This window comes from Macaca thibetana, chromosome 1 (assembly GCF_024542745.1).
Source record: "Macaca thibetana thibetana isolate TM-01 chromosome 1, ASM2454274v1, whole genome shotgun sequence".
Classification (NCBI taxonomy): Eukaryota; Metazoa; Chordata; class Mammalia; order Primates; family Cercopithecidae; genus Macaca; species Macaca thibetana.
This window is the reverse complement of record NC_065578.1, coordinates 55313180-55385268: the sequence shown is the minus strand read 5'-3', so window position 1 is coordinate 55385268 and position 72089 is coordinate 55313180. Positions and strand designations below refer to the sequence as shown.

The 72089-nt window shown below is 39.3% G+C and overlaps 1 long non-coding RNA gene across 1 annotated transcript; it reads left to right on the top strand.

Annotated features, from left to right (window-relative positions):
* Positions 1–27395: 27395 nt before the first annotated feature.
* Positions 27396–66548, top strand: LOC126932828 (uncharacterized). Its single transcript, XR_007718346.1, has 3 exons — positions 27396–27805; positions 50411–50513; positions 66378–66548. It is a non-coding gene; the product is annotated as an uncharacterized LOC126932828 (long non-coding RNA).
* Positions 66549–72089: the final 5541 nt, after the last annotated feature.

The following is a 72089-nucleotide window of genomic DNA, read 5'->3' as shown; positions in this document are numbered from 1 at the left end:
TATTGCATTACAGTCTTATTTATTTGCTGACAACTCTTAAAATTTTGCTCTGGAGGCAAGTGCCTTGCTCGCCTCACCCTCATCTTGGCTGTAAGGTGGGTGTCTCACTCATGTTAGCACCTTTAGTCCTTAGCAGAGGTTCAGCCTTCGCAAGGTATGTGATGCATCCTGACTGCTTATTGGGGCAATTTATTATGCTATGTCTTACATATAAAGTGTTTGGGAAGAGGGACTCTTGAGCTGATTGACATGAATCATTTCCCTGTCCATAGAAACAGACTTTCCCATGCCCTCTGCTGCCCACTGTCTGGGTAAATGAAGCATTTCTGAGGTGACGGCTTTTGTAAATGTTCCTTAGAGCCCTCCATTTGATTATCCATTTCATTATGATTGCCTTCCCTTACACAAATACTATCTAAATATTATGACAAGGAATAAAAACAAAACAAGATGAAAAAGGAAAACCAACCATCCATTCTTCTTCAGGATTAAGCATTGGGCAAAAGTATAAAACAATTACTATTTTACCTAATTGACTGCAGCTGTGCAAACAGACCAGACTCCTAGGAGACTGATGTTCCCCCACCTCTTCCCAACCCTCACGCCATGAACATTTTGATAACTGGGTTTGTTTCACTTTTGCTCAAGGTAAGGTATGGATAGCAAGAATAAAACCAGGTTTACTGGATGAAAAGGGAAGGGATGTATCCTTTTGTAAGAGTCAAATGGAGCTTGTGTCCACGGGATTTGATTCTTTTGTGGTTCCAATTTCCAAAACTCCCTTGTCAAGAAGAAAAGGTCATCTGGTCTCAGAATAGACTAGAGAAGGTCAGAGCAATAGTCTGTCTTTCTAGGCTTTGTCTTACATAGAGAGGAGGGAATTTTACGATACCTGGCCAATTTGTGCCAGTCTCTTTAAATTTGCTGCGATTGTATTATATCCTTGGAAGTATGTGTGCTTATCCTCATTTTACAGATTAAGAGATAGGAGCTTACAATAGTGAATGCTTGAAAGTTAACTTCTCTAACTAGTTCTGGGGAATTTGGGATCTGGACTTCCATGGTCAGACATGGTCTTTTATGACATTATGTTCCATAACCAGTATTATCTGCAGGGCTCCTTGAATTCTGGCTTCTACCTTTTCCCCTTCACTTCTGTCGCCTACGTACTTTCAAAATCTCCAGCATCCTCCTCTGTTCTCCTGCTCTCAACTACCTCATTCTTGAATCCTTGTTATCTGCTTCCCTTGAAATCTGAGGTTTTTTTTTTTTTCTTAAAACTTTGGAGGTTTAAGGCTGAAAGGGGCCACCAGAAAGAAGAACTTTCATAAAGGCAGAAGATAATAAATGTCATTGGTTTTTGTAAAATCTTTAGCACTCCACATGAACACTTGGAAGACTTTAAGAAGGTGCCAAATAAATGCATGTTAGATAAACATATTTTAAAAAGACACACAAGGACCTTGCTTTTTAAAAATAATGAATAAATTATTATATTGATGTCATAAATTTTTACTATAATTCTTATTAGTGATTTCTCAGATTGTATGTGATATACTTAAGATTTTCCAGTTGTACTTTAGTAACAGAATCTTGGATCTCCAACTGCCACAATGTTTATTTTTAAAATGCAAGAAAAGCAGATATGATAAATAAAGAAAACTTTTAAAAGGATTGATTCAGAGTAAGTCACAAAGGCTGAAGTGTGAAAATGTATCTGTGTCAGACACTGAGTATTGTGTAAGTCCAGGGCATAAAGAGCAGAAGTCAAAGCAGCTGAATTTGGAATCACAAGTCTTGGTTCTACATGAAACTCTGATCAGCCCTTTGACCTTAGACAAATCCCTCGCTCTCTCTTAGCCTATAGACATCTCTGTCTTTTGAACTCTAAAGTCATTGGTTCTCTGAAAGTGAGTGCTCATAATTATAGAGTTTATATTCTCAGAGAGGCATTTGTCAGTTTTGGAGGGTAATAATGTACAATAATCTCCCGTAAACTGATTCTCTTCATATACATTACAGAGCTGCATGGAGGTGATAGCTTTTGCCATGTCTTCATCCAGGAGACGCCTTGAACAGCGCCTTGCATCCTCAGTCCTGGGGACATGTTTGTGTGGAAACGTGACTTGCAGATAATTGAACTGAACTCAAAGGAATGTTTCAGGTTTGCTCTTGGCAAAGTACTCCTTTCCTTGCTCCCTAATGAAGAACTGGAAGGCCAAGAGAGGCCTCACATAGCTCTTCTTGGCTGTTGCCTCCCTCTTTAAACAATGCTGGATGCATTCTCTAGAAAGAAAAGGAAACATATGGATTGAATTTCCCTCAAATGCACTGTGGCCTAGGAGTGGATTGGAGGCTGGCGTGTAGGGGGCAGAGAGGAAGGTTTTGGTGTAGCACACCAGGGAACTTAGTAAAACCCGGGTACCCTGAGAAGTGGTGGGGTGAACATCAGGGGTCAATAACTAGTTGTGACTAGGTGTGCTCCATACTGGCCACAGTAAGACAGACCTTTATAGAGGACCCTTGGAAATGAAGGAGTGAGTAGAATGATGTCGTATTGGGAAACAGGGAAAAGATGTGGTCACTGAGTCAGGCAGAGGCTTCCAAAATTTTTGAAGAGTCCTCAAAAGTCCAAATGTCAAGGGATTTTTTTTCTGAGGAAAGCAGATCTGGCTCTATTTTGTGCCTTGTGCAATGGGATTGAGAGTTTGGGATTTAATTTAGTTTAATCAGAACAGCATAAAACAGTGAGTACAAGTCCTACTTCTCTTGCCAAACTACTAAAGACTCACTACATGGAGAGTCATGATGGGGCTCTCTCCTTGGCATTGGAGAAACAATTGCATATGGCAACTTGGAGGGCAAGAAAGGGAAGATGGAGACTGTTTGAGAGTAGAAGTGCACCATTGTGCTTTTGTGCATGTTGTGCTTCCACTTACAAAGTCCTCTCATCCTTCTTTCTCTTTGTCACCAAATCCATCAGCCCCTTCAGTGCCTGAGCTTCCTGCCATGATACCCAGGCTTGCAAGATCATGATCCCTCAGGAGTGACAAGCTGTACAAAGCTCTCTTGCTACATGTACATGAGGACTCGAAATAATCTTTAATTTCACATATGTATAGCTTCTTCTAGACACAGGTGAGCATGTGGTACTGCTGTTTCTTAATTCTGATCCTAGATGCCTGTTTCTGTCCTACTGGTCCAGAGTGAAATCCTAAAAACTGAGCACTTGGCTATTGGCCTGACTCATTCCTAGTACTAATATGTCCTTTCCCTTGGGGAAACTGATGCCTGACTTCCATCATCCCCTTTAGAATGACTCATTTTAGTTTACTTGAGAACCAAGAACAGCAAATGCCCTGAAGCCTGAATCACATGACTTGCCTCTTACCTTTGAATCAGATTCTCCCCGGTTTTAAACTTAAGATTACACTGAATCTTGCCCATCTCTGTTTGACTTGATTTTGAATTGCCGGGTCCACTGGGCGAGGGGCTGATTTTGTTGGTCACAGTCTTCTTTCCCAGTTTCTAAATTTGTTTTGGTTTGCCTTTATCCCTTTTAGTGATGGGAGGCCCCAACATGCCATGTCATAAATGAAAACATCATTTAAGACTTACTCTAATGTTACTTCTTTTGTGGAGTCAGCCCTTCCTTATTTAAGAAAAAATAGTGGCTTCCTTGCACTTGCTTCTCACATTCATTTCGCATTTATTATGTTGTATAATAATTGTGACCTCTTCGGAGGGCAGAAACTAGGCATGCTTTATAATTGAACTGTTATAGTGATATAGTCCTATTTTCATTCCTTGATATCTCCTAGAGTGTATGGCAAGACAGGGGTGCTCAATAAAAGTTTCTTGAGCAGATGAAATATTTATTTCAGTGCCCTACTCTTAGAGATGAGAAGGTGACACTCAAAGATCCTCAGTGAAATCCTTTAGGGCAAAACCATGTTTAATTTATCCTTGTACTTCCAATGCCCATCACAGCACCTGGCATGTATTGGACAATCAATATACATATTGTATTGAACCATAAAGGAATTCTGAAGACCACGAATCTACTTAGTGTCAGGGCTGGGGCTATAAACACATACTGGCATTTAAACCCTCAGGCTATAGTAAGACTAAATTGTAACCAAGATGTTCAAGGTATTAAAAAAAGAGGTGACATGACAACATCTCTTAAATTTTGGTCTTGGCAGATAGTTCTTATTTATTCTTCCTTTTTACCGGATATCCCTTTTTATTGTCCTGTTCAAATCACACAACACTTAAAATATGTGGTTGGCTTAACACTGAGCAAGCCGTTTCCTTTCTTTTTGATAAATATTCCAGATTGTGAAAAAAATTGCTCTAAGTAGCAATTCTACAATGAGATTTATTCAGGACAGGACATATATAAAAAGTTTTTTCATGTGTCCCGGATAATTTGGGAACCTATGTTTTCTGAAAATACTGGATGTACACAGATGCTAAGAAATGTCTCAAGTGAGCGGAGTAAAATATAATGGTTATAGATGCTAGAACTGCAAGGGGCATCAGAAAGGAAAAATGAATTATTTTGTTATGTTACCTCCTGCACACCAGAGGGCTCTGCACACATTATGGTTGCCTGTTTTTCTACATGGAGACTAAAGGTTTATTTAAGAGACTGGTAATCTTTCTGTAAAGGGCTGGGCAGTAGATATTTTAGTCTTTGCTGATCTCTGTTTCAACTACGTGACTCTTCTGCTGTTACATGAAAGCAACCATGGACTAGATGCATATGAATACGTGGCTGTGTTCCAATGAAACTTCAGTTATGAGCCCTGACCTTTGAATATCACATGATTTTCATGTACCATAAAATGGCATTGTTATTTTAATTTTTAAAAACTACTTAAAAATGTAAAACTTCTTCTTAGCTCACAGGCTATTCAAAAACAGGCAGGCCATATTCAGTTTGTGAGCTATAGTTTACCAACTCCAGGTCCAGTTAAATAATAGTAATAATAATAACTTCCATTTGATGAATCCCTGTTTTGCGGGAAGCACTGTGCACATTTTACCATTCACTTTTCAAGTGAGGTGGTAAACAAACACTCAGAGGGGTTAATTTGGTCAATGTCACAAAGCAAGTAAGTAGAAGAGCTGAGGACCAAACGCAGATTGGTCAGTCATGGAATCCATGCTTTTCACCATTATGCCATGCTGCCTCTTAATTTAAAATATGCAGTTTTACAAAGCTTACTGATAAAATTGTGGTTCATGTTTGCAGGCTTTTGTTAAGAGAGCACTTTAGAAGGAATTAAGATGAGATTCAAGTGTTGGTACCAGCAATGCCAATAACTCCCCATGTGACTTTGGGAAAGCTTTTGAGTTTTCTGAGTTCTCTCAACCATAAGACAAAGGGATTGGAAGAGGGTATAGTGGTTTTCAAGGGCAGTGACAATTTTGTCCCTCAGGGACACTTAGTAATATCTAAAAACATTCTTGCCTTCATTTGCCACTGATAACTTGCAGGAGTATGCTGTTGCCTTCTAGTGGGTAGAGCCCATGGATGGTGCCAAACATCCTACAATGCACAAAACAAGTCTTCCCCCTCCACCCCACCCACACACACAACAAAGAATTCTCCAATCCAAAATGTCAATAATGCTTAGATTGAGAAGCCATGGACTAAGGTTTGAGGAGCTGATGTACCAATTATCTCCTCAATTTCTAAGAACTTGATTTTTTATTCATTTCATGAATTCATTTGGATTCATTTAATTAAAATCCAACTCATTTCTCCTCTGTGAATCATAGAATCCTTTTTTATAAAACAAGAGGATTAAACAATATAATCCCAGAGATTCTTTCCAGCTTTAAAAAGTTCAAGCCTATGATTAATAGGATAATATTAAAAATAAATGTTGTGCTATTAATTCCAAGATAACACGAGTCATTTTTATATTTTTGTCTCATTAACTAGTGCTGCCCAACTCCCTCATCCTCATAGGGCAAAGTTTGTAAATTCGAAGTTCATGGCCTGAACTCAGCCTGCAGATGTGTTTTGTTTGGCCAATACAGTGTATTAGAACTTTGAGAGTTAGTGGCCAACATTTAAAAGACTGGATATTTCCAATCAACATTCAGATTTCCAGATTTTTTTTTTTTTAAATCATAAGATCTAGCAACTCTGGACTTGATTCTTGCGTGGCAATGGCTAGCTGAGGCTGAGTAAAGCTGTTTCTTTAGAAGGGGCCTAGCTCTCCTTTAAGCAGACTTCATAGCTCGCAAATTTTGAACTATACCTGGCCATGTTCATTTATTTACATGACTTCTGTCCCTACCTGCCTGGTTCCTCAAGGTAGCTGAATTTGCTACTCCTGTCCTAGAATTCTCCATGTGCTCATGGAATGCCCAGAAATGCACATGGTGGGCATTTAGAATTGTGGAATTTTAGAATAAATGAAATACATGTTAAGCTCTGCAATTGAGTCCAAGTAAACAAGAGGATAGGAACAGGATGAGGAGAAAAGTCTTTGCAGCAGCTTGTAAAAACATCTTAAGAGTTTTAAGGGACGGTATGAGGCAATGGTGTTCTGTGTCTGCCAACTAGCTAATGTGATCCCTGGCTATCTTATTAAGAGTGCAACATTCCGATGGGACATGGGGTGGTCCTGCTCTTCTCTCTGATGCTCAGATGTATTTGACTCATCATGATTATTTCTTAGCACTACACTTGAAGTGATTTTAACAAGGAGTTGAGCAATGAATTGGTGAGATGGCTTGGAATCTCTTCACTGGAGTGAGATTTGAAGAAGCTGGGGCCACTGATTCTAGAGAAGAGAGGGCTCCTGAGGCACAGGGTGAAACTTTTCAAATGTTAGCATAGGTGTTCTGAGGAGGAGGCACAGATAAGCACCATGACCTTCAACACACGCTCCCACCCCTCTCTTTGAGCTTCAGCTTTCTCACTTTTATAGTAAGGGGATTTGATTTTTAATCCCCTGAACAAAAATTAATCTCGAATAAAGCTATATAACTATGGTTGGGGGGTTTAGGAGGCCTAGAGCCTTGACTACTTAGCTCTTCTTTTCAGCCCTTCAAGTTTCACAACTGAGAGAGCTCTCCAGAGTCATGGAGTTTGAAAAACCCTGATCTAGATTTGATCTAGATTTCTAAAACTGCTACTAATTCCAAAGCCTTTATATTTCACTCAGCCCGTGTTTTCTGGCTGCGAAACAGCAAGGAAAGCTTTTGGAATAAGCTTAGGGATGAGATGTATTATCAAAGGCAGGGATGGGGAATAGAGAGTCCCAGGGGAAGAAACAGTAAGAGTCATGGAGAACTACACAGACTGGCTGAAACCTAATTTGCCTAAAGTGAGTCAGTCCCCACTCCATGACAACTGTCTACTAACAAACGATGATGGCAGCTTTGTCTTTGTTTCTTTAGACACTTTTGAAGTCTGGCTCTTGTTGACCGTGTGGTTTTCTTTTTAACACCAAGTCCACCTCCCCACCCTCTTGCATTTTGTGGTTGCCATGGAGTTTGAGGATTACCCCAGTGCAGGAGGTGGGCCCCGTTGGGTTAAGCAGTCATGGTGATCCATCTTTCTTCACAGTGATTGGTTCAGGAACCCAGGCCCCAGTCAATCAAAGTGTTTAAAATCCCTGTAATGAGGATTGTTAAGGAATGAATGTATCACCCAGCTTGGGCAATGAAAGCTGCAAGGGAATGTTGGCTGAGGCACCCTTTAGGAAAAGTTTCTTCATTTATAAGAAAGAAGCAAATGAAGAGACAGTTTATGCCTTCCTCTGGATATTGGAATGTGGTCACGTGTGCACGAACGGCCTAGAGTTGCTGCAGCCATTTTAGTGGCAGCCTGAGTAGAAAGTTGGCCTGTGGAGAAAGACTGAGTCAAAAGAATTTCAGGACAGTGGAGCCATCAAATCTGAATCCTGCTGATCTTCTGGACTCACAGGCATGTAAGTCAATAACTTCCCTCCTTTCCTCATTATTTTAGCCAGTTTAATTTAGGTTTTTCTGCTTCTTTAAGCTTAATGAATCTCAACTGATACACCAGCTCTTTCAAGCCAGAAAGGTTTCCTTTCAGTGACAGTCCATTGGGAGTAGTGAGGCATGTTGAAGAATGGATCAGACACATCTTATGTCCCACCTCAGAGTCTCTTGGCCTTACCTGCCTTTTGAATCCCAGATTGCCTATTCTACCCCAGCTGCTGCAGCTGTCTGATTCTGTGATAACTCACAGTGTTAAACTTCCTAAGGCCAACCAACATGACTCCTGAAATCAATAGTGGTTCATAACACTTTTGGACTCATACAAAGACCAAGCTGCCGGCACGAGATCTGGCTTCCTGAGCAGCTGCTATAGGAGCTAGGTGATGCAGCTTAGGATCGTGGGGGAGTTAAATCTCTGGAAGGTAAACTTGGAGTAATGGAACTTAGGAGATGTGAAGGAGCTGGCAGACACATTTCTATTCCTCCATGCAATAGACTGAACCAAGGAGTATGTTCCTTCTGGAACAGCCCACTAGGAAAAATATCTCATATAGGTGGACTGATGCCCCTGCTGAAGTGCAACACCTTGCATTTATAGTTCTGCTTCTTACTTCTCTGCCTCACTTCCTTTTTTGCTCAGTTTTGCAGCCATGGAAACATACCTCCTAAATAAAGCATTAGCACTTAATACTTACCCCAGGCTCTGTTTCTAGGAAAGCCATTAAGCTAGAAAGGAAAAGATCAAAGAAGAAATAAATGGTGAAGAGTTTAGACTATTGGCTGGGTGTGGTTTTGGTATTTAGAAAATCAATCTTAGATTAACAATCTGGGTGGAATGCATACCATATAGTATATACTGGTTAAGAGCTCAGAATGTATAAGTCCCAACTCTGCCCTTTACTAATTGTGTGATCTTGTTCAAGTTACTTAAGAATCTAACTTGTCTAATAGGGTAATTGTGAAGATTAAAGAAGATAATGCATATAAAAACATTTATTGCAAGGTTTCTCAACCTTAGCTCTACTGACATTTTGGGCCAGATAACTTATTTTTGTGGGGGACTGTCCTGGGCATTGTATCATGTATGTTAATATCTCTGGCCTCTGCCTACTAGATACAAGCAACCTGACCCAGTTGTGGCCATAAAAAAATGTTTCTATAAGTAGCCAAATATCCCATGGAGGCATAATTTCCCCCATTTGATAAAAACTGGCTTATCCTTAGCTGACAGCCAGCACCAAATGCTGTACATGTAAGTGAGGTCACCCTAGACCTTCTAGCTCAGCCAGCAATCCTGCTGAATGTACCCGTATGAATGAGCCCCTCCAAAACCACCAGAAGAACCACCTAGCCAAAACATAAAATTGTGAGAAATTGTGAATTACTGCTATTTTAAGCCACTAACTCTTGGTTGATTTGTTATACAGCAATAGAAAACTAAAGTGAATTGGTAACTAGAAGTATAATGCTGCCATAACAAGAACCTCAGCTATGACATTGGCTTTGGAACTAGATGGTGGATAGGGACTGGCAAGAGAAGAGAGAAGAGAGGTTAGTGGAGCAGAAAGGAAACTGCGATTGAAGATAAAGAAGAGGTGGGGGACAACCTTGGTATAGACTGGCAGAATTATAGTAATTTGGAAGATTAAAAAAAATGTACTGATTGAACTTGTTGGATCTGTCTAAAGAAAGATTCAAGTAGAAGGATAAAAAAACTAAATCTTTAACTTTAACTCCATGTAATACAGTATGAAAAGAGAGATTAGCTAATCAGAGAACTGTAGCATTTGCAAGCAGAATTAAGAGAAAATATAAGAGAACAAGTACTTGCTGGGTTGGACAATAAAACTGTTTTATATTTTATGTCTCTCCAGCTGGCAAAAGATTATCAAAGTAAAAAATGGCTTCAGGGCAAAGATCAGATCAAACCAAAGGTGTAGCTATAGTATGTTTTGTTAAGATCTCGTAAGATTTAAGATGCCTAATCCTTTTAGCTGGGAAAAGAAGCTTCTAATCATCTCAATAGCATTGTCCCAAAGAAGCCTAACATTTCTAAAGTGGATAGAAGTCGGTCTAAAAAAAGAATTGTGGATTTGGCTTTTTGGGCACATGGAATGAGTGCTGTTAAGATGAAAGGGGAGAACCACAAAGATTTTAAGAGAATGATGTTGCAATAGCATTGGTAACCTGAATTTTGGTACCTTGAACTGCAAGGGATGAATACAGCTCACATGAAAAGAGGCTTGTGAGAAGCAGAGCACACAGGCTTCTTGAGAAATCTACTCAGATACAAGCAAGAGCCATTTTCTTTGGAAAAAGAAGGGCCTTTTAGAAAGCCAGACAAAGAGCTCAGAAAGCAAGGTGAAGATCTGAGGAGAAGAATGAGCCCACTCCAGGGGTAAAGAACCTGTTCCCAATCAAGGAACATTTTCTGCTCTCAATGCAGGAAGCCTGACAAATGTGACATCTGGATTTCAAGATTGCTATGAGTTAGTGACTTCTATGTGTCTCCCATTATCCCATTATGAATGGCATTGTCTTCTGTAGATCATTTTTCCCTAACTCAATGTTATATGTTGGGTGTGCCTGGGAAACAGACAAGATACCTTGTCTTTTTAATTTACGGGGCTCTGGAGTTGCTGCTGTTCAAGGTTTGCTGTGCCTGAAACCCACACTTAAGAAACTTCATTTACATACAGACCTGAAGGATATCATAAAATTCCGGACTTTGAAGTTGGTGCTATAATCTGTGTGATAACAAACCTCCAAAATGGCCCCCTATGGTGTTTTATGGTTTCCTCCCATACTGAATAGGGCCGGCCTTGGTAGTTAACAAGGTGTTACAGAAAAAACTAGGTCTATCTTTCAAAGCAAGGCCACAAATGACATTTAGATTTTTTCTTTGCTCTCTGTCATATCACTCACTCTGGCAAAGCCAACTTCCATATTGTGAGAATATTCAGTCAGCCTTACAGTGAGGTCAATGTAGAGAGGAATGGAAGTGTCTTGTCCACAACCACGTGAGTGAGCTTTCTGGATAGTGGATCCTCAGTCCTATTCAAGCCTTCACATGACTATAGCTCTGGCTGACATTTTGACTGAAACTTTGTGGGGCACCCTAAGAGAGAGGCACCCCGCTCCTGAATTTTTGACTAACAGAACTGTGAGAGATGATACATGGTTATTGTTGTTAAATTTTAACAACAGCAGCTAAATTTTGGAATTATTTGTTATGCAGCAATAGGTAACTGAAACAATTGGGATGAGACTCTTGGAGGTCTTAGTTTGGAAGTGAGAGTATTTTACACCTGGGAGGAATATGAATAATTTGTGGCAAGAGGGCAGAATCTATAGATTGTTTAATGGCCAAAAATTCCTCTCCTCTCAGTATGCAGGGATGCCCCATTTTCAATGTAACATTGCTGGCCCTCCCATCCAGAGATGGACCTTTCTTTTAAAAAAGTATATTATTAAGGCTGGGTGTGGTGACTCACACCTGTAATCCCAGCACTTTGGGAGGCCTAGGCAGTGAATCACTTGAGGTCAGAAGTTCAAGACCAGCCTGGCCAACATGGTGAAACCTCGTCTCCACTAAAAATATAAAAATTGGTCAGGTGTGGTGGCAGGCACCTGTAATCCCTGCTATTCAGGTGGCTAAGGTGGGAGAATCTCTTGAACCCAGGAGGCAGAGGTTGCAGTGAGCCGAGATCATGCCACTATACTCCAATCTAGGCAACAGGGCTAGACTCTGTCTCAAAACAAACAAACAAACAAACAAAACACACACACACACACACAAAACGTTATCGAATCTGGACATCCTAGTGACTTACTTTTATAAATAGATTTGGCAGAAGTAAATTTATGTGACTTCTGAAACTAAGCCTCGCAAGGCCTTGCTGCTTCTTCCTTTGTCATCTTGGATTACTGCCCTGGCATATAGGAGACTTGACTGAGGAAAGTCAGTCAAGTCTCCTAGAAGATGAGAGGCCACATAGAAAAGAACTCAGACACCCCAACTGATAGCCAATAGCTGCTGCCAGGCTTGTGAATGATGCCAGCTTCTAGCCCAGATAGATCTTTAGGATCTATCTGCCTTGGCACATTTGCTAGAGGAAGCTTCAAGTCAACCTACACAATTGGTTGCTGTTATGGGGTTGTAAGTTAAGCAGCAAAAGACAATTAAAACAAACTTTGTTGTAAAAATGTATATAAAGTATAGCCTTGAACTCATTGTGTCTCAATAATATCTAAAGCTTTATTTCAAGAAATTATTGTTGGTGACATCTTGGAATATCATAGAATAATGGCACTTACATTCTGTGTAGACACAACTTAAAACAGAATTACTGGCCCTTTTGTTTGTGGAATCAGCTGCATGCCCTGTGTACTTGCTCCATACTGTCTATCCGACACAAAAAACACATATCTGTCTTAGTCAGTTGTCTGTTGTTTTAACAGGACACCTGAGATTTGGTAATTTATAAAGGAAAGAAGCTTATGCCACTCATAGTTCTGGAGGCTGGGACGTCCCAGATCCAGGGGCAGGCATCTGGTCAGGTTCTGATGTTAACCTGTGAGAGATGAAAACTCACTCCCACAAGAAAGGCACTAATCCCTCTTAATGAACTAATCACCTTCTAAAGATATTACCTCTCAACACTGCAACATCGGAGACCAAGCTTCAACATGAATTTTGGTGGGGACAAATCATATCCAAACAATATTTAGTAATGCATTTTATGGGACAATTTACTTAAAATTGAATTTTTTTAGAATTCTTGACTAATCCAACACATTTGTATTTGCTCTCCTCTTATGTATATAACTTTATACTTGGTTTAAAGCAGATCATCACAGAGGCATGGCTATTGTTTAATTTGATTCTCACAACAATCCTATGATGTAGGAAGGATAGATATTTTAAATCTTCATTTTATAGATGAGGGAAACTCAGTAATACTAGATCCTTCAACCCATGATGTACATTTAAGGAAAAGGGATTTACTTGCATTCATTCTTTGCATGTTGTTCCCTTCCTGCTACAATGGTGTCTAGGTCATTACTAAGGTCCTCCACATGTAACATTCAGTGATTTGAATGAATTCACTGTACACTATGCTATAATTCATCTGGTGGGAAACTGAATGCCAAAAGACTGTTAGCTTTAGTAAGTGGTTACTGAGTTGCTTGGTTGTCTGGGCAGTTTAGTGGTGGGAGATTCTGTTTCAACATCTGTCTGGGGAGGCAAACAAACAAAGCTTTAAACCCTGTTGACACGTGTGTCCTGGGTGACTCAAGATTCTGACAGGAAGATAGTCTCTGGAGTCCAGTTACCTTATGACTGGAGCAATGTTCCACTGGATGTGGAATTCCTTGGAGAGGAACAATGTGGTTAGCTAAATTATGGGCAACTGTCTTTAGGATGCAAATCAGAAAGGCAGTGAGCTCAAGGTAGACACTTAGGGGAATGGGTGGTTTTAAGAGACTCTGAGTCAGGTCTGAGGGAATGAGTGGAGGATATGTACCATGGGAAATCATACTATATGCTCTGCAAAGTGAAAAGCAATAAATAGATGACTTTTATCTTTTCCCCTTTACCACATCCTCAAATTCACACCACACATCTACAGATATAATCCATTTAGTGTCTGTGTTACCCAAGGTAAATCACTTATTCTTTCTGAGTCTAAATTACCTCATCTGTACAATGGTAATGATAATATTATTTATCTTACATGGTTTGTGAAGAATAAAACATTTGCAAAATGTCCAGCATATAAATAACACGGACTAAGCATTTCCGTTAAAAATGAAGTTACTTGCAAAAATCTAACAGCCTCAAAATATAGAACTAGAACTATGCTCCAGTGGATGAACTAACATATACTGAGTGCCAATTATGTGTGATGTACTTTGCTAGGCCTTTTCATACACACTTTTTACGTGTAACCCCCATGAAACCCTTGGGACAAAAGTATTTCACAAATCAAGTTTCAGAGAAGGCAAATAACATGAATAAGGCCTTGATGATGTACCATTTTAGCATTTGATTTACACAGAAAAATCTTAAGGACCTCAAGGAAAAAAAAGAATTTTTTTTTTTTGAGATGGAGTCTCGCTCTGTCACCCAGGCTGGAGTGCAGTGGCGTGATCTCGGTTGACTCCAACCTCCACCTCCTGTGTTCAAGTGATTCTCCTGCCTCAGCCTCCTGAGTAGCTGGGATTACAGGCATGCACCACCATGCCGGGCTAATAATTTTTTAGGCATAACACAGCACACACACAACTGATCAATTCTACCCCGTTAAAATTAGAGATTTCTATTTACTAAAGATATCACAAACAGGGCTAAAATTAAAATCCAAAACTGGAAGATATTTGTAATACATACAAGACAAAGGATTAGTATCCATAATACACACACACACACACACACACACACATTCTCCTAAAAATTCTTAAGAAAAGATAAACAACTTGAAGGGCAAATAAGCACAAAATACAAACAGGACTTTTACGTAAGAAAAAACGTATGTGTTTCATAAAGTTATGGAGATGTTCAGGCTGACTGGCAATTGAGGAGATGCACATTGAATACCTTTTCATGACCACTAGATTGACAATAAAAAGTTTGACAATGTCACTATTTCCGAGGATATGAAGAAGGAAATTATCGAACTCCATGGGAGAGAATGTGAGTGAGTATACTAACCTTAGAAAGTAGTTTTGCATTGCTTAGAACAGGAGAGTGGCGCTACCTTATGATTCAGCAAAGCCAATTCTAGATATGTTGCACTGATAAATTTCTGTCCAGCTGCACACAAAAACAGGGTCAATATGTTTATAACAGCATTATTCAGAATAGCAAAAACGACAACAGCAACAAATCCAAATGTCTACCTATCGTAGACAGATCAATAAAGTATGGCATAGCAACACATTGTACACCAATGAAAATGAATAAGCCACAGCTATAATAGCAACACAGATAAATCTACAAAAATATTAAGCCAAAAAAGCAAGTCATTGAGGAATACATTCTGTATGGTTCACTACATAAAGGCCAAGACCAGGAAAAAATAAATGGACAAAACAACAGAAAAGAAAGTGATTCACATTAACTTTAGCTTAAAAAATTCCTCTAGTGTGGAGGGGGAGATGATATCAGGGATGGCCATACATGAGGTTTTTAAAGTTCATGCCCTCTTTCATATATGTGATGTGTTTCAAATGAAAAAAAAGATTAAACAAAACAAATGCCACCTCATTTCACCTCCCAAATCTGTAGTGTTGAGTAACAAAAGACACAGAATGAAATTTATAATACCATGTGATTTATATAAGTTAAAGGCATATATACACCCAAGTCAACACTACATATTTTACAAGTAAGCATGATTATTAAGGATATATTTCAAGCTCACTAACATGAAGGCCTGTGGCAAGAAGGGAACTAGGAATCAGACAGGGGGAAAAGACAGAATGGGGCAAGAGAAGTACCATGCATGAATTGTTTTTCAGTTATGTAGGGTTATTTATTGCAACTCTGTTCCCAAAAGGATTTCAGGAGGCAGAAAATATGGCAAAAAGACTATTGTACTTCTCCGATCCGTGTTCCGCATCTTTGAGCCATTTAATTTTCTAGATTTCATGGAGGTCAACAGGAACGTTCTATATTGTAGAGGAATTCAAATGACTTTGACAAGGAGCAGTTTATTTTCTGAAAGCTAAGCTGGGTCTTAGGGAATGGCAGGCCCTGGAATTAGAGAGAGAAGCTGAGGACAGAACGTGTGTTGGGCATGACTAGGACATTTCCACGCTTCATTCCAATCCCACAAGCTCTGCCTGTTTGTCCTCAACCTGTCAGGACTGAAGGGAAGTAGAAAGCAGGTGCCCCCTTTCCCAGTCTAATATTACACAATTGATCATGCAGAATGGAGTCCCTTGCCAAGCTAGATGGAACGCAGGCTTTTTGGTTGCCCTGGTTAAGCCACAGCTGATTGCTCACTGCAGATCCTGCACTTGATCCCAAGGGTTTGTTTCTTCAGCTACTCTGAGCCTTCAAGCAAAGAAGAAATGGAGTAGGATGGTCCAGATTTCAGGACCACCGCCTGGCCCGTGTACCTGCTACACAGACAGTTTGCAAGAAGAGATAACTAAAAGAGTGAGGATTCCCAGAAGAGGAGTGAAATCAATGGCATGGAAAACATGAGCAGATGGATGGGTTTACCTTAATCAAGGAAAGGAGAAACCTCTTTCTTCTTATTTCCAAGATAGGAGTAACAGATGTAAGACATGAAGATAACGTCATATACATATATACATATATATATATAAAACTTACATCATATATATGAAGATAACTTCATATATATAACTTATATCATATAAATATGAAGATAACTTTATAGATAGGGGAAGGAGGGAGATCATGCATGAATGCTTCAATTTTCTTGCAAAAGTAGACAGTTATAGTTAGGTACAAAACTTTGTGCTAAGTGCTAAAAAGGCTAAGTCACAGAGCCTTGACCCCAAAAGTTTGCATTCTACTTCAAGTGCTCAACTTACATGCATATTTAGGGCAAGCTATGCATGTTTAAGGATCACTAAGAAAAGAGGTGCTCAGAGGAAGGACAGAAACAATCAGTATGGCTTGGCATAGTCAGCGATGGTGTTAGACACACCCTTGGTGTTCCATTTGCCCTTGATCCACCTCTAACTTCAACTACAGTTGTGGTAGGCAGTCCAGAATCACTTCTCTCTGCTGGAGTCCCTGTCTTTCAGCTTCTTCTCTCGGGGTCTTCTAGACCCTGGGAGCATCTTCAGCCTGCTGGAGGGCACAGCCTGGGGGAGATGTCACACCTATGTTCTCTAGCTTGTAGAGAATAAAGTCTATACACTTCACTTCCAACGGGTGAGTCGTTGTAAATCTTTGCCTGCAGACTCTCTCTGACAGCAAGACCCCACTCTGTCTGTATGCTGGGAACGAAGGAAGTGCCAGGAAATTAAAGTCCCACCCCCAACCCATGGCATAAACCTCAAGTGATGACTTACGAAAGTGGTGGATAAAGTCCCTCCAGCCGATCTCTCTGCAGGGATAAATCTGAGGCACATTTCTACACTGGCAGCTCCCCAGCAGGATCCAGCTCCAGCTGCCTATAGTGGTAACTTGTCTGCTCTCACACCCTTGATTGGCTTCCTTCCTTCACACTATCAAGTTCCCACTCTCCTACAGGTGCTTCCTTGCATCACCTCTTAAATGACTTCCACTTGAATCCTTGTCTCAGGCTGTGCTTCTAGGACAACCTACATAAACTAAGACAGTACTGTGGGAGCAACCCTCATCCAGGAACAAGGGAAGGGGAACAAGGAGTGAAGAAGCCTATGGATAAATGCTCCAGTTTCCTATCCAGCTGACGGATAATTGTGGAAGGCGTGCCTTACCTTTCTCAGGAGGTCCTGGCAATGGCGACCTTGGCAATGTACCTTACATTGGTTTTTCCTTTCCCATTTCACTCATCACACACTCTCACTTCTGCTTCTTGGGATTGCTCTCAAGTAAATGACCAGCATCGGGTCTCTGACTCAGGCTTTTGTTTTCTAAGTAACTCAAAGTAAGGCAGAAAGCTTTGTGGGAAAGAAGGTGTGAAAGGAACTGGAATGTTAACTATGAACAAGAGTTAAGGGAAAGGTCAGAGAGGATGCCAGGCAGGAAAAGAAAATGACCAAAGGCACGGAGGTAGAACCGGCTAGAGCATTTTCAACAGGCCAGCTCCCCAGAAGGTTCTTGGTGGTAAGCTGTGAGGAGAATACCAGAAAGGTAATTGTCTTCTTTTCTTAGCCTCTTGAGAAGAAACTGCCTCATCTGAATAAGCTGGCACTGATGATACGTACAGTGCTGCCGCATGTGCTTATACCCTGCGTCTGAAAGTCCTCCAGATGCCCTGTTTCCTGTCTGTCTTCAAAGTTGTCTGGACCATTTTTATTGTAGCTTCATATTTTTTCTCTGTTCTTTGCCACTCAGTCACCTGGTGTAGACTCACTCTCCCTCCTGTGAGAAGGACAAGGCCAATAGGATGCTGGCTCTTGGCAGTCAGGTAACCATACGAGCTAAGGAACATGGGTATAGATAGCATCACCACCAGGCTGCACTTGCCAGCAGGCTGAAGATGTTTTCAGAGACGAGGCTCTGGCTAGTTGGGAAAGGGTTCCCTGGCATTGGCCCATAGACTGTGCTCTCCCTGCTCCTGGCTTCCCCTTTCAGAGGAAAGGAGCTAACTGGGAGGTAAGGATGATATCAGGCCTCGGTCTGCTGAGGATCAGAGAGTTAATGGGTTAGCTAGGAGGAAATGCAAGCTAGCCAACAGAGCCTCCTGGGATGCTGGACAGGTGGCCACAGGAGGTCATTATGAATCTGTGCAGGATGCTGGAATTGGTGTGGTCATTGTTAACACAGAGTAAGATCTTTAACAAGCTACAGGTGGCAGGGCGCGGTGACTCATGCCTGTAATCCCAGCACTTTGGGAGGCTGAGGTGGGCGGATCACCTGAGGTCAGTAGTTCAAGACCAGCCTGGCCAACATGGCGAAACCATGTCTCTACTAAAAATACAAAACTTATCCAGTCATGGTGGTGGTCACCTGTAATCCCAGCAACTCAGGAGGCTGAGGCAGGAGAATCACTTGAACTCAGGAGGCAGAGGTTGCAGTGAGACGAGACTGCATCATTGCACTCCAGCCTGGGTAACAGAGCGAGACTCTGTCTCAAAAAAACAAACAAACAAACAAAAAAACAAAACCAAGCCATAGGTCTCCAGTTAGAGAGCACCTCTGCACAGTGTTCCTTCTTTCCCCTCACAGGCTGCTGGCACACAGAGGAAGGTAAGTGATATTCCTAGTAATGTAATGACTGCACTTGGGCTCCTGCTTCAAAGCTTGTCTCGGAAATTGCAAGTTATACCATCCTGCTTTTCCTCATCACCTGGTCCTGCTCAGACAATCTGCCTGCTCAGTGAAGCATGAGCTCCGGAAGGTTTGCTTTGCTTCAGCTCATCTGGGGAATCACTGGGGGTTTTCCCTGAACATTTGTTCATTGTTAGGGCTTCCTCCCATCAGCCTTCCTAGATGGCTGGATCTTGTCCATGTACTGCGAGATATTCCAGAATGACTTGCTGGGAAGGAGAAACGGCTGCATCTCACAGGAGGGAATGTCCAGTGATGTGGTGGTGCGGGCCTGTGTTATAGCACCCATGAGAGGCTGCCAGAAAGACAGGTAAGGGCATCAGATCCCATTTGGGTCAGGAGATGGAGCGAGCTCTGGGGCTGACCCTCTCTGTGCCCTTCCTTATCTCCTCTCTGGGCCTCAACTTTCCATCTACAAAATGCAGATGATCTCAAAGAGCTTTTCTAGGAATGCACAGTCATGTTTTATAGGGGGACTCATTCCAGAATTGCTCCAACTCGTGTTGATTTTGCAATCTCTATGCTCACTAAATACATTCTTCATTCAGGTATCAAATGTCTCTGACCTGGAAGAAGACAACAGCTTTTTGATTAGTCTCCTTGTCTTCCATATGCCTCCAATTTTTCTCTTCCCTTCTGTTAGAATGACATTTATGAATCAGAAATATGATTATGGTTTCCCAATAATTACAAAAAAATTAAATGGGGTGACACATGTGAGGTCTTTTAATATCTGAGCTCACTGCCATCTTCCAGCCTCTGTTCCCAGCTCTTTCCCCCAGGGCTATACGTTTCAGCTAGTCTCGAAACCTCACTTTTCCCTGAAGGTATCATTCTGCCTCTCTTATTTCCATTTGGAATAGCAGAATTGATATAAAAGAGTTTTTAGAGCCAGGAAAACCTGGCATGAGACTTAGCTCTGCCATTTACTACCTTTGTGAATCTGGACATGCTGTTTCTTCTCTGAGCTCCAGCTTGATTGTTTCTAGAATATGATTGAAGTGAGAGTTAATGATAAAGGCCTATGTTTTAGTTCATGAAAGGCAGTCAATAAGTTTCTAGAATTATTATTATAATTATTATCTTTTTTTGATAATTCCCTATTTCTCCTTTAAGACCCAGCTCCAATGTTAGCTCTTTGGTGAGGCTTCTCCAAGTACCAGACAAAGGACCTTGCTTTTTCTTAGCGCTCTGTTCAAAGTTGTTAGAATACTCACCATCTTGTATTTTTATTGTCTATTTATGTGCTTGTCTTGCCTGCCTGACTTCGAACTCCTTGAGGAGAAGAATTGTATTTCATTTGTCCCTTCATCTCTTGTGCCCAGCACAAGGCCTGTCAGGTGCTCGGTGAATGCTGAATGAACAAATGACTGTTTTCATTCTTGGTTAGAAAGAACTTTCATTAAAACCCAGAGGAAGGAAATGTGGAGGTTTGTTTAGTCTGCGTTGCCTGATTAACTAGGCACACCCATGCTCTCTTGATTCCCCTACTGGTCTGTTCTTTGGCAAATATCAGGAGGTCGTGTGGCATCCTGTCTCCCTTATCTAGGTGGGTGTGATACAGCCAGGGAAGCCTCCACACCCTGTATGCAAATAGACCGGCCAGCTCCAGCCATAGGGAGGGCTTGGAAAACAAATTCAGTACTTGTCTCTGGGAGGTCTGCGGGGGTAAATTTAACAATCAAGGCTCATCAAAAATGCCTGGAAAAACTTGCCCACACATACTATTGTGCTGCCAGCTATAAAGGGATATACAGAAAGTCCAAAGATTCTGGAAATAAAGGTTTCCTTAGAGCTACAACTGATGGGTTCGTATGTAAAGAGAAAAAAGAAAATGGGTCTGAGATAGGAAAATGAACAAAGATTTTAGAGCTGTAGAGATTAGCGCTTGAACAGCAACCAGTTGGGTAAAAGGTCACCTTTCTGAGATTAATTATGTATTTCTTCACTGGCAAAATAGGGATAGAAATTTCTATCTTGCAGGTTGATAGAATGGTAAAATTAACAAGACAAGAGCAGTCTGTCATTTCTGAAACACTCTCAATGCTTTATGTTTTCTTAGTACTTGAAAAATGACAATGTACATTCACAATAACTCCGGGGGAGCAGGTAGAGTAATTATCGTTCATGTTGGGTACTTTCCTTTCCCCTCTGGATCTACTCTTACTCTTCTCTACCCTGCTCCATGCCCCAGGGGACTGATCTCTAGGATAGAGTGGGCTCCAAAGTCTTTGGCTCCTTATTTGTTTGGTTAATGTTAATGGGGAACACAAGCAGATAATTAGAGAAAAAAAAGAAAGTGAGGTCCGGGGATTCATTTCTTTGAAATTCATAATGTTAGACTCTGGGTTGGCTGCACACCTCTTCCAAAGGCTTCTTCTAGGAGGCCTTATTCTTCAGGTTCCAGCTACAGCTCCTTCCAGGTACAACTCTCAAACCTTGGGGCCTAGGAGTGGGAATGGCTCCCTGCTGTTGCTAGCTGCCCCCTACTCCACATAGTTCACCATGTTGTGTTGGTTTTCTCCCAACCCTGTCCACACCTTTGCAGTAGTCCATTCATTAACCTGTCTTCACTCATCCCATTTGTGTACACCATCAGTTTCTTCCTAGGACACTGACTATTGCAACCTCCAGCTAATGGGTCTGAGAAATCAAAGCATGAATAAGTTAAATATCTAGGACAATGTCACATGATTAGGAATTGGCAGAATTTGTCTTGAAATCCAGGTCTTCTGACATCGGCTTCCATGTTAGTTTTAAGACTCAGTGATAATGACACAGTCGAGGCCTCTGTTTTGGTCTAAGATTTAAATGATACAGTTCAAATCCTGGCTCCAGCCAGACCTAGCTAGTTGACCATAGACATGTACCTTTACTTCCATTATCCTCTATTTTCAATTTTTTTCTGAAAAACAGGAAAAATACCACTTATTCTGTTCATCTCTGGGAACTGTGGTTAAAACAAGGTCGTATTTGTCTCAAATATACAGATGACTTCCCGAAACTTAGAAAATGGTTATTGGTTTAAGTAGTCCAGGTAATTTTTAAATTTAATATCAATTTTAATAATAATAAAAGGTATTAACTGCCTAAAATATCAAGGACTGTACTATGTCAATAATATGATAATAATAACAACCCTATGATGATGATAATGGTAGCAAGTATAATAATAATAATAATACTAGAATATAATGTTTGTTGAGTTTTGTATTAGTCTTCTTAGGTTTCCATAACAAAATATTATAGACTGGATGGCTTAAATGACAGAAGTTAATTTTTCCAGAGTTATGGAGACTGGAAGTCCGAGGTCAAGGTGCCAGCAGGATTGGTTTCTGATGAGGGCTCTCGCCTTGGATTGTGGATGGATGCCTTCTCACTGTGTCCTCGCATGACCTCTTATTAGCATGCCCTCTCGGGGTACGAAAGGTACAGAAGCGACAGAGAAAGAGAGCACACAGAAAGAGCTTCTGCTTATAAGGACACTGATCCCATCAGGTCAACGTCTCATCCCTATTATCTCATTTAACTTTAATTAGTTCCTTTAGGACCCTACTTCCAAATACAAATACACTGGCTTCAACATAGGAGTTTATGTGGTGGGGCAGCAGCTAACATTCAGCCCATAACAAGTATTATCTGTGTATCCGAGTCTGTGCTAAGCACTTCATTTTCATTTGTTGTTGTTGTTATTATTATTATTATTATTATTATTTGAGACAGGGTCTTGCTGTCACCCAGGCTGGAGAGTAGTGGCTCATCATGGATCACTGCAGCCTTAAATTCCTGGGTTCAAGCAAGCCTCCCATCTTATCCTCCTGAGTAGCTAGGACCACAGGTGTGTGCCACCAAGCCTGGCTAATGAAAAAAAAATTTTTTTTGTAGAGCCACAGTTGCCCATGTTGGTCTCAAACTCCTGGGCTCATGTGATCCTCCTGCCTCAGCCTTTCAAAGTACTGGGATTATAGGCAGGAGCCACTGTGCCTGACCTTGTGCTAAACACTTTAAATGTGTCATTTCACTTAGTCTTCATAACAAGTATATGAGGGAAGAATACTACAAAAGCAGTCATAGATAATGTGTAAATGACCAGAAGTGGTATTGTTCCAATAAAACTTTATTTACGAAGCAGCTGGCAAATCCGATTTGGGCTACAGGCTATAGTTTGCCAACTCGTGTACTGTATGACAAAGACGATGTTAGGTCCTGGAGACAAAATGATGATCTCAAGAAGCTCACACACAGGTGGAAAATAAATGAACAAATATGATGAAATTATATCAGTGCTCTCATGGAGGTCTCTACCGAGTTCACTGGGGGTAAAGGAGAAGGAACAGGCAATATTTCAGGTGTGAGAAGGGTAAGAGTTTCATGTAGAGGCAGTTTGGGGAGTTGGCATACTCTGGAGTTTGGATTTTTCCTTTGAGCTATAGAGAACCATATTAATGGGTGGACATAAAGCACATGGGCTTTAGACTAATTGCTGATTTGCCCATTTAGTAGTTTTGTGGCATTAGAAAAATAACATGATTTTTCTAAGACTTGTTTTTTCTCCTGAAAATGTGAATATTAATATTTCCCCCATAGAGTTGTCGTGTGGCTCAAATGAAACAATGAATGCCAAGAATTTAGCATGACACCTGACATATAGTATGTCATATAGTTCTTAATAAATAATAAATATACATATTTTTGTTTTAGAAAGATTACTCTGACATGGTAAATGTATTAAAAGAACTAATGTTAAAGGCAGGAAAATAAAATAGGAAATGATGACAGAAATCCATAGGAGAAAGAGTGAAAGCATGAATTTAAGGAGAGGCAGAAAAGATGGGGAGAGAGATGTGGACAGGGCTTGAGAGCTAATTCAATGTCAGAGTGAGAGCTAGGTCTAAATTAGCTCTAGTGTGTTAGGTATCTAGTGATGCCATTCACCAAGTTAAGGAACACAGGAAGAAAGCCAGATTTGGGGTAAAGGTATTAAATTCCTTTTTTGGACACATTGATTGGGTGGAAATGTCCAGTAGTTAGTTGATTGCATGCTTAACATTGGAGTTTCATAATTGAGAATTATCATCAGTGAAAGAATTGTCATCATAAAACCGCTGGAAGAGGTGAAATCACCAAGGAAGTATTAATAGCTCAAAAAAAAAAAAAAAATCAGACAAATTAGCCTTGAAAAACTCAGCATTTCAGGGAGCAGAGATAAAGAATCTAGTATGTGTTTTTTAAAAAGTTCAAGAAGGAAATGTCAGAATAAGTCAAGGAGCTCAGAAAGCACCCACACCTCAAAAGTCAATGAAAGAGAGTTAAGAAGAAGACAAATCCTAAATATTGGTGAGATGTGACAAAGTGGTCAGCTGAGTTAGCAAATAATCCATAAATTTAACTGAGATAGATTTGGTAGAACAGTAGAAGGTATGAGATTTTCATGGATTAGAGACTGAGTGGGAATTGGGGGAGTAAAGGCAGTGATTACAGATTATTCCTTGGGGAGAATTTGATTGTGAAGAGAAAGGGAAATGAGCATAGGTGCTAGCAAAGACATAAGGGTGGACTTCCTCTCTTTCCTTCAACCTTTTAGAAATTAAATGTCCAGGAAGGAGGACTCTCTAGAGGAATCAGGTGAAAACTGACTGGGAGAAGAGATGGAAAGATTTGCCTTGAATAGAAGGGTGTCTATTAGTTTGGCACAGAATCCAAGGAGATATTGCCTGATGCTGAAAGTTGGACTTCTATTGATCCTGTCACCCAAATAGTCAACACAGTACTCGATAGTTTTTCAGCTCTTGCCCCCCTTTTGTAGTTCCTAGTATCTATTTGTTCCCATCTTTGTGTCTGTGTGTTTAAATACTCAGTGTTTAGCTTCCATTTATAAGTGAGAACATATGGTGTTTGGTTTTCTGTTTCTGTGTTAATTCACTTAGGATAATGGCCTCCAGCTGCATTCATGTTGCCGCAAAAGTGAGGATTTCATTTTCTTTTATGGCTGCATAGTACTCCATTGTGTATTTGTACCACGTTTTCTTTATCCAGTCCACCACTGATGGCCACCGAGGTTGATTCCATGTCTTTGCTATTGTGAATAGTGCTATGATGAACAAACATACAAGTGCAGATGTCTTTTTGATTGAATGATTTATTTTCCTTTGAGAATATACCAAATAATGGGATTGCTGGGCTGAATGGTAGTTCTATTTTTAGTTCTTTGAGAAATCTCCAAACTGTTTTCCAAAGGGGCTGAACAAATTTGCATTCCCACTAATGGTGTATAAACATTCCTTTTGTGCCACAACCTTGCCAACATCTGTTTTTTGTTTTTTTTTTTGACTTTTTAATAACAGCCATTTTGACTGGTGTGAGATGGTATCTCATTGTGGTTATGATTTGCATGATGATCTCTGATGATCAGTGATGTTGAGCAGTTTGGTTTTACATAATTTTTGACCACTTGTAGGTTTTCTTTTGAGAAGTGTCTGTTCATGTTCTTTGCTCACTTTTTAATGGGGACGTTTTTCTCTTGTTAATTTGTTTAACTTCTTTATAGATTCTGGATATTAGTCCTTTGTCAGATGCATAGCATGTGAATATTTTCTTCCATTCTGTAGGTTGTTTATTCTGTTGATAGTTTCTTTTGCTGTGCAGAGGCTCTTAAATTAGACCCCATTTGTCGATTTTTGTTTTTGTTGCATTTGCTTTGAGAAGTTAGTCATAAATTCTTTGTGTAGGCCAATGTCCACAAGAGTATTTCCTAGGTTTTCTTCTAAGATTTTTATAGTTTGAAGTCACACATTTAAGTCTTTAATTCATCTTGAGTTAATTTTTGTATATGGAAAGAGGTAAGTGTCCAATTTCATTCTTCTGCATATGGTTAGTCAATTTTTCCAGAACCATTCATTGAATAAGGAGTCCTTTCTCTGTTGTTTATTTTTGCTGACTTTGTTAAAGATCAGTTGATTGTAGGTGTGTGGCTTTATTTCTGGGCTCTCTATTCTACTCCATTGGTCTATGTGTCTATTTTTATACCAGCACCATACTGTCTGTGTTACTGTAGCCTTCAAGTGTAGTTTGAAGTTGGCTAATGGGATGGCTCCAGCTTTGTTTTTTCACCTAGGATTGTTTGGGCTATTTGAGCTGTTTTTTGGTTCTATATAAATTTTAGAATAGTTTTTTCTAATTGTGTGAAAAATGATGTTGATAATTTGATAGGAATAGCATTGAGTCTGTAGTTTGCTTTGGGCAGTATGGACATTTTAACTATATTGATTCTGCAAGGAGAGTTTTCAGTTGCTTATCTGATAGCCTCAATTTTCTCTCTGAAGAGTCTACCAGGTTATCTAAGAGAAGGGGGAGCAGTAATTAGGAAGGTGGTTTGACCAGAGTACGATTTGAAATATTTGCTCTGGTGGTAAGGCCCAACTCAATGTAAAGACCATAACTTTAGAGTGGCACACATTTATTTATTTAATTTTGTCATTCATTCTAACCATGCTCAGCAACTAGGGGGAGAAGAGAAGATGGTAGATGATCACATTGACACAGAACTGAGAATTTGAGTGACAATATGGTAGAAGAACAAAAGATTGGGAGAATAGGGGCGTTAGCAATAAAATACCTAAAGTGATGGACTATGTAGTTCCAACGGATAGAGAAGAAAGTATAGGCAGGAGGAAACTGATAGTGAAAAAATAAACTAAGGGTCAAAGAACTAGAGGGTCCTGATGAGATTGAAATATCATGTGTGGGCCAGGAGCAGTGGCTCCCGCCTGTAATCCCAGCACTTCAGGAGGCTGAGGCGGGCAGAGGTCAGGAGTTTGAGAACAGCCTGGCCAACATGGTGAAACTCCATCAGTACTAAAAATACAAAGGTTAGCTGGGTGTGGTGGCAGGTGCCTGTAATCCCAGCTACTCGGGGGGCTGAGGGAGGAGAATCACTTGAACTCAGGAGGCAGAGGTTGCAGTGAGCCGAGATAGCACCATTGCACTCCAGCTTGGGTGACAAGAGGAAAACTCTGTGTATGTGTTGTAGGCATAAGGAAGGGAAAATTGGACTGATAGAAAGTTAGAGGCAAATATTTGTATATTAGAGTTTAGGATGTCAGGGGTAGAATGTTTCCTTTTGATGATCAACTCTAAGATGTAGCCATAACACATGTTATTAAATTGGGGCTATAGAAGATGGTCAAGGATATTTTCAGTGATAGTAATAACATACAGTTTTCATCTGTGTGATATTTTACAGATTGCAAAACACTTTCATATCCATGATCTCAGTTGACCTCATCCTATGATATGGATAGAGCAGGAATTATCTTAATTATCATCTTAATGTTACACTTCAAACAATTGAAGCTTGAAGATATTAAGTGTCTTATCAGGCTGGTTACATAATGGAAATTTCAACTGGGATGAAATACTAGCATCTGGATTAAAGGTGAAAAGACTCCATTTATTTCCACCAATTCAGACAATGCAGTGTTATACATACAACTGAATGAATATTCTGGATGGCATTGATTTGGCCAAACAAAAACAAACCAGTACAGCAATAACTGCTCCTTTGGAAAAGTTGGTGGATTCAAAATCATGAGGTTCCCTCAGCCCCCATCCTCAGCCAAACAAAACATTCTTTACCTGCTCAGTCACACCTGGTAATTTCACAACCATTAGGTGATCATGTTCCCTGGCTCTCATCAGCAGCAAGGCTCCTGGAAGTCCTGCTTCTCATTACTACTGTGGACTAGAGCCTCCCCAGAGCTCCCTGGGGCCCTTGGCCTGGGTGAAGATGGATGAAGATCAGATCCAGCAGCTGTGGGTAGAGGAGGGTCCAGGAAGCAGGCACAAAGCGAGGTAATTCATCCACATGGCAAAACAGAGCACGATCTGGGGAAGCTGGAGGCCTCCCAAACAGGGTAAGAGAGAGCGATGCCCTTCCATTTTCAGCTCAGATTTCTCTTTTGCCTCCATGTGGGCCTATTCTAGTCCCAACCTAGGTGTCAGATTCCCTCTCAGTCGCTAGTTGTTCACTGGTTCCTCAACCAGAACCCACATCTTGGCCTATGAAAGTTATTAACTCCTTCCCTTCTACCCCTTTTCTGTTTCTGCTCACCAGGAAACAGTGGTTCAGCCAATCACTGTGGTGTTTGGAAGGACCAAACTGGATTTGACTATTTTGGCCACTCTTTTTCTCTGTGAGCTTGTATATGCGACTCTTGATCTCTATAGCTAATTTTCTCATCAGCGAAATTGTTGGTTGAACTACCCATAAAAATAAAAAACTGGTAAATAGGACTCTTTATAAACACCAATTCAGAAATGCTGTTAGTGGCTTCTTGGGTCTCTGTGTTGAGAAGGATCCTGAGGTATGTCGAGGTTCAGGAGAGCTAGCACAATGGGACCCCATTGCCTGTAGAACAGTTGCTCTCAAACTGTAGTGTGCAACTCATTATCTGGAGAGCTCATTAAAACACAGATTGCTGGGTCCCACACCCAGAGTTTCTGATTCAGTAGGTCTGGGTTGTGGTCTGAGAATTCGTATTTCTAACAAGTCCTCCGGTAAGGCTGATGCTGCTGGTCCAGGGACCATACTTTAGAAACACCACCGTGGTATTTAATTTCTTATGACTCAATTTGGTTTTCTTGAAACAATGTCAGCCTTATCACCAGCTAGCTGACACAAATAGACATAGGGATGCAAACTTCTTTAAGGGAGGTTAGAGATTTATTAAATAAAACAAGTTGCACATCTGGCCTTAAAAAATAGAGTAGAATACCTCTAAGCATAAAATTCTATGATTTTATAGTTCATATTTAACTAGTATGGTAAGACAGAAAAACTATGGGCTTTGGAGTCAGATTTAGCTGAGTTTAATCCTGGCTCTACAGTTTAACTATTTGACCTTGGACCAGTTATCAAACTCCTCACCTATAATTTACACAGTAAATTCACAACCTTTTTGTTTTCTTTCGTTTTTCTATGCTCAGTGTCTAATTTATAGCAGGCAATCAAAAATATTCTTTGAATGAATACGCAATAATCTGTAATAGACAAATCTACAGACCTGCAGACATTATTTTCTCTTTTTGTCCTCTCAGGGTGTAGGGATTAATGAATAAATTCTAAAGGAGTTTTCAAGAACAGAAAACCAAACACCAGATGTTCTCACTCATAAGTGGGAGTTGAACAATGAGAACACGTGGACACAGGGAGGGGAACATCACACCCCAGGGCCTGTTGTGGGGTGGGATGCTAGGGGAGGGATAGCATTAGGAGAAATACCTAATGTAGATGACAGGTTGATGGGTGCAGCAAACCACCATGGCACGTGTATACCTAGGTACCAAACCTGCACATTCTGCACATGTATCCCAGAACTTAAAGTATATATGAAAAAGAAAATGTCATCTGTAAATATGCAGGAAGTCTGAACTCTATATTATGACTCAACTGTGGTAACAAAATGTAGCTTCTTCCTTCCTAAATCATTCTATGAGGCCAGCATCATCCTGATACCAAAACCCGGCAGAGACACAACAAAAACAGAAAACTTTAGGCCAATATCCTTGATGAACTTCGATGCAAAAATCTTCAGCAAAATACTTGCAGACTGAATCCAGCAGCATATTAAAAAGGTTATTCACCATGATCAAGTAGGCTTTATCCCTGGGATGCAAGGTTGGTTCAACATATGCAAATCAATAAATGTGATTCATCACATGAACAGAACTAAAGACAAAAATCACATGATTATTACAATAGACATAGAAAAGGCTTTTGATAAAATTCAACACCCCTTCATGTTAAAAACTCAATAAATCACTACTGAAGGAACATATCTCAAAATAATAAGAGCCATCTATGACAAACTCATAGCCAACATATACTGAATGAGGAAAAGCTGGAAGCACTCCCCTTGAAAACTGGCACAAGCCAAGGGTGCCCTCTCTCACCATTTCTATTCAACATAGTATTGGAAGTCCTGGCCAGAACAATTGGGCAAAAGAAAGAAAGAAAGGGCATCGAAATAGGAAAAGAGGAAGCCAAACTGTCCCTATTTGCAGATGACATGATCCCATATCTAGAAAAGCCCATAGTCTATGCCCAAAATCTCCTTCAGCTGATAAAAAACTTCAGCAAAGTCTCAGGATGCAAAATCAACACACAAAAATCACTAATACTCCCATACACCAATAACAGTCAAACCAAGAGCCAAATCAAGAATGGAATTCCATTTCCAATTGCCACAAAAAAAAAAAAATACCTAGGAATACAGCTAACAGGGAGGTGAAAAATCTTTATAAGGAGAGCTACAAAACACTGCTTGAAGACATCAGAGATTACACAAACAAATGGAATAACATCCCAGAATCAATATTGTTAAAAATGGCCATACCCAAAGTAATTTACAGATTCAATACTAGTTCTATCAAACTACCAATGATATTCTTCGCCGAACTAGAAAAATCTCTTTTAAAAATTACATGGAACCAAAAAAAAAAAAAAAAATAGAAAGAAAAAAAAGAGAGAAAATTGCCAACAGCCGAGGCAATCCTAAGCAAAAAGAAAGCTGGAGGCATCATGCTACCCAACTTCAAAATATACTACAGGGCAACAGTAATCAAAACAGCATGGTACTGGTACAAAAACACATAAACCAATGGAACAGAATACAGAGCCCAGGAAAAAGGCTGCACATCTACAACTATCTGATCTTCAACAAAGTCAAAAAACACAAGCAATGGGAAAAAATACTCCCTTTTCAAAAAATGGTGCTGCGATAACTGGCTAGCCATATGCAGATGACTGAAACTGGACCCCATCCTTACACCATATACAAAAATTAACCCAAGATGGATTAAAGACTTAAATGTAAAATCCAAAACTATAAAAATCCTGAAAGACAACCCAGGCATTATCATTCTGGACATAGGAATGGACAAAGATTTCATGACAAAGACACTGAAAGCAATCACAACAAAAGCAAAAATGATAAATGGGATCTAATTAAACTAAAGAGCTTCCACACAGCAAAAGAACTTATCAATTGAATAAAAAGACAACCTACAGAAGGGGAGAAAATTTTTGCAAACTATGGGTCTGACAAAGGTCTAGTGTCTGGCATATATAAGGAACTGAAACAAATTAACAAGAGAAAAATGGACGACTGTATTAAGAAGTGGGCAAAGGACATGAACAGACACTTTTCAAAAGGAGACACACATGTGGCCAACAAGCATATAAAAAATGCTCAACATCACTCATCATTAGAGAAATGCAAATCAAAACCGCAATGAGATACCATCTCACACCAGTCAGAATGGCTATTACTAAAAAGCCAAAAATAACAGGTGCTGGCAAGATTGTGGAGAAAAAGGAGCACGTATATATTGTTGGTGGGAGTGTAAATTAGTTCAACAATGATAAAAAGCAGTGTGATGATTCACTGAAGACCTAAAAACAAACAGCAATCCCATTACTGGGTATATACCCAAAGGAATATAAATCATTCTATCATAAACACACAGGGCATAAGTATGTTCATTGCAGCACTATTCACAATAGAAATGACATGGAATCAACCTAAATGCTCATCACTGGTAGAATAGATAAAGAAAATGTGGTACACGTATACCATGGCATATTATGCAGCCATAAAAAAGAATGAGGTCATGTCCTTCGTAGGGACATGAATGGAGTTGGAGGCCATTATCCTTAACAAACTAATGCAAGAACAGAAAACCAAATACCACATGTTCTCACCTATAAATGGGAGCTAAATGATGAGAACACATAGACACACAAAGAGGAACAACACACACTGGGGGCCCACCTGAGGGTAAATAGTGGGAGGAAGAAGGGGATCAGAGAAAATAACTAATGGGTGCTAGGCTTAATACCTTGGTGATGAGATAATCAGTACAACAAACCCCCATGACACGAGTTTACTTATATAACAAACCTGCGCAAACCTGCACCTGAACTTAAAATAAACATTAAATAAGTAAAAAGGGAAAAAAGAAGAAAGTGTAGCTTCTTTATTTTTCATAATGACTCTAATCTTGCTCATAAAACTCACTCTTCTGCTTCACAGTCAGGAGTGGGAGGAGGAACATGTAAATGGTGAAAGTTATCCTTGCTTTAGTTCTTTTAAGGCATTTGGTCTTCTTTTTTTTTTTTCAAAAATGTTTAGTTTTCCATAACTTACTCTCCCCTTCTCCTCTTTTGTGGCTCCATGTAAAGATGTGACCATGTGATCCCAGGATAACCCAGGAAAGGACCACTCACTGGTCTGTGTGGTTTTGTGGTTGGTCTTGTATAGCCTCTGGGATGTTGATCATTGAGGTCCAATTTGTTCATTCTGGCTTTTTGGAGCATCACTCAGACACCACTGCAGGAACGCACTATCTTTGCCATTTGGTTGCTATGTCCAAGCTCACTGTGGCCTCTTTGTCCTTCCTTCTCTTGGGTTCCTGCAGCTCTCTTAGCCCTATCAGGACTATGGTGTCACCTCATCTATGTAAGGAGAATTTCTGGACTCATGACTGTGATGTAGGCAGGGTATTTGTTCATATCTAAAGTACAACTATACTCAAAAAAATTCAATGTAGCTTATTTGGAAGAACTCAGGAGTAAGTTCCAGAAGACCTGTTATATTGCCAAGTTGATCATTCTATAGAAGCCCTATTCATGTCCTTTCATTACCTCCTACATGCTGTGGGATGTCGAAATCATTGCTTAGTTTCTTGCACATTCATTTCTTCATTTCTACCAAGAGGATTATATAGCAATGTTAAAGAACTGATGTGTTTATAAAAAGAAATGTTATTTGTAACAATTCTCGATGAAAAGCAGAGCTCTCTCTCATTCCTGGGCAGATGTTTTCTGAGAAGTTACTATGTGTACTAAGTTCTGGGGTAATAAGATACCCTCCTATATCCTCATGATATTCACAACCTTGTGGGGTGCCTGACTCACCGAGTGATCATGACAGAGAAGCACAGGGATTGTGGACATCACACTGAAACACAAGAGCCTGTGTCACCTCAGATGTGTTGCTTCAGTTCTCAGAGCCTCTGTGTCCTCATATGTCATGGAAGTAATACAAACATCTTAATAACTGTGTGTGTATGTGTGTGTGTGTGTGTGTGTGTGCGCGCAAGAACATTAAATAAAAAGGAAATAAAGGCATTTTGTTACCAATAAAGAAGGAATCATAAGAGTTAAAATCAGAATATTAATTATAATAAGTATATTCTTCCTTTCATGGAACCACAGCCATCTTAGAGTTGGAAAAAAGAGATAATCATCTTTAATCAAAACTCAAAGAAAATAAAGGGAAATGTACTCAAATTTAAAAAGACAAATACTTAAAACATATTTTTTGTTCTAATTTTGAAAGACAAAGCTCTGTAAGTTTAAGGATTAGAAGTGGGGATCTGGAGTTGTGTGGAGGGCTCTGGAGCCTCTTAAAATAGGGAACTTAATATGAAGAGTAGGGAATATAGAATGATCAGCTTGGCAATATAACAGATGCCTCATTTCATGCAGAGCCTAAAAAAAAAGCCTCCCCATATGCTGCAAATGCCATATTTTTAATTTGCCAAGGAACTCTATCCTGTTTTATGTGAGCCATATAATTAATATGTAATAGCATATTTGGTTGAGTAGACATAGTATTTAATCTTTGAATACACATAGGGTATTGTCACTGTGGAACCAGGAGCAAAACTGAAGAAACGACTGAACACATCTGAACCTTTAGGCTGAAGGGTTTTTTAAGGTGGAGAAAGTGGCTACTTAGGAAAGAAGATCCATTACTGAATGTTTACATATTATGGCTGTAGGATCATAGACATTTCCAGCTGAGAAGGACCTTAGAAATTAGCAAGTCCAGTCCCTTTTTACACAGATAGGCAAGCACCCAGTTGCAGATAAGGGATTGTGGTTCAATGACAACAACATCAACAACACAAACAGCAACAGCAACTACCAAGATTCCCTGAGTATTCCTTCTGTGCTAGTATTGGTAGTGCTTAGCATGGATCCTAGAAGCTCCCATCGTGCATGAGGTTCCTGGACTCACACTTCCCCAGCTTTAGGAATTGAGTACAACTGAATCCCAGCCCTCTTATGGCAACTAAGCCAGGCCAAGGTGTTCGGTCACTGAAGCTGCTGGAATTTTCACTATCTTGGTTCATGTGAGTCATGCCCTCCTGCATGAGGCCCAGCACCCACTCTGTCAAATAGAACTCCCCACAAGGGCACTCATCTCTGTTTTTCATTTTATTTTATTTTATTTATTTTATTTTATTTTATTTTATTTTATTTTATTTATTTGAGACAGAATCTCACTGTACCACCCAGGCTAGAGTGCAGTGGCGTGATCTTGGCCCACTGCAACCTCCGTCACTGGGGCTCAAGTGATTATCCTGTCTCCGCCTCCTAAGTAGCTAGGATTACAGGTGCCCGCCACCACATCCAGCTAATTTTTGTATTTTTAGTAGAGATGGAGTTTTGCCATGTTGTCCAGGCTGTTCTTGAACTCCTGGCCTCAAGTGATCCTCCCACCTCGGCCTCCTAAATTCCCATCCCTGTTTTTAACTTTTAACACCCAAAATATAACTTACTTTGGTGGTTGTCTCCTGCCTTTAACTGTGTCACCGTCACCATAAGGCTAGGCAAAGCTCTCATCTTCAACCCATCTCTCTACTTCTCTGAAACCTTTTAAATTCATCCTTTCTATCCTGCAGACTTGCCACTCCAGAATCAGCGAAGTCCTCTCTACTTCCAGTCTATCCTCAGAATGTTTTACTCACCCCTTCCCTTAACTGAGACCTGGCTTTTTCCTGCTGGATGTTACTTCCCAGGCAGCCATCACAAGCAGGATCTTTTTATTCTCTCCCATTTTCTTCCATGAACCCCAGGACTAGAGTGGGTTTGTTGAGTCCCTTAGGTCCCATTTCTGCTTCCAGATTTCTATGTCTTCATCATCTTGTAAAAATTCTGTTCCCATTAAGCCTGTGCCTGTTGGTATACCATCCTCCCCTCGTCACTAGTATCTTCGACTCTTGCAGTTTCTCCTACACACTTGTTGAACATGACAGACTAAATGAGTCCTCCTAGCCATCCCAATGCCTTCCCTCATCCCAGGTGATCTTCCCATCTCCATGGGGATGGAGTCAATACCCTGCCCTCTCACTTGCTATGCTCCTTTCTCCTTTACTTCGTTTCAGATATCCCCCCTGTCACTCCAGTTCTTTACTTTGCCACCATTCAAAATATCCTCAAATTTGAAATAACTAGTTCAAGCGTCGTGCTTTCTATCCATCCCTTTGTGCCTTTCCAGTTTGTTTGTTAATTTGCTATTAGTCCAAATATTTTTTAATCTCTTTGGAACCTGCTGTGAATTGATTCTTCATTTCTACAATCTGTCAGCCCTCTTAATTTTTTTAACTTCACCCCTTATGATTTAGACTCCGTAAGTCCATTATCTCTGTAACTCTCCTGTCAACACCCGTCTCCCTTTCTTTTGTATCACAGCCACTTGGCAAAATTTGAACCCTAGATTAATTCCTCTATCTGCTTTCTCTTCATCTGCATCAGAGCAGCTGACTACTGCTAGAGAAAGTCAATTGATGGGGAAAACCTGTATATCTCTCAGAACATTGTAGGGAAATCATAGAAAACTCAAACTCAACTCAAAGTGACTTTTGATTTGGGTTAAACAAAAAAAGGAATCACTAATGAATGTAACCAAAAAGTCCAGAAGCAGGGCTGGCATTAAGAAATCTTTAATCTAAGATTCCTTTAATCTAAAGGCCAAAATGATGTCACTAATGTAACAGTGTTATCTTCATTTGTTTCAGCTTTTGATTTTTTTCTTTTTTTCATTCTCTCTTGCCTCTGCTTTCCTGGGTGACACCACCATCCTCAGCTTTACACAGTGCCTCTGACATCTCTGAGTACCCCACTGTAATGACTGCTGACTGCAGTTCCCAGTGCCATATTGTCACACCATATTGTGCAGAGAATGGAACACCTTTCAGGGAAGCTTCATTGTCTCCAAAGCACATGTGAATGTCTCCTTGCATCTCATTGGCTCTGATTGGCTTACACCTTCATTCCTGACCAATCACTGTGGTCTGGGGTTAGGCTATGCTGGTTGGCCTAAAGTAATCAGGGCCTAAACCAGGAGCTGAATATGTAAAAGGGAAAGATGTCTCAAAGAGAAGTTGGAGGATCTGTTCTATCTTCTGTTGAAGGCCAATTCTTTCACTTCTGTTTTGAATTCCACCCCCTTCCTGCTGCTTCTTCACCTGCCTGCCACACCGCTAGTATCCATTCCAAAACAGAGCCCAACCACTGTGAAATTTACTTCCAGAATTTCCCTGAATCCATGCATCTGCTCATCATCTCTGCTGCTATTACTCTTGTTCCAATTCTTCTGTATCCACTCCGGCCTTCTTCAGTTTCATCCCCACAATGTAGCCAGTGTTATCATCAAACATGTAGATATGTACATATTAATTCCATATTTGAAAGCTCACCAGTGAATTTTCATTGTTTCTATGACAAAGACAGAAGTCTTTGCCGAGCTTATAAGGACCCTACCTGATCTAGAATCTCCCTATGTCCGTAGCCTGATTTTACACTACTTGTGTTTGTCCCCAGTAATACTCTCCTCTTCCTTTGCTGAATTAGCTGCCTGTCAATATGCAAACTTTAGTCAAAGCTTATTCCTCAGGTAACTTTCCAGACATTCCTAGTCTCGAGAAGGTTTATCAGCTACAGATGCTCTCAAAACAGTGGGTCTTTCTTTCAGAGTGTTCAAACAGCTTGTAATTATTTGGTTGTTGGCATGATTGGTGATCAAGTCTCTTCCTCACTAATCTCTAAACTACATGACAGCAAATTTAGATCCTTCTGAAACTGGTTTCTTTTCTCATTATTTAATTCCCAGCAATTAGCAGGCAGCTTACATATATTAAATTTATTCATGTGACTGAATACAAGGGATAAATCCATACGAAGTGGTTAACATAGTCCCTGGCAAATGGTAAGCATTCTGATGTGGTAGATATTATGACCATATTCTTCCTATTGTTGTTGTTATAATTTCCTAATATTACAGATGTATTTTTCATGTTACATGCTTCACCTTCACTCCGCGGAAAAAAAAAATTACTAAAATTTTCTACAAACATTGAGCACAAAAGCAACTGGTGATGTACAACTCTGCATTTGCTAATCACAGATCAATGGTTGCATGTTAGGTAGCTTGAGATAACAAAATTTCTGAAGAAGGGATGTGTTTCCCTCCTCCATACAAACAAGGAGAAAACCAACTAAATGGCTTAATGTTGCTCCATATAGCGTATACATCTTAATTCATTGTCAGAAACATTTTATAATTTTCTCATGTCTTTATTTTAAAATAGGAAAAAACTGGCTGGACATGGTGGCTCATGCCCGTAATTCCACCACTTTGAAAGGCTGAGGCAAGCTGATTGCTTGAGACCAGGAGTTCGAGACCAGCTTGGCCAACATGGCAAAATCGGGTCTCTACTGAAAATACAAAAATTAGCTGGGCCTGGTGGTGGGCGCCTGTAATCCCAGCTACTCAGCAGGCTGAGGCAGGAGAATCTCTTGAACCCAGGAGGCCAGGAGGCGGTGAGCCGAGATTGCACCACTGAACTCCAGTGTGGGTGACAGAATGAGACTCTGTTTCTAAACAGATAAATAGGAAAGTACTGAAAACCATCTCGTCCTAGATATCATTAGTCACCAAGCCTCTTTCTAAATAATCACACACCGATTCTCTCTATAAAATGTTGCTTGTGTTAATTATGCCTTAAAATCATTACAGCATAGTATAAATTTAATTAGGTTTGGAAAAAAGGAAAAAGATTCTAAAGAAATAAGCCAAAATATATATTTTGTCTTTGGATAGATAGATTTTACATAATTTATGTTTTCTCTTTATACTTTTCTAAAATTCTAAATTTCTAAATATTATCCTGTACTTGTATTATAATCAGAAAATGTAGACATAATATTTTAACTCTACATATCATACTTTGTATATACGATCTGATCACAATTATGTAAGAAATATACGTGGCAGAAGTAGACTGTAGAGAAATATAGCAAACTCTTAACAGAAGTTATCCCTGGGTATTACAACTATGTGATATTTTCTCTATTTTTAAAATGCAATCATTTTTATAATGGAAAATGATTTTTGCTTTAAAGTGAAATAAATATATGTATAGGATATGGCCCTTACCTTTGAAGAACTTGCAAAAATTCTTAGCACAGAATCGATGATTGCAAGTATAGTGGATTATAGAAGTCAGGCTGGAAAACATTTTACTAGAAGCCAAAATACTTTGGAAAAATCAAGTTTTTCACTTTCAGTGAAAAGTTATAGTGAGATAAATTGTCACTTGTCTTGCATGGATAACTTTAGAGTGGAAAGTAGTGCTAAAGCCAGGAAGCTGACTGATTTCTTTCCACCATACAACATAAAGTCTAAGGAGCTGAGCAATGAAAAAACTATTTGCTAAAATTACTTGGATTAGGAAAATAAAATTAATTATTATGTTTTAAAATACAGAAGCCTCAAGTACTTTTTAAAATAATTTTCACATAGTAGGCCCTCAATAAAATTTGAAATTCACAAATTATTTTCCTGGACATTTTATATTGGTAAGGATACACATTGCCACATAACAGGCAAAAGTAGAATTCTTGGCAATTATATAAATGTTTTTTCCTTACTGATCTAGGCCATATGAATCCTGTCTTGACTTCAATGTTGACTTATAACCCATTTCTTCAAGGAAGCCTCCATGACTGCACTAATGTGTAGGCTTTGTCCCCTCCTCTGACATCTATTAGCATTTTGTCTCTAAAGCTCGTTTGAAAATTTATTATCTCTTTTATTAACCTGTACATTTCCTTAAACAATCCTTTATAATAGTTAAACCTACTGCTATACAAAATCCTAATCCCCTTGTAAAATGACCTTGGGTTTGGATTGCTGCTCCTCTCACTTTTGTCCTTCTTAAGTAATTATTATTCCTGACCTCCCCAAGTATTCATATTTCTGCTAAATTCCTCTATTTATTTTCTCAGCTCTTTTGTTGATGTTTCTCAGTACCATTTTTCTGGCCACTGCCTTGTCTGTTCTTCAAAACAATACTGGTTGCCTTCTCTGACTACTATCCTGAGATTTCTTGGACTCTTGACCTCTCTTCAGCTCTATCCCCACTGAGTCCACTTTGATGCTTGGGTGGGACTGAAGCAATAGGCCTTGGCTGTCCAAGGACACTGTCTGCCCCTTGGGATATGAGATAGCATTTTTTATGCTTAAAAAAAAAGCTTCTTGTGCCCAAGTTTTCTCATCTGAACAGGAAAACAAAATCTTCCACAAACAGTTATTGTAAGGATTAAGTAAAATAATGTGTGTTAGCATCCATTAGTTACCTACTATATGGTAGTCCCTATTTTGGATACTTATTCTTTTTCTCCTTTTCTTTGGGATTATGAATTTTTATTTTCCAAATTTTAAAACACAGATCCTGCAATTTGTTACCAGGTATTTTTTGAAATAAGGATTATGTGATAAATAATTTTGGGAAACGTGAGTTGAATTGGACTTAAAAGATTTCTCCTCAAGATCTAGAATTTGTCATGATTCTGTAGTGGAGTATAATAGGCAAATTCTTCCAAACACATTTGACAATGGATGTTAGCTTCTCACAGAATGTTTATAAAAAACTTGGATTAGAGGATCATGTTGCCAGTCTGACTCCTCTTTATGCAAACCTCAGAATAAAGCTTCTGTTTTATTGACTGATATGCTAAGATAAATTATTTTTTTAAAAAACTCTTTTACAATTATGTACTCATATAAATCAAGCTTTCTCAATACTGTGCAACCAAAACAAAACAGGAAATGAAATTGGATGCTGAGTATGAAATAAGATGGCAACTTGGGAATCATAAACTTTAATTTCAACCTTCATGGGTTTAGTAAAACATCTTTATTCATCTCAGTTAATGATTCCATAAAACCTTAATGTTATAAAAATTGAACTTCTTGTTAAATTTTAAAAATTGGAATTAAAATTTCACCTCCAGTATGGAGTAGTGAGCTACTGCAAATAACCGAACTTGGAAAAAGATACAAAACACTAACTAACCTGAAAACTCTGGAGACTGAGCAAAAGCAGAAGGTTGTGGAGGAAAGTTGAAATATGAGATTAACTGTTGTTTATTCCTTATTTGGAGCAGGTTGTTCTCCTGCCTCAGCCTCCCAAGTAGCTGGGACTACAGGCACGTACCACCATGCCCAGCTAAGTTTTTTGGTATTTTTAGCAGAGACGGGGTTTCACCGTGTTTGCCAGGATGGTCTCGATCACCTGATCTTGTGATCTGCCCACCTTGGCCTCCCAAAGTGCTGGGATTACAGGCATGAGCCATCGTGCTGGGCTGTATCTTTTAAGTGGAGCATTTAGCCTATTTACATTCCATGCTAGTATTGAGATGTGCGGTACTGTTCTATTGATTATGCTAGTTGTTGCCTGAACTATGCTAGTTCTTTGTGTGTGTATGTGTGCATGCATGCATGTGTGTGTGTGTGTGTTATAGTTTTATAGGCCCTGTGAGATGTATGCTTTCAGGAGGCTCTATTTTGGTATATTTTGAGGTTTTGTTTCAAAATTTAGAAACAGATTTCTTTTAGCATTACTTGTAGTGCTTGCTTGGTAGTGGCAAATTCTCTCAGCATTTGCTTTTCTGAAAAAGACTTCATCTTTCCTTCATTTATGAAGCTTAGTTTCACTGGATACAAAATAATTGGCTGATAATTGTTTTGTTTAAGAGGCTAAAAATAGGACTCCAATCCCTTCTATCTTGTAGGGTTTCTGTTGGGACATTTGCTCTTACTCTGATAGGTTTTCCTTTATAGGTTACCTGATGCTTTTGTTTCCCAGCTCTTAAGATTATTTCCTTCATCTTGACTTTAAATAACCTGATGAGTATGTGCCTAGGCGATGATTTCTTTGTGATGAATTTCCCAGGTGTTCTTTGAGATTCTTGTATTTGGATGTCTAGATCTCTAGCAACAGCAAGGAATTTTCCTCAATTATTCCCTCAAATAAGTTTTCCAAACTTTAGATTTCTCTTCTTCCTCAGGAACACCAATTCTTATGCTTGGTCATTTACCATAATCTCTAATTTACTGGAGCCTTGTTCATTTTTTGAAAATTCTTTTTTCTTTGTCTTTAGCAGATTTAGTTAATTCAAAAGCCTTGTCTTTGAGCTCTGACATTCTTTCTTCTACTTGTTGAATTCTATTGCTGAAACTTTCCAGTGTATTTTGCATTTATCTAAGTGCATTTATCATTTCCAGAAGTTGTGATTGTCTTTTTGTTGTGATATCTATTTCTCTGGAGACATTTTCATCCATATCATGTATTTTTTTATTTCTTTAAGTAGGTTTTCACCTTTCTCTGGTACCTCTTTGAGTAGCTTAATAATCAACCCTGTGAATCTTTATCTGGCAATTCAGAGATTTCTTCTTGGTTGGGACCCATTGATGAAGAACTAGTGTTATCTTTTGAGGGTTTTATAGAACCTTGTTTTCTCATATTACCAGAATTATTTTTCTGTTTTTTTCTCATTTGGGTAGATGGTTTTAGTGGAAAGATCTAAAACTCAAGGACTACCATTGAGATTCTTTTGTCCTATGGGGTGATCCCTTGATGTGGTGCTCTCCTCCTTCCCCTCATCATCAGGTTTCCTGAGAGCCAGAGTATAGCAATTGTTAGTATCTTTCTGGGTCTAGCTACCCACTGGGGCTCCTGGGCTCCTGGCTGATGCTGCAGAATGTCTGCAAAGAGTCCTCTTATGTGATCTGTCTTCAGGTCTCCCAGCCGTGAATACCCCCGCCTGCTCTAGTTCAGGTGGCAGGGGAGTGAAGTGGACTCTGTGGGAGTCCTTGTTGTAGTTTTGTTTAGTGCACTGGTTTTCTTGAATGCTGGTTAAGCTAGCAGTGAAGTTGTCACACAGATAGACTCAGGACCTCTGATTAGCCACGGTGTTGCAGGAAGTAGAATTAACTGTTGTTTATTCCTTATTTGGAGCAGGGTTGTTCTGTTATGAGTTGCTGTGATGGTTTGAGTTAGTTGGCCTCCAGTCAGGAGGTGGTACTTTCAAGAGAGCACCAACTATGGTAATAGAAGGGGGATATAAGCTTGTCCTACATTGGCCAAGATAAGTACTGGCATTTCTCAGGCAATGGGCAGGGCCATAGTATTCCCAAGTGTTCATGTATTTTGCTTTGCCTACCAGGGCAGGTAGAGAAAAACCATCGGTTGGGGACAGGGTTAAACAGGTCTGAACTCAGACTCTCCTTGAGCAGGGCTTGATGTAGCCACTGTGGGGGATGGGTGTTGGCTCTCAGGCCAATGGAGTTACGTTCCCAGGGGGATTATGGCTGCCTTTGCTATGTCATACAGGTCACCAGGGAAGTGGACAAAAGCCGAGAGTGACAGGCCTCACCTAGTTCCCATGCAGCCAGCAAGGCCAGTCTCACTCTCACTGTGCCCCACCAACAGCAACAAGTTTATATCCAGGCAGCCTGTGAGCGGGGCTGATATTTTGCCCAAGGCGACAAGCCTCCCTTCTGAGAAAGCAAGCAGGACTCTCAGTCCTCTCCTTTTCCCACCTGCCCACACCATCAGCTGTGGCTTCTGTGCTTGTATCTGCACTTCCTGTTTGCCCCCCTCAAACCCAGATTCTAGTCAGGGAATTTTATGCTCAAAGTTATTACAAAATTTAATTGTAATAAACTAGAAGCTTTCTTCACCTTGTGGCCCCTGCCCAATTTCACTGGCTGCTTTTCTCAAGGACCCCTTTGAGGTAATAAAGCCAGGGATGGCTTTCCTGGGCTCGAGCTGGTGACCAGGAGTGCCTACAGGACTCTTCCTGCTGCTTCTTCTGCTTTTATATTTCACTCAGCTCCCTAAATCCATTTCAGCTCTAGGTAAGGTTAAATTCTTCTCCTATGATCTCGATTTCCATTTTCCTCAATAGGGATAAGAATTCAAAGTGGACTTTTCCCCCCTCACACTTTGGGAACTCACAGTTTTTCAGCTGTCTCGGGGAGTTCATAGTGGCAAACTGCTTCTTTCAAAGGGTCTGTGAATTCTTTTGGTTTTCCTGGTATGTCCCTGCGGTGGTTCTTGGAGTAGAACTTCACAGTGTGAGTCTCTACACACTGTTCTGTCCACCCAAGTGGGAGCTGCACGTTAGTCCCGTCACCTGTCCACCATTTTCCCCAGCCACCTGTGTTATACTCATTTAACCAGTGAGAAACAGAGGCTCTGAGGTCACTGAGCTTGCTCAAGATCACACAAGGGCGGACCGCTGAGCCTACCTCTCAACCTCAACAGACGTGGCATTCCATCCTTTCTCAATCACTTCAACTTACCTCTCTTCTATCTTGGAATTTCTCCTATGACCAAAAATGAACAAAAGTTATACATCACTAAGGAGGAAAAGAAATGTCTTGGGAGACTACCACGCAAGCCAATTTGAGGAAGACTTGGGAAGGGCAGCTTTCTTGGTGGAGGGGATTCTTTCTGTTGTTACTTCACCAGGACAGAAGTCACTCAGCCTCTCTGTGATCAGTGACCTTTGATGTTACTATTGGGATAGTTGTGGGTCACCACAAGCCACACCCATATAAGATGGCAATGTTAATCAATAAATGTGTGTGTTCTGACTGCTCCACCAACCACCTGTTCCCCTGTCTCTTTTCCTCTCCTAAGGTCTCCCTATTCTCTAAGAAGAAACGATGTTGAAATTGGACCATTTAATATCCTCATAATGGTCTCTAAGTGTTCAAGTGAAAAAAAGAAACTAATGTTTCTCACTTTAAATCAAAAGCTACAAATAATTAAGTTTAGTGAGAAAGCCATCTTAAAGGCCAAGGTAAACCAAATACTAGGCACCTTCTGCCAAATGTTTAGCCAAGTCGTGAATGCGAAGAAAAAGTTCTTGATGGAAATGAAAAGTTCTCCTCCAGTGAATACACAAATGATTTAGTGAAATGACCTTATTGCTGATATGGAGAAAGTTTGAGTGACCTAGATAGAAGATCTAACCATCCACAACATTCCTTTAAGTCTAAGCCTAATCCAGAGCAAGGCCCCAACTTTCTTTAATTTTGTAAATGCTGAGAGAGGTAAGGAAGCTGCAAAGAAAAGTTGGAAGCTAGAAGAGGTTGGATCATGAGGTTTAAGAACAAAGTCATGTTCACATATAAAAGGGCAAGGTGAAGCATCAGGTGCTGATTTAGAAGCTGCAGCAAGTTATCCAGAAGATATAGCTAAGATTGTTGATGAAGGTGGCTACACTAAACAATTGATTTTCAATGTAGATTAAAACAGCGTTATCAGATGAAGATAACATCTTCCACAGCTAGAGAGAAAAAGTCAATGCCTGGCTTCAGAGTTTCAAAGGACAGGCTGACTCTCTTGTTAAAGGCTACTGCACATGACAACTTTAAATTAAAGTCATTGCTCATTTGCCCTTTTGAAAATCCTATGGCCCTTCATAATTATGCTAACTTTACTTTCTCTGTGCTCTAGAAATGTAACAAAAAAGTGTGGATAATAGCACATCTATTTACAGTATGGTTTACTGAATATTTTAATCCCATTATTGAGACCTACTGCTCAGAAAAAAAAATTACTTTAAAAATATTACTGTTCATTGACACCCATAGTCACCCAAGAACTCCAATGAATATATAAAAGGAGATAAGTGTTGTTTCCATGCCTGCTAACACAAAATCCATTCTGCAGTCCATGGATTAAGGAGTAATTTTGACTTTCAAGTCTTATTATTAGAGAAATAAATTTTAAAGGGCTATAGCTGCTGTAGATAGTGATTCCTCTGATAGATCTGGGAAATGTCAATTGAAAACTTTCTGGGAAGGGTTCATCATCTAGTTGCCATTAAGAACATGGGAAGAGGTTAAGATGTCACCATTAACAGGAGTTTGGAAGGAGTTGATTCAAGTCATAATGGTTGACTTTGAAGGGTTCAAGACTTCAGTGGAGGAAGTAAATGAAAATACGCTAGGAATCACAAGAGAATAGGAATTAGAAGTAAAGCCAGAAGATGAGACTGAATTTCTGTAATCTCATCATAAAATTTGAACAGATGAGGAGTTGCTTCTTATGGATGAGCAAATAATGTAGTTTCTTGAGATGGAATCTACTCCTCGTGAAGATACCATGAACATTGTTTAAAAGACAACAAATAGAATATTACATACACTTAATTAATAAAGCAGCAGCAGGGTTTGAGAGGATTGATTCTGATTTTGAAGAGCATTTATCTCTCACTCTAAATAAGAAAGCTCAAAATAGATTAAAATTCTAAGTATGAGACTTGAAACTGTAACATTACTAGAAGAAACAGGGAAAACGATCCAGGATATTAGTCTGAGAAGCAGTTTTACGAATAAGAACTCAAACACGCAGGCAACAAAAACAAAAGTAAATGGGATTACTTCAAACCAAAAAGCTTCTGCACAACAAAGAGAACAATTGACACAGTGAAAAGGCAATGTACAGAATGACAGAAAATATGTATAAACTATTCCTGTGACAAGGCTTAACATCCAGAATATACAAGAAACTCAAACATCTCAACAGCAAAGCAATCAAACAATTCAATTAAAAAAATAGCAAATGATCTGAATAAACATTTCTAACAAGAAGATATACAAATAGCCAATAAATAAAGAATAAATCCTCGACATCACTAATCACAAAATCAAAGCCACAATAAGGTATAGTCTCACCTCAATTAAAGTGGCTATTATCAAAAAGACAAATAAATCACAAATGCTGTTGAAGTTGTAAGGAAAAGGGCACTCTTACATGCTTTTGCTGGGAATGTGGAAGAGTACAGCCACTATGGAAAAGAGCATAAAGGTTCCTCAAAAAACTACAAATAGAACTACCATATGATCTAGCAATCCCACTAGGTAGATATCTAAAAAAAAGGAAACCAGTATGTCACAGAGATTTCTATACGCCTATGTTTATTGCAGCACTATTCACAATAGCCAAGATATGGAATCAACCCAAGTGTCCAACAGCAGGTGAATGGATAAGGAAAATGTGGCATATATACAGCATGGAATACTATTCAACCATAAAAAAGAATGAAATCCTGTCATTTGTGGCAACATAGATGAGCCTGAAGGACATTATATGAAGTGAAATAAGCCAGAAGGAGAAAGTTGAACATTGCATGTTCTCTTTCACGTGAGGAAGATAAAAGTCCCATAGAAATAAAAAGAATAGAGGTTACTAGAGGCTGGGAAGGGTAGGGAAAAGGGGGGAAAGAGAGGTTTGTTAACAGAAACCAATTACAGCTATATAGGAGGAATACGTTCTATTGTTTTATAGCATTGTAGGATTACTATAGTTAATGACACATTAAATCTTCAAATAGCAAGAAGAGAGGATAATGAATGTTCCCAGTAAAAAGAAATGATAAATGTTTGAGATGATCGGTATGATAATTACCCTGATCTGACCACTATATATTGTATGTATCAAAATATCACTATGCACCCCATAAATATGTACAAATATTATGTGTCAATTAAAAAAAAACATTTTAAAATTTGCTATCAAACAGTATTGCATGCTACAGAAAAATCTTTCATGAAAGGAAGTAAAGCAATGCAGCAAACTTCATTGTTGTCCAATTTTAAGAAATTGCCACAGTGACCCCAACCTTCAGCAACCACACCCTGATCAGCCAACAGCCATCAACATGGGCAAAACTTTCCATGAGCAAAAAGATTAGGATTTGCTGAAGGCTCAAATGATCATTAACAATTTTTAGCAGCACAATTTAAAAAATTATCATATGTACTTTTTTTGACATAGTGTTATTGCACGCCAAATAGACTCCTGTGTAGTGTAAACATAACTTTTATATGCATTGGTAAACCAAAACCTTTGCGTGACTTGCTTTATTGTGATATCTGCTTTGTTGTGGTGGTCTGGAACTGAATCCACAACATCCCTGTGGTATGCCTGTAATGAAAAAGATACAATCTCCAGAGGTCAGAGCCAAGGACAATGGAGATAAAAGTAGAAGGATGACACTCCCTGAGTGTTGAGTCGGGCTTTACTTAGGCACATTCTCTACTCTTAAGTAGGGGACCTTCAAGATTTCTGCCTGTTAGGATTTCCGATTTACTGTGGAACAGTTTCTGCTGTGTGTCTGCTGTAGTTTCTCTCTCTGAATGAAGTTATTTATTGTGGCTTTTCTGTTCTCTTGTATATTGGGTGTGTAGGGCACAGATGATTTGTCTTTTTAGTACAAAGGTCTCCACATCAAGAGAAGCCACATCTGGACCTGATAAAAAGACAACTTTGCACAAATGCTCTGATGCTCTGATTGCTGCACGTAGCCCAGTATTCGAGCTGAATTGTCCCCCCTCCAAAAATCATATATTGAAGTCCTAACCCCCAGTGTCTCAGAATGCAACTGCATTTGGAGATAGGGGCTTTAAATAAAGAGGAAATTAGGTAAAATAGTATCATATAGGTTGTCCCTAATTCATCATGACTGTTGTCCTTATAAGAAGAGAAGATTAGGGCACAGATAGGCACAGAGGGAGGACCACGTGAAGACAAGGGAGAAAACACAGCTATTTACAATCCAAGGAGAGGGCCCTTGGAAGAATATCCTGCCAATATCTCCATCTTGGACTTCCAGAACTGTGAAAAATATACTTCTGTTGTTTAGGTCACCCAGTCTGTGGTATTTGTTATGGCAGCCCTAGCAAACGAACACATCCAGATAACTTGAACTTTGTGTTGGATGTAGTGGTTGGACAGACTTTTGGGGTGACTCCTTGAAGACGGGTGTGTGTATAATGTGTGCACAGAGGCAAGCGAGTAAAAATGTTGACATTATAAAGGCTGGTCGTGTTAGTCATTAGAGCTATTTATTGATATCTCTGGTTCTTCTCTGTAGCGGTCACCTTCTTCTGGGTTATACTGCTACAACAAAAGACTCCAACCCCTCAGTGGTTTATAAGAACAAACGTTCATTTCTCATGTAATTGACATGTTGACTGCAGGTAGACATGACTTCACTTTATGTATCACCTTCATTCTAGAACAGAGGCTGCCTGAACAACCCTTATTTGGGACATATCATTTTTGTATTAGGGAAAAGAACAATGACAGAACCATATGATGGCTTTACATTTTCTGCTCAAATGTAACAAATATCACTTCTGATTACATTTAATTGGCCAAAGCAAGCCATATGGCCAAGCATAATATTGATGAAATGGGAACATGTACTTGTCCCACAGTCACGTAACAATGTATGGTAAAGGTACACAGTCCTATTTCAGGAGAGTAGCATGTAATTGGTACCAGTAATACAATCCAAGGACATCACTTAATTGCTCATTTAACCTTTTTAAAGTTAAGTGATTAGGCAAATTAAGTATAAGTGAACACAATGTGTGTCACTTTCAAGAAGAAACCTTTAAAGACTATTGCATGATTCACCCCTTTCTTTTCTTCCTGCTATGGTAGACAGTTGGGGGATGTTCAGTTCACATGTATCCCTGATGGAGAAGGGGGAGAAGAACCCTTGGCCAACTCATAATAGACATGTAGTATGAACAAGAAATTCATCTTTGCTTTCTGAAGCCACTGAGATTTTAGAGTTGTTTGTTACCACAGCATAACATAACACATTCTTTCTGGCATAGATGCTCAAAGTGATTTGAAAACCACTCATTGCCTTAAAGAAACTACCACATAGAACACAGTCATAACTCATTTGTTTGCATAGTTCTATGCACAATAAGTGCTCAGCAATATAAGCCAACTTATCTCTCATATGCTTTCTATAACTACAGTTGCTTTTCTTTATGAAAATGATTCTAACTATTGTGATAATTAATTACTTCTTTCTTTGTGCTGCTCCTTATGGTAGAAGATACTGACGAAGTTGTTTGCCTGTCATGCCTTCTGGAGGAATTGCTCCCTTTCTCTCCATCTGAGTGGCTGTGGTAAAAATCGCCATGGGATATAATGTTACTGAAATGGCAAGGGCACACTAAGTTGGGCGAATAAGCTTTTTTCTGGGAAATTCCATCTAGAATGAAGAGAGTTGAACAGGGCTCTTGGTGTGTGCCTGGATTGTAACATTAAAGTTGAGACCTGCTGCCAGCCAGATTTTGCTGTGTGGTAGTCTGTGGAGCAGAAGAAGCCAGGCTTCAGCTGCAGGGAGAACAGCATAGACATGCACAGCAGAGATGGAGAGGAAAGTCAGGAGTATTTGAGTTCTTCGGTCCAGTTTGACCTTGGCCACATCTGAAGTAGCTAAAGATATATATCAGGTATCCACAAAATATGGACTGCAGACCAAATTTGGCCATTTTAATAAAGTTTTATTAGAGCACGGTCATACCCATTTGTTTGCATAGTGTCTATGGCTGCTTTTGCACCATAATGGCAGAGCTGAGGAGCTGTGATAGAGCCTTATCATCCACAGAAGCCTAAAATCTGTACTATCTGTGTTTTTTTTTTTAAGTTTGCTGACCCTTGATATATGCTACCTCATCCTTTAAAAACTGTACATTTTCATATTTTTTATATAAAAATACAAATTCATAAGTAAATGCCTCATATATACATTATACATTTTATGTAAATTCATAGATGTAATTTTCACTGGTAGTGGTGCAGAATCAAAAATGATTGTACAGCACTGATATAGGCAATAATGAGTCTCTGGAAGTATTTGATCAAGACAACAGCATCAACAGATCAGCAGGACGATTCTAGGGTCAATTTGAATGGGAGAGAATAGGAGAATAGGATCAATTTGAATAGGAGAGGAAGTTAAATATGATATGAGAGTTTTGCAATTTAGACTAAAAAAAATACTTTAAAGCTGGTTGGGAAAAGTAGCAGTTGGGATGAATGGAGAGGAGAGGACTCATGCAAATGACTCAGATGTGGCGTTTCAGCAGTCATTTACCAACAGATGACAAACTCCAGGTTTGAGGGAACAGATTGTTTGGCTATGAGAAACCATCAATAATGATTTGCGTGATCATCTCATCTTGGCCCAGTCCCCATTCCAACCAAGTTATTAATACACACATTATTCTTCTTGAAGAAATAGAGAAACACATTCCATATTGCCAAAGAAAGAGATTCTCTATGATTTACGCTGAAGTGCTCCTAGAACTTTTTTTTCAATCATTCATCTTCAAGAAATACTAAAGACAAATATATCATGAATCCAGAGGTGCTTCTAGTCGGCATCTGGAGACGATCTTGAGAATACAAATCTGTTATCATTTTTCACCACAGGCCTCAACTGTCAGAACATGTAATAAACATAACCAGCCAGAGGACTGAGGGGAGGCAGAAGGCACAAAGTTAACCACTGCAGCAGGAAGTAGCAGAAATGAGGGTATGCTCACCCTGTACCTACTTTTCATAAACCATCACTCTCTTTTTTCTAACAAATGTTTGAATACTGAACACACTGCAAGTGCTGATACTCTCCAAGGGTGTAATGTTTCTTTAAATTGTCATATGGAGAGGCAGCTTAGTGTAATAGAAGGGACATAGGCTATAAAGTCAATCAAATCCTTGTCCTGCTCCTTAATACCTGTGTGACCTAAAAATTCCTTAACTTTGCTGACTACTATTTTTATGTCTATAAAATGGACTTGTCTATAAAGCCGTAATGTAAGTGAAACTACTAGCAGAGCCTAGAAAAAAAGTTGCTGTAATTATCATTACAAAACCATTCTTTTTTTTTTTTTTTTTTTTTTGAGACGGAGTCTTGGTCTGTTGCCCAGGCTGGAGTGCAGTGGCGCGATCTCGGCTCACTGCAAGCTCCGCCTCCCGGGTTCACGCCATTCTCCTGCCTCAAACCATTCTTGCATTACCACTATACATTCACCAGATGATTAAATGAAATAGACATAAAATACATGCCATTGGTAAGAGTATGGAGCAAGTAAAGTTCTCATACATTGCTGGTTAGAACGTGAAATTGGTACAACTCACTTTGGCAGTACCGACTGAGCTGAACACATCCTAGTACTTAGCAATTCCACTCCTAGATATGCACCCAAAATAACTGCTTATGTAAGTTCACCAAAAACATGAAATAGAATGTTCAAAGCACCACTATTCATAATAGTATATAACTAGAAACTGCCCTAATACCCATCAAGAATATAAGGCAGATATCAGCAAACATTTTCTGTAAAGAGCCAGATGGTAAATTTTCAGTCCAAGAGGCAAAACTGAATTATAAGTGCATCATTAATATTTCTGGCACCCCGAGCAACCGTGCAAAGCAATAGTACTACATATGGTCTCTGTTGTAACTACTTCACTGTACCATTGTAACATGAAAGCAACCACAGATAATATGAAAATGAGTAAGCATGATATGTTCCATAAAGTTATTTATAGACACTGAAATTTAAATTTCATATAATTATCATGTGCCATGAAATGTTACTCTTTTGATTTTTTAAAGCATTTAAAAATATAGAAAACATTCTTAGCTTTTAGGCTGTACCGAAATAAGAGGTGGGCCAAATTTGGCCCATGAATTGTAGTTTGCTAACCCTTTGTACAGTGGATAAATAAATTGTACCTTCACACAGTGGAATACTATACAACATTGAGAATGAAAAAATACAAGTGTACACAACACTGTGGATAAATTTCATGGATATAACATTAAGTGAAAGGAGCTATTTGTATAAATGGGATCATATACTTTTTGTGTGATTCAATTTATATAAACTTCAAAAACAGTGACACTAATCTGTGGTTTTATAAGTCAGCATAGTGGTTCCCGAGTGAGGGGTAATAACAAAAAGTGGGAACGAAAGAGATTCTGGAGTGAATGGTAATGTCTATTTCTTCATTTGGCTTTTTCATTTATAAAAGTTCAACAAGGCAAATGCTAGTTATATGTATGCTTTTCTGTATGTATATTATTTTTAAGAAACACTGAAAAAATTCCAACCAATTCCATTCTTCAGTGCAGGCTTTCTCTACTTCACACATAACTAACAAATTTCTTAGTGCTCCTCCCCAATTTTGTTACCTTATTTTCTATTGCTAGAGAATCGAAAACACCAATTTGTCCTTGGTGTTTTAGTGGAAAGAATAGCTGATGCACAGCGTAGAGTTCCGTACTTAGAAATGAAGATCTGCCGGCGCGGTGGCTCACGCCTGTAATCCCAGCACTTTGGGAGGTAGAGAAGGGCAGATCACAAGGTCAGGAGATTGAGACCATCCTGGCTAACACGGTGAAACCCTGTCTCTACTAAAAATACAAAAAATTAGCCAGTTGTGGTGGTGGGGGCCTGTAGTCCCAGCTACTCGGGAGACTGAGGCAGGAGAATGGCGTAAGTAAACCCAGGCGGCGGAGATTGCAGTGAGCCGAGATCGCACCACTGCACTCCAGCCTGGGCAACAGAGCGAGACTCCGTCTCAAAAAAAAAAAAAAAAAAAAAGAAAGAAAGAAAGAAAAAAGAAATGAAGAACTGAGTTGAACTCCACTGTGTATCAATTGTGTGACTAGGGGGAAGCACGAAGCACTTAGTCTTTCTGAGTTTTTGTCATCTGGAAAATGGGGAAATAATTCCTTGTTTATAGGTTTGATGTAAAGATTACCCTTGCTAATGAGGAATTGTTCTGTTAAGCTGTATATTTCTATACAAATTATCATTGTTTGTGACATTTCTTGCTTAACTACCCACAATGATCAAGTTGAACCGCATTCATCTTCTTTCTTCCCTATCTTCTATTCCTCTGTTTGGAGAAGCAGTATAGCATAGTGGTTAGGAACATAGACTCTCAGTTCAAACCTTGACTTTCCACTGGTACTGCAGTTTCTCTGAGCCTCACTTTCCTCCATGGTAACACACCTATTTCATATTGTTCCTTTAGAGGTTCTGGTAGCCAGCCTGCAAGATGGTCTCATAGATCCCGCCCTCCTGGTATTCTCACCCTGGTGTAGTGCTTGCTCTCCCATACTGTACCAGGGTTTGTCTCTGACAATAGGATATGCTGTAAATGAGAGAATTCCACTTCTGAGATGAAGGAAGTTAGGAAATATTGTGGCTTCTGCCTTGACTGCTGTCTCTGTTTTGGGTTACTCACTTTGTGGGAAGCCAGCTGCTATGTCAAGCAGCCCTATGGAAAGGCCCACATGGTGAGAAACTGAGGCCTGCCAATAACCACATGTGATCTGGGTTTTTTTCCTCCATTCCGAGGTAAGCTTTGAAATGACTGTAGCCCTGACTACAACCTCATGAAAACCCCAATCCAGCAAGCTACTCTCAGATTTCTGACCCTCAGAAACTGTTAAATGAACTAACAGCAGTGAATAGAACCTGATGCATACCAGGCATGCAATAAAATATGAGGTGTTATTATCTGCCCCATAAAAGCTGGCACTTCCACGTGTGTAAAGCCTATTGTTGATACTGCTATATTGTGCAATGCAACAGCCAGTGTCAATGGACAGAGCATAGGCAGTTTCTCTCCCTTTTCCTGGTCTCCATTAGATAAAACATTATTAAGTGTCTTCTGTCTGAGGAACATTGACCCTAGTGTGTGGCTGGGAGTCTTTATGGAAATGATCCCCATTCTAGAATATTTTCTTCAAAGAAACTGCCTCCAAACCTCATATTTTTGCCTTCTGACTTTTCCTTGTACATCCTGTTCTTCGATTCCCTTTCTTGTTTTCTCAATCATGCTAATGATTCAGATTCTCCTACTTTTGGGATGTGGTCTTTTGTTCCCTTTGTCATGGGCTCCATAGCTCCCGGGTCAGCCACGGAGTCAACTGGTCCTTCTGACAGCAGAGGTTGAGATGGAGTTGGGGCTTTGGTGAGGGTACTATGAAAGGTAACAGAAAAAGAAGCAGGATGGGGGAGGGAACACCTTCAGACTATGATGTAGATCCAATACCTGGGAAAGACAGAGGAAAGAGGCAAGGTTAGGTTGAAGTAGCCTCAGATTATGATGCAGGTCTGATAAAGGCACTGATGCAACAGCCAGTCACAGAGCAAAGGTAACCTGAAAGAAGAGTCCTAATTCATGCTGAAATGGCCACTTGGCACTTTTACCATGCTCAGTCATTAGCAAGGGGCTCTCTGGGACTTCTGAGACCTCAGCAAGAAAGCCAAGATGAGTCCTAAAGGTGCTAGTATCTGGAAGAGTCAGCTCACCGTACTCTTTGCACCTTTGGCAAGTTCTTTCTTGAAGGATGGTCCAAGCAGTGCCCCTCCATGGCTTCTACGGCCATATTCTTCCCCATTGCCAAGCCTGGCCTCCTAGAAGCCCCGCTTGTGTCAAACACTGGAGTTTCCCGCATGCTTGGAAACAGGACTATGACATCCCCTGGGCTCCTGCAGGCAGAGAGAAATAAAATGAATGGAGTGTCTATATGAAGAAAGAAGATACTCATAGAAGTAAGAAGATAATTAATTATCTCTATGGCAACTTTAGGGGGCACAGAATGTTTGGTAATAATCATCATGTTTCTACTGTGCATATATTATGCACTCTGTACTGTGCAAGGTATTTGCTATAAGAAACCCAGAACTGTCCAATTATAAACTTGCAAGGGACTCTAGTGCCCAGTTAAGTCTCCCTCCCACAGAGCAGGAATCCCTTCCAAAATGCCCCACAGGTTCAGTGTCCTCTTACATACATCCAGTGATGGCAAACTTTTCACATTAGCCATCTTCTTGGTTGTTGGACAGCTTTAGTTGGTAAAATCTTCCCCCTCAAGTGGAATTCAAAATGCCCCACCTCCATTAATTTCTGAAGTCAGTTTAGTAAGACTTATTGATCTCTTATTTATTAATCTTTTAAATAGTTGAAGATAGTTGTCACTGTTCCTGAAATGCCTTTGGGGAGGGGAAGCAATAGAGCCTCTGATTCCTTAACTATAAAACAATAGGGAGTTATTCCTACTGATCACTAGGGTCTCTTTAAGGGCCAAAAGTCTGTGAAGTAATGAAAACTTCATGAAACAATTTTCAAATAAAAGAGAACTCCATATAAATTAAAAAACAATGCACTCATTCTGAAGTGTTTGTTGTACATTTCCTCTGGAGCACATTGGGACTCAGGAATAGTGGGACCATCTGCTAAGCTATTGCCCATTTATGTTGAAATAAAACAGGCTCTTTCTAATTAGAAGCATGCTCCTCAAGATGAAACAATACAATCACTCCAACATTTCCCCACCATTAGCAATTCCTGATGTTGACGCGACATGTGAATACAACCCCCCACTTCCCATCAGGAAAAAAATAAAATAGGCATGATAGTTCACAGCACAAGAAAGAATTATTTATACGTACAGTGAACCAGCATACACGGATGCACTATGTGCCGGCCTCCAGAATAGGTATTTGCTCATATATGATGTTATTTTATTTAATCCTCACAAGAACATTATGAGGTAGATTTTATTAACTCTACATTTCAAACGAGGAAATCTGTGCCTCGGAAAAATTGAGGAATTTGTTCAAGGTTACCTAGCTGACAAATGGATAAACTAGGACCTCCTGACTTGAAGTCCAGTGCTCTGTCCGTCTACCAACTACAAGAAAACATCTTAATAAAACCCCCATTCCTGGGTGTGTACAGTATGTAGATACCTTAGTTTGGGTCACCCCAGAAGTAGACCCCTAAAGCAAGGATTTAGGTAAAAGTAGTTTATTTAAGAGGATAAGGAAACACCAAAATAGAAATGGCAAAGTGGGTCAGAGAAGGGAAATAGCCAACAAATTGGTCATTTTCAAACCTACTACCACTGTTGACAACTGACGCTAAACCCTGCTGGAAAAATTCTGAAACCCAGTGCACAGAATTAACTTACCTGAGGGGAAATGGGCTGGGGTATTTATAAACCAACTCCTTTAGTCATTGGTTGAGGTCTTTCTTCAGCAGATGTTAACTTTCTGGCACTAACCTGCTGCAGATGCAGACAAAGCATGCCTCAGTTGCCTGAGAAAGACCTCAGGCAGAGAAATCCACAAGCTTGCAATTGGAGGTCAGGTTAGTGTGCACTAAAATAAAGGCAAGCGGTTATAGGCAGAGTCCAGATAGCACTTTGTATAGCAACTAAGTGTCAGATACCATGCAATCTGTCAGCAAACATATCTTGACTACCTACTGTGTGGGATGACACAATTCTGACATAACACACACACATGCTTGCATGAGGCTTATTATCCAGGGAGTAGCACAGAATTAAGTCATTCTAAATAAATATGAAATAATTAAAATGTGCTAAGTGTTGGAAAATCTCTGAAAGGGATCTCCCACTTTTTAGCCAGAGGAATGGACACAGGGACCTTCCATGAGCTGGAGAGTTTGGGAAGAAATCCCTGTTGTTTGTTTTTCTTTTTTTCTTTCATTTTTTTCCCTGGCATTTCCCCAGCAGCACCAGCCCCATTTAGGAAGCTGCATGGCAGCTGGGGGATTGTGGTGTGGGCATCTAAGTTCCAAGGAGATAGCCTGTTTCTCTGGCCTAATTAACTGGGAAAAAGACCCCTCCAGCCTGAAGAATGTAGGGGAAATCCCTGTTTCTCCATCCTCTTTCTTTTCTTTTCTTTTTCTTTTTTCTTTCTTTCTTTCTTTCTTTTTTTTTTTTTTTTTTTTTTTTTTGAGACAGAGTCTCACTCTGTCACCCAGGCTGGAGTGCTGTGGCATGATCTCTGCTCACAGCAACCTCTGCTTCACAGGTTCAAGTGATTCTCCTGCCTCAGACGTCCGAGTAGCTGGGCTTGCAGGTGCCCACCACCATGCCCGGCTAATTTTTGTATTTCTATAGAGATAGGGTTTCACCATGTTGGCCAGGCTGGTCTTGAACTCCTGATCTCAGGCGATCCGCCCACCTCAGGCTTCCCAAAGTGCTGGGGTTAAAGGCATGAGCCACCGTGCCTGGCCCATCCTCTTTCTTTTCTCAGAGTACTTTGCCCCAATGGTAGACACATTTTGTGGAATTTCTTTCTTTTCTTTTCTTTTCTTTTTTCTTTTTTTGAGACAGGATCTCACTCTACTGCCCAGGCTGAAGTACAGTGGCACAAGCCCAGCTCACTGCAACCTCTGCCTCCCAGGGTCAAGCAATCCTCCCACTTCAGCCTCCTGAGTACCTGGGACTACAGGCAGCACTACCATGCCCAACTAATTTTTGTATTTTTCGTAGAGACAGGGTTTTGCCATGTTGCACTGGCTAGTCTTGAACTCCTAAGCTCAGGTAATCCACTTCCCTCAGCCTCCTAAAGTGCTGGGATTACAGGTGTGAGCCACCATACCTGGCCCATTATTGCATAATTTCTTATTAACATAAGGGGATAAAATACTGAAAGGAATCCTGAATTTCTAGCCAGAGAACTCAGAAAAGGAGTTATCTAGTTCCCATGAGAACCAAAAAGTATGAGGGAATCTTGGAGGAAGAGTTCTTGGAAGGGAACCCTAAGTCAGTGTATGAACTAACACAGTCCCTAACTTACCCTTGAAATGGATGTGTATGGAACACACCTAAATAAAGTAAAATAAAGTCTGAAAACTGAACTTATGTTGGAACTAATCCACAGCCAGTGGGATAAAATGTGTGATCTGAACCTAACTGATTTAATTGTAAGGCAACAACAATAAATCAACATTTGTTAGAAAACACAGGGTCTTACAGCAAAATATTCAAAATGTTCAGGATGTAATCCAAAATTACTTTATATACAAAGCACCAGGAAAAGATGCCTTCCCCTTAGGGAAAAATAAAATCAATAGATATCAACCCTGAGATAACCCAGATGTTGGAATTATCACACCTAGACTTTAAGGCAGTTATTACAACCATTCTCTAGAAGATAAAGATGAATACTGTTGAAATAAATGAAAAGATGGAAACTTTCAGCAGAGAAAGAAAATTATAAAAAAAGATTCCAATTGAAATGTTAGAACTGAAAGATTTAAGAACTGAAGTAAATAACTCACTGTATGGTCTCCCTAGCAAAGTGCAATGAACAGAGGAAAGAGTCACTGAATTTGAAGGCAGGTCAATAGAAATTATTCAATCATAACTACAGGGAGGAAAGAAGATTGAAAAAACATGAAAAGAGCCTCAGTAATCTGTGGAACGTAAAGGATACGTGTAATCTAGATGAAGCAAAATAATAAAATGAACACCTAAGAACTAATTACCAAATGTAAAAAGTAAGATATTATTAATACTCTAGCTACCTCTGTATTCTTAACTTCTCCTTATTATTATGCCTCCTTTTCACAGGCAACCTCCCTTTCGATTTCTGTATTTATCATTTTTTTCCCATAGTTTTATCACTTATGTGTTTGTTCTTCAAACTACATATTTCAAAATTAGTTTTGTTGTAATACTGAATATAATAATTGGAAACTCACTTTACAACTAAGATTCATCTGGCCGGGTGCAGTGGCTCACACTTGTAATCCCAGCACTTTGGGAGGCTGAGGCGGGCAGATTACCTGCGGTCAGGAATTTGAGACCAACCTGGCCAACGTGGACAAACCCTGTCTCTACTAAAAGACAAAATTAGCCGGACATGGTGGTGCATGCCTGTAATCCCTGATACTCGGGAGGCAGAGGCAGGAGAATCGCTTGAACCCGGGAGATGGAGGTTGCAGTGAGCCGAGATCACACCATTGCACTCCAGCCTGGGCAACGAGAGTGAAACTCTGTCTCAAAAAAAAAAAAAAATTCATCTATGCAGTAATCTATAGCTATAGTTAATTAATTTTTATTGTTCTATATTATTTAAATGTGTAACTATGCCATGATTCAAATATGATTTTCCTATATATTAATAATGTGTTATTAATATCATGTCAGTCTTGATAACTAATAGAGAATATACTCCTACTTTGTTGTTTTTCTTTGTCCTTCAACTTTTAAGTTTAGGGGTATGTGTCCAATTTGTGCATGTTCGTTACATAGGTAAATGTGTGTCATGGTGGTTTTCTGCACAGATCATCCCATCACTTAGGTATTAAGCCCAGTATCCATTAGCTATTCTTCCTATGTTCTCCCTCCCCAACCCCTGACAGCCCCCAATGTGTGTTGTTTCCCCCCGTGTGTCCATGTATTCTCATGATCTAGCTCCCACTTATGAGAACATGCATTGTTTGGTTTTATGTTCCTGCATTAGTTTGCTGAGGATAATGGATTCCAAATTCATACATGTCCTTGCAAAATACATGATCTTGTTTATTTTTATGCCTGCATAGTATTCCATTATCTTCACACTTTGAAAGCATCTTAGTTATTATTTGACCATTGTTCTTTCATATACGTTTAAGAATTATGGAGTTGGCTTTTTCAGAACACCATAATGGAATTTTACCTATTTATTTATTTTGCTATTACAAGCAATGTTGCTGTAAAATTCTTTTGCATGTCTCTTGATACACATTTGTATTATTTCTCTAGAGAAAAATCTTCAGGAATGGAACTTGTGGGTCATAGGTTATGTAAATATTTAATTTTATAAAAGAATGCCAACTAATTATTATACTTATTTACATTCCCTTCACATCCTCAACAACAGATGTCAGACTTAATAATTTTCTTGTTAATATGATGAATAAAAATCATATCCCAATTTTCATTTCCCAGACTACTACGTTGAACATCTTTTCCAATATTTTATTGCCATACCTGTGTAATTTTTTGTGAAATGCCAATTCATATTTTTTCTACTTTTCTTGAGTAACTTGACTTCTTATTAATTTATAATAATTACTTTTACATACTGTACACAATCCTTTGTCACTTAAAAGTGTTACAAATACCTTCATCTAGTTTTTGGCTTAGTTTTTCACTGTCTTTATGGTTTCTTTATGAATAAAAGTCTTCAAATTCAATATAGTTGAAGGTATGACTTTTTAAGTTTTATATTAGCATTTTTGCATGTCTTAATAAGTCATTTGTATCCCATTCTCATGTAGTTTCCTATAAAATCTATACATTTTAAAGTTTATCTGATATATATATCAGTTTTATACATATATATAATATATATTTGTTTATTGGATATCCAATTGACCTAGAACTATTTAATAAATAAATCCTCTTTTCTCAAATAATCTGTGGTGCTTCTCTGTGAGATAACAATTTTTCCTATATGTGGAGGTCTTTTTTAGAATTCTCTATTGTAATCCTATGGTTAGTTCATCTGTGACTGCATCAATACCAGACTGTCTTAATTAATAAACATTATAATGAGTTTTAATAATAGAGGATATTCTCCCACTTTGAAAGCATCTTAGTTGTTACTTGACCTTTGGTCTTCCATATTTAGTTTAGAATTAGGGTGTCAGTTTCCTCAGAACATTATAATGGAACTTTAATTGGAAATGTATTAAATTTATAGATCAATATGGAGAGAATTAACATATTTATAATAGTCTCTCTTTCTATGAATATGGTATATCTCTTCACTAATTTAAGTCTTCATGTAAATTATATTTTATAGATATTTGGTCTTACCTTATTGTTTCATATGAGTGCTTCATGTATTCTGGAGGTTTATAAGAATTAACTTTTATATGTTGATCTTATAAGCAGCCCCCTTTTTAAAAATTATTTATTTATTTATTTTTATTTTTTGCTATGGAGTCTTGCTCTGTCACCAAACAAGGCTAGAGTGCAGTGCTGTGATCTTGGCTCATCACAACCTCCTTGAGATTCTCCTGCCTTACCCTCCTGAGTAGTTGGGATTACAGACACCCACCACCGCTCCTGGCTAATTTTTGTATTTTTAGTAGAGACAGGGGTTTCACCATGTTGGCCAGGCTGGTCTCAAACTCCTGACCTCAGGTGATCTGCCTGCCTTGGCCTCCCAGAGTTCTGGGATTACAGGCATGAGCCACCATGGTCCAGCTACATTTTAAAAACATCTTATTATTTCTAAAAAATGACCGATAGATTATTTTAGGCTTCCTATCAATACTTACACAGTTTTTGAATATTTTTCAAGTTTTTTTTTTATTTTTCCCCAGGCCTAATTAATTTTGTTTTTTTCCCCTTGTTCGATGTCTCTAAAGGAATCAGGTTCTGTTTCTTACAGAACTGTGGGACTATCTATCACCTAAAACAAAAAGAAAAAAAAAAAGTTGCGGGACGTGCACTTTTTTTTTTTTTCCATCAAGGAGAATGAGAAGATCACATCCACTTAAAACATTTTAAAGGGATGATGGGAAATAAAGTTGTGTTTAATTGTTTTCTACAAGTCATGCTTGTTCAATATATTCGTTGTTCTCATATTGTCCCTAATCAAGATTTATTAGGTATCATTATTTCCATTTTACAGATAAAGACATTGAGAGTAAGAAATGAAATATATGTTGCCCAAGGTCACAGCCCTCTAAAGTATTGGAGCTGCAATTTGAACCCAAGTCTGTCTGTCTGAATTGTTGCGGTATGCCAGGCTCCCTCAACAGGACAGGAAAAGGCAAAGAATGTCCCTGAATTTGTAACTTAAGCAATAGAGTGCCCTAGAACATTGTTATAGAATGGAGAAGGCCACAGAAAGCTTGTGGAGGGATTGAGAAAAAGGGTTTGCTTCTTGACACATTTTTCTTTCAAGTTAATACCCATTTCTCCCTCTTGGTCTAGTTCACAGATGATTAAGTTCTCTTTGTTACTATACGGAGATAAATTATTGTATTGGAAATGTTCTTAGCAACTTGAGAGAAGAACACTCTCTTCTTTTTGCTATCTTGTAACCTAACCCTGTGGTCAGCTGTTTGCCTGTGTCCTTTGAGCCAGCCAAGAATAGCCACTGTCGGTCCTTAGCTCCACAAAAGCCACCCTAGTCCAGGGTCTACAACTGGATGACATATTTTATTTATGGAAGTAACCCAAATCATTACTCTTATGATATCTAAGTCATTGAAGATCCTGTTTTGAGTGATGTATAGTTTTCCATTGAATAGGACTATTCAAGGGAGAGCAAGAAGTGCCCCAAAGGGCCCCCTGAACTCCAGACACAGCCCTATTCACCACTGTAATGTAGTAGTAGCACCCCAATTTATGTCTGGTAATTGGGATCAAATACTTCTGCTGGAACAGTGACACTCTTCTCTGTCTGTTGGTTCAGCAGCACAAGAAGTCTTAACATATGGGGGAGAGGAAGTCTTAGCTTTTCATTCAACATAAATAGAACTTTTTCTCTTGTGGAAGTATTTCTTCCTTGGAGCAGTAGGAACCCAAGCTTTCTAAGCCCAGGGTGGTGATTTGGCAAGCAAATTTTTTTTCTATAGGATGTTCTCTCCTACCTGGTGCCAAAAATGAGCCTCTATTAGGCCATTCTATCATTCTGTCAAGCCAGCTATATCTGAGCAATGGTGCACATGGTAAGACTAGTGAATTCTATGAATGGGAACCCACTATCTTGCTTTCTTTGCTATAAAATATTTTCATTAGTTGAAAGCAAAATTATATAGGACATTATAACAATACACAAGGCATTCTGTAAGACCACAAAAAGTAGAGCTGTTATAAGTATGCAGGCAGGGAAGGAAAATCTTTACCTAAAATATATGTTTATCCCAACAGAACAAATAGTGCCCCCATCATGATGAGATGGGTTCAAGTTAATCAACCTGCTACTAGATGACCAGCTGATCCCCCAGAAATAATGCCACATTAGGAGTTCAGCAATGATTTCTTCTGTTATCAGGTTGGGCACTCGCCGGTGACAGGTTCAATTTTAGTGAAAACATTTTGTATCCATTGATGATTTATGCTTGAAGAATATTGCCCTCCAGATGACAAAATAAAACTGACACTATGAAATTAAAATCCTAGCAACTTAAAATGAATCCATAAGGATGAGTTTGGTTTCCAGGGCTTATTGTATAAACACATTTTTGTAGCATCAATGATATGATATGTGCCATGTGCAGAGCAGAGAATAAAACAGAAAAACTGTACAATTTATAACTTTTATGAGCTTAAAAATCAAAGCAAATAGTTTCTAAAAATATGATTGTTGCTGCAAATTAAACAAATGCAAAATGTTATAAGAAATAAATTAATTATACTTGATGGAGTAAGAAAAGACTTTAGCCAAAGAGCTGAATAATGAAGAATAACAGAGCAGTCTAAAAGAAGAAAGAAAAGGTATGGTGTCTCAGGAAAAGGGAAGAGTTTTTGCAATGTCACTGAGACATAAGCATGAGATACCTCTATTGAATAACTCTAAAAATCACAGTTTGATTATACCATTGGGTTATATGGTTCTGCAGGAAGGGCTTGGGGAAACATGGCTAAAATGTTAGCAAGGCCGTGATCATGGAATGTCTAGAACATGGAGGACATTGCTAGCTGGTAATAGTTGTGCCTTTACTTGGGCAGCAAGAAACAATTGGAGGATTTTAAGCAGTTCAGCAACATTGTCAATATTTTGTGTTAGAAAGTTCATTCTGTATAGGGAAAATTGATATAGGGCTAATAAGTGCTTATTAAAAAGGGAAGGAAGCAATGATGGTGAGCTGAGTAGGTTTTCACAAATTTGTTGCAAAGGGGAGGTATAGAAGCAAGAAATGTTTAGAAGGTGATATCCCTATGGCTTGGAAATTGATTTGGTTGAAGAATGGGGGGAAAACAGCAGACTCAAACGTCTCCAGAGTTCAGCGTTTAAATAGCTGGTTTGGTGATGATACCATTAACAGAGATAGGAAATAAAATAAAAGGAATAGGTTTCCTGAAGGAAATTAATTTAATTTAATTTAAATAAACAAAATTGATCCAATTTCTAAATGTATGGGAAATAATGTACAAGGTGGGTTGGTGGCAGTATGAGTCTGGAACATAGGTTTAAATTCAGAATTGAAACCTAGATCATAAAGTTAGGAGCACATTGATGGCAGGTGAAGTGATGGATAAAGATTAAATTTTCTAGTAACAGTGGTTAAGTGGGAAATCCTGTGCTCCCCTCTATACACCAATCTCCACAGGACTGTGAATTTATATGCTAATCCTCAGTTACCGAGAACAATGATTGGTATATAGAAAATACTCAAAAATGTTTCTTAAATGAGGAGAGAGAAGCAATAAACTGGACCAAGAAAAATATAAATATAAGAAACATCAATACTGCAGAGGAGAGCAAGGGAAGCAGTGAGAAACTCTGAGAAAGACTGGCCAGAGAGAGAAAAAATTAGTAGAGAATAGTTCTGAAAAGTCCAAGTATGACAATGGAAAAGAGGGAATGGCCAAGAGGATCAAATGTTGCCAAGATGTCAAATAAGCTAAAGACAGAAATGGAATTGACGATTTGGAGAGAGGAAGAAGAGGCAGGGTGAATGGAAAAGTCAATGAGGAAAAAGGAAATAGAGCCAGAGACTGTAAGCAACTCTTTAAAAAAATTGGATGAGAAAGAAAAGAAATTTGATAAAAGATAAATGGAGATTCAGAAACATGTTTAATTTTTCATTTTTTGTTGTTGGTGATAGTATTTTTTAAAAAAACATTTTTCCTTTTGGCTGAAAGAGATTCAATTAGGTTTATATGCTGCAGAAGAAAAGGAAAGGTTAGAGCTCAAAGAGGGAATGATTGATGAAGCAAAATTTCAGAGAGGACTTAACCAGACACTGGAGGAAATAGTGGTAACTTTATCATCTTAGCGGCAGCTGGAAGTCCCTCACAGTCACCTTCATTTTGGGTTTCGGAAAGACCTGGCTCAAGACTCATCCTGTCTCTGCAGACTTTTCCATGGGTTCCTCTGCCCGGTTTCCATCAGCTGTCACAGCTCAGGATGTATCTTGGCTGCAGTGGGGAGGAAAGGAAATCAAGGAAGAACTGGAGAGAAGGATCCAGCATCTGCTTGCAGCTGGAAGCTGACTCCTACACTCAGCATCTTCCCCACACCCGGCCTTCTGCTGCTTGGGCTTTGCACTTTCCTGTGGAGTCCTCTTTATTTTTTCCCCTGAATCAGAGTGGGTTGGGAAATATAAACACAAGAGTCATGACAAACTTGTCCATGTGGGAAAGAAAAGATGTCACTGCAGTTTTAGCGGAGCATCTGAGTAGCAGTTACAGCAGAGAAAAAGCAGGAGGACATCTTTATGGCTAAAACTTTACTTCTTTTCCTTCCTTTCTTCTTCATTAAATAAACTCTTCTTTGGTCTATGGCAGAAATTCAGAGATGAAAAATTCAGAGATTCTCTGTCCTCAAGGAATTGTCAGTAATTTGAGTAGAGATGTAAAAAATGTGATGTACCAAGGACTGAGTCCCCTCCCCACTGAGTGGGAGCAAATTTGCAGGTGGGTTATGTCCGATCCCCAGGCCTGAGAACTGAGGATCCTAAGACAAAGAGAGACAAAAATCTGCCTGAAGGAAGGAAGTTTGAGCATGCACGGAGTGGGGTGCTGATTATTCCTCTACAGCAGCTGGAAGAAAGAGAATAGAAAAAAGAAACAAGCAGAAGTAGAGGAGAAACACCATTCACTGCTTCATTAAACATTTAGAGGGCACCTACTGTGGGCCAGGCACTGGGTGAGAGGACCTGCAGCAATCTCGGTGGTGATAGCTCCCTTGGGCAAACTCAGAAAATTATAGTCTCTGGCCCACTGATCCCCAGTCAGGGCTTTCCAGACTTGTAGAGGTACAAGAAGATAGCAATGATAAATTCATGGGGTTTTAAAACATATTTAAAACCTGAACTTAAGATATTTCAACAAGACCAAGTATGGAATCCAAGAGTGGGAGGGGCAGTTGCCAACTCGCAAGGCATTATAAGCTATAACTCACATTCTGCCTCTGGTCATACTGGAATATTTTTCAGTTCTTCAGGAAGTCACACCCTGGGTGTGTGACACATACTGTTCCTTCTGCCTTCTCTCCTTCCTCTACTAGTTAATTTTAATGGGTCCTTTGAGACTGGGCTCAGATGCCATGTTATCAGGCCCAGAATGGGTTAGATTTCTCTTCTAGATTTCCATACCGCGTTGTGCTTTCCCTATGTGAGCTTTGATGACGCATTCCACATTGGAATTCTGCTTCCTTTGGTGTCCCCCACAAGACTGTGAAACTCTCCAGCATTGGAAATATCTGCGATTCCTCCCGGAAGCTTCAACAGCCAGTGTGATGTTCCAGCTAACACAATATCCAACCTATGGAAGGTGCTTCATAAATGTTTGTTTAGTGGAATTACGGTCGGAGAAAGAGCAAGAGTGCTTCATCATGATTAAAAACTTTACTTCGGCCTTTTTCTTGTATTTTTTTTCTTTTAGCTGCTGTGGAAGAATCATCGGCATTACTGTATGGATGTTCAAACTTCCTTTCCCAGAAAAGAATTCTCCTTAAATTTGTCTCGGGACGCTCAGTTTTCAGTGTCAGGGACCACGTAACCCACCCTGAAAGATCTCTTCTACTCCGAGGGGACGTGGCCTGACACTGCATGGGGCAACGCAAAAAGCACCGTCCAGGGAGCCCCAGAAGGTGCTTTCAGGGTCTGATTCTGCCACTAATTCCTTCTGTGGCTTCCACATGTTATTTTTCCTCTCTAAATTTCACTTCCTCCTTCTTAAAGTAAGGAGTGAGAAGGGTTGGGGACCAGATGGGAAGCAGCATAGTGTGTGGAAACAGACAGGAACAATATGGAATCGGATCTCTCAGGGATCAGCTCCCAGCTATGCCACATGCACTCTTAGTCATGGAACTTCCCTGAGCCTCAGTGCTTTCTGTGAGGAAAGGGAATGACAATATCTGGCTCCTGTAACCATGGTGAGAATCATAGGCAGGTATCATGTGCCTGTCATTGGTACATACTGAATAAGTCATATTCTTCCTCCCTTAAGGCATCTTTAGTCCTCATATTTTCATATTCAAGATTCATTAACTTCATGCAGTCAGGCTTAGTCAATACTCTCTTGGACTTTCCCCACATACTTACTCAAATACTTCATTCTTTTTCCTTTTTTTTCCATTAAATTATTTTTTAAAATATTTATTCCACTTATCCATTCAGTATTTTAAATAATTCACTTGGAAAAAAAAATCCTACCTCTACTCGATGTTGACTGAGTGACCCTAGACTAGTGGTTTTCAGTTTTGTTTTTGGTCTCAAGAACCCATTACAGTCTTGAAAATTATTGAACAATTCAAAGTGCTTTTGTTTATGTACATTCTATCTAGTGTTATCAGAATTAAAAGCACTTTTGTTTATGTAGGTAATATCTATTTATATTAGAAATTAAAACTGAAACATTATTTTTAAATATTTATTTTAATATAATAATACATCATTACACACTTACAAAATAACATTTTTATGATAAATAACTATATTTTCTTTAAAAACAGTGAAGAGTGTAGCAGCGTTTTATATTTTTGCAAATTTCTCTAATGTCTGACTTAATAGAAGACAGCTAGATTCTCATATCTACTTTTGCAGTCAGAATCTCTGCAATATATTGTCTGAAGTTTATGAAAAAATCCAGCCTCACACAAATATATAGTTGGGTATAAAATTAGTATTTTTAAAACCTTTTTAGATAAGTATGGGTATTCTTTGATACTACACCAAAACTTGGCAAGTGGTAATTCCTTAAAGATTACTTGCAATGTGAAATATAAAGCCACATCAATGAGCTTGTTGTATTCTACTACCTTGAAATTCACTGGTGTATCTTTTAATTTGAATGGACTATTTTTGCCTACACCTAGTTTTGAAACATTCTGCACTGGCTATATGGAAAATATCAGTTCACTGAGTTATGCATATCTTCAAAATGTTGACTTATTTCTTTACACAATATCAAAAAATCACATTTCTTAGTATCACCAGAAGTCTACGTCATCAGAAAAGTCTGTAAGTATTAGTTTGATGTCAAGCTGCTGAAGGCAGATACAAGTTTTCCAAAATTTTAGTTTTTGCTTGAAAATGTGAATTTAATCATTGGCAGAGAATGCCATGAGTTGTTTTCCTTCAAGGGACAGGCTCTTTTCATTCATTTTTGAGAAAACTTATGACATATACCATATGAATAACCATAGTTTGTCAGTTGCTCTTTCAAGTAATAAAATTATTTTTAATGCTCCATTAAGGACATTTTTAAGTGAAATTGACATTTGTTTTTATTTCTGTTTTTTAACTGTGAGTGCATGTGTTAAATAATACAATAACTACTAATAAAGTTTATTGTCACTGCCTTGATTCCTGCTAAGGTACCTATAGTTTTACCCAAAGGATTCATGAACCACATTCTGGGAAAGATTGCTAATACTTTTTTAAAGGCAAAGTAGCCTCAACTGTAGACCAGACTAGACATCAAGTCCAATTTGAGAGCAGTTCTCACTTTTCTTTGACAATGACTGTGGCTACTTTTCCAGATGACATCTGCCTAGTATGTAATTGGTGACTACATCCAAGTAAACATGTGGAAAATGAGGGCAAGAGGGTGTGTGGGCTCAGAGGGAATTGCTTGTTTGGTGGATGATGGAAGAGTGCAGTTCTGGAAAGAGATCAGTTCTATGAGTGTGTATTTCTGGTCTTCAAAAGATTACCACATACATGCTGTCATACAATTTATAATGTGCCAGAGGGAGATAACTTGATGTGGAGAAAGAACATGGGCTTTGCAATCAGCCAGGCTTGAGTTCCAGTACCAGCGCAGTTGCTACTGTCTATGCAACCTCTGCCTAGTTACTTTACCTTGCGAAGCCTTAACTGCCTTAATTACCTTGCTACAGTGCTTAGAATATCAGGATGCTGGCTGTTTAAAGGATGGAATATTGGATAGGTCCTGTTATGGCCACATGGAACCCCTCTCTCTTTTCAAGAATAGAGGACTTAACTTCCCTAGCTGCAGGAAGGGATGCTGAAGACAGCCTTCAGTTTCAGTCCTCCTTAGCCAAGGTCACACCTCCTCTTGAGAGTCAGCCTGCCTCCTATGACTGATCTATGTCCTAGTCACTATATTCTAAATTGGTATAATTCTGAAAGACCACACCAAAGCCAGAACTCCCCATGGGGTAAGCTGAGGCCTTTGTTGGAACTAGATATCACAGCTTAGCTTCTCACTGTGTGCACCCTGCATTTTTTTCTTCCCTTTCCACAGCTCTCATCCCAATTAAGTATGCAAGAGCTCCCCAGTAAAGTCCTATATGTTAATCTTCAATTCAGAGTCTGGTTTCTTTTGAGCTCAACCTGAAGCAGATGTTTTATTAATATTATAATTTTTATTTATAGACCTCCACTCCCTCCCATGATGGGTGGACCCTCATAGCTGGAGAGCCCTTTGTATACTGAGTAGCCTGAGGGTTGTAAGAGGAGCACTTGATCCCTGGAGCCAGGATAGTGCTCCAGCTAACTCTATATTAGTCTCCATAATTAGGTAGGAGTCAACATACTTTGTGGGAGGAAGAAATCAAGTTGTGATGAGAGAAGAGGTAGGGATGCTGGGAGAAGAGGATTAGAAGAACCTTCTCTGGAAGAAGAGTAAGAAATAGGAGACTGGGGTTCAGACATGTCTGATGAGGGTATTTATATAGTAAGGATTCTGGAACCACCCTGCTTGGGTATAAGTCTGCCACGTACTTGCTTTATAACTGAGCAAGTTACTCTATACTTTTATACCTCATTTTCCTCATCTGTAAAATGAGAATAGTAAAAATTTCTACTTTCAAAGATTGTTTTAAAAATTAAATAAGCTAATTAGAAATTAGAATATGAAAAATATATATTTTCTCATATATTTGTTTCCTGTCCCATAGGAACTGGGAGAAGTACACAAAATTATAGTAATGAATTTGTATGATATCGATGTACATAACTTTAGTAACTGCACAGAAAATAGAGCTCCTTAAGGTCATATGAGAGACAGAGAAAAGTCGTTGCAGAAGTGGCATTTGAGAAATTGTGGAATAAGTAGGAGTTTGCCGGGAAGGAAAAACAGAGAGGATGACACTTGAGAAGGGTCAGAGGTGCAAGAATTTTGGAGACCACAAAGATTTCTAATGTTACTGGTTTGCTCTGACTGGAAGGTACAACAAACACCATAGCCATTCTCTCTCTGATTAATATGATGGCTCATTCCATATAGAACTATAGTTTCTTATTCTTTTATTTTTATAAATGTCTTCTAATTCAGAGGAACTTACATATGTTCTCTCTGGAATGGTTGGAGGACATTTGTATGGCAGTATATAGTGTCACAACCACAGATATTCCTTTCTGTTGACCTTAACTTCCAAACACTGTGATTTACTTTTAACTTATAGTTATTTCCTGGTCAACCTACAGCTTGAGGACAAGCTCAGAATAAACCACGTTTGTTTGAGAGTTTCAACACTTATCAACTGGGGGAAGCATATTCCATACCTTCTTACCTGTCTCTCAGGCACAGTGTAATAAAATGAGAAGAACATTGGCTTTGAGGTCAAATATGCCTGTGTTGATCTTAGTTTTGTCCCTACTAGTTGAGTAAACTTGCCCAAGTTACTCAGCTTTGCTTATGTTATGTGTCCAATGGAGATAATTGTTATCTCGTAAAGTGGTTGAGAGTATCAATAAATTATTAAATGTCAAATTATTGGTACAATGCCTAGCATGTATTAGGTACCTAGTAAGTATTAGTTCTCCTTTTGTCTCTTCGCAAATATGAAAACTGTTGGCCTTCAGATGTGCAGCAGTGCACATGAAGTCAGTGTGGGGATTGGCGTTAGCCTCTTTCACCTCCAAATTAAAATCAAACTGTGCAGATTCTTAAATGCACCCAATTTAGACTACCTATAGATTAGAGAGCCACAGCACACTTCAAGTGATAAACAGTAGGATTTTTTTAGTCAATTTGATGAATTGCTTTTAACAATTTTACAGGGGTATCTGTTATGAAATACTAACCCTAATCTTATTCATATCTTTAATATTATCCATTCACCTTGCTGCTTCCAGTGATTTAAAGATATTTTATTTTTTATTGACACATTTTTGTAAGCTATTGCAAATTCCTTATGGAAAGAGTAAGATATACAACACACAAAACAATGGAATGAAGTACGATAAATAAAATAGCCAAACAATGAATTTATCGAGGGCAACTTTCTGCCTCAGTGTGTGATTTGCATCTTAATTAGGCTGAAAGCCTTGGGAAGCATACCATTTTATTGAACAAACACTGTTTGGCCTTTCTAATATTTTATTTTTACCCACAAAGAAAATATCCAAAGAATGAAACTTTCTGATATGGAACAAATTCTTATTTTTTTTTTGGCACATACTTGGTACGGGCTTGTCAAAGACAAAGGAATAAAGGCTCGCTGAGAGCCATGGGAGCGTGTGGTGTTTTCGATGCACCTGGCATTCCTGGCTCTTCTCCTACTGGGGCATAGGGCTGTGTGAAGGGCTGGACATTTTCAATCACACACTCTTGCCTTGTCTATAGCATTAACCCTGTGAGCCTTCTCCACCCTTTTGATGACACTTGGCAACTATCTCCTTCCCCAACCCTGGGCTGATAGAACAAACTGGTAGAATCAGTTGACACAATCTCTATTAGAAGCAACTGGGCTCGTCTTATCCACAGCCAGTAACGCACAACACACAAGATGGCTGAGGTCCAAAGTTCCTGCACATTAACAGATGGAGGGGAATTATCAGTGGAGAAATACAACCAAGCACCATGTGGATGGGTGACAAGAAGTCTTCTGGCCAGAGGAACAGATTACATACCAGCACTGTCTTGGCTCACTGCCCTGAAGAAATACATAGCAATCCACACTCAGGGAAAATTCCATGAAATAGCAGAGCAGGAACATCCTGAAGCCAATGGCAACACATTCCAAGAAAAACATCCAATGAACCAAACCCAAAACAACACAGACCTCAGAAACGTAAATAAGAATTAACTGAAAAAGGAAACCTTTGGAGTCTTGGGAAGCAACACAACAGATTAAGTGACCACAAAACACTAAAACACCAACTAGTTATTTACCCACTGCTT